Source organism: Schistocerca americana, chromosome 8 (genome assembly GCF_021461395.2).
Source record: "Schistocerca americana isolate TAMUIC-IGC-003095 chromosome 8, iqSchAmer2.1, whole genome shotgun sequence".
NCBI classification, from domain to species: Eukaryota; Metazoa; Arthropoda; class Insecta; order Orthoptera; family Acrididae; genus Schistocerca; species Schistocerca americana.
The window spans coordinates 451,243,668-451,315,756 of record NC_060126.1 but is presented as its reverse complement, the minus strand read 5'-3'; positions in this window follow the sequence as shown (position 1 = coordinate 451,315,756).

Below are 72,089 nucleotides of genomic sequence, written 5' to 3'. Positions count from 1 at the left end.
AATTTTAGTGATGAAATATGCTAGAGATAAGGAATAATTGTATAATGAGTAATGAAGTGATTTTTTGCAGATGATGATGAATACTGATGAATAATGATGAAGGATATGATGTTATGAATAATGAAGTTTTTCTTTACAGATGATGATAATAGTGAAGTTATGATGATATGGATAATGAAGTTTTCTTTACAGATGAGGATAATGTTGAAGTTATGTATTTATGTTATGTAGTTATTTAAGTATTTGTTGCAGTTTGCTTTGACAGCAGGTGTAATATTGCATAGTAGGATGACGGAAAGTTTTGGAAAGGACAGCTATGAAACACATTTTTATACACATTTCGCTACCTGTTAATTCGAAGTTCACTACTTTTCAGCATAGTGTGCGTTTCTTCTTTCAGGTCAATAATCCATTTTGTAATTTTTCCAGGAGAAGTTTTTCATGATACTTACTAAACCTGTTACTTATTATACCTGTTCTAGTACTTGCATTTTTATATTTTTTACCCATTTGTGTCTATCGTTTATAAATGTGATCACATGTACTGCCTTGTTACATAATCTTGCTACAGCTGACTCATGACGAATGACGTTACCTATCCTCATTTGCTGCAATAGGTCAAAAGCAAATAGTGTTATGTTTCAGCAATTAATTATCGATCCCAACGCAATGCATTGCTACCAAAAAAATGTATTACCAGTCCCACATAATGTCACTAGTTTATGATAATTCTGAATAATACTGATCAACTCTGAATAGCATGTCACTTGAGTAATGACCTCTTAATGAGACTATATTCAAAATAATGCTTTGTCACTAGCTAATAACTGCCACTGTTTATTGTAATGATACTACTTATAATGCCTGTGATTACTAATGATTTGACTGTAATTAACTGATTTTAATAATGACTTTGTAATGATCTGAATACTACTGAAGGAGGAACACTGTTTATTGTAATGATACTACTTATAATGCCTGTGATTATTAATGATTTGACTGTAATTAACTGATTTTAATAATGACTTTGTAATGATCTGAATACTACTGAAGGAGGAACACTGTTTATTGTAATGATACTACTTATAATGCCTGTGATTATTAATGATTTGACTGTAATTAACTGATTTTTAATAATGACTTCGTAATAATCTGAATAATACTGAATGATGATTCTATTCAATACTTGCTGGCCACTGAGTGCCAATAATTAATGTCACTTGAAGAATTGTTATTAATTATGCCATTAATTAGCCCTTTTTTCCCATGTTGAGTTTTCATGTTTTGGTTAATGGCCAATGAGTGCCAATAATTTGTATCACTCAATGTATTATGTTAATGCTAGGCCAATAATTGACTCTCCTTTTCAATTAAGGCTTCTGATGAACATTATTCTGTCTTACTAAATATACTTTGTAACTGGCCAAGGACCGCCACTGTTTATTGTAATACGATTACCCATGATGCCAGCTAGTGATTCTTAATAGATTGTAATGACACATAATTAATTAACTATGGTACTGTTTAATAATGCTTTGTAATTAACTATGGTACTGTTTAATAATGCTTTGTAATTAATTAAGGCTAATAATCCTTACAATATTAGAATGACAAATGATTAATTAACGACAAATGATTAATTAACTGTAATGAGACAAATGATTAATTAACTGTAATTAGACAAATGATTAATTAACTGTAATTAGACAAATGATTAATTAACGACAAATGATTAATTAATGACAAATGATTAATTAACTGTAATTAGGAGAAGGTTAATGATTCTTAATTATACTGTGACAAAAAAAGAATGCGATTATTTCATAATGCTTTGTAACCAGGAAAAGAAGGCTACTGATTCTATGTAAAACAATTAATGAACATTTTTCTGTAATACTACATACTTGGTACAGAAATGTTCAATAACTGGGCTATGAATGCCACAAACTGCTAATTAAGTCTGTAACTGTCAATATTATGTGACTTGATGTCCTTCACCTCATAAGCTGACTACCCTAAATTACTGCAATGTCCATTTGTCCTGTTTATCCTAGTGATCATGGAGCACTATATTTGGTTTTTGCACTAATTCTACGTTGGTGTGCCTTGTAAGAGTGTGGTGTTGACACGACATGCTGTCCACCACCATGAGCGATGAAGACATTATTATGGTCCCACTGTTTGGTGTACCTAATGTACTGCCAAAATGAAAACATGGAACATTACTACGACAGTTCAGTGTCTTGGCTACACTGATAAATTCTGATGGGAAAAGAACTTCAAGTTGTGTCACTTGGTGTTGTACTTCTGTGGAAAGATATGGACTTCCAGAGCAGCTGTGTGCAATCTAAAGTGCTACAACCATGATGCAATCCTTCCCTTTCCTATCCTGATTCTTGTCCCATAAAAAAAAAAAAAAAAAAAAATTTTTTTGGTAACATCATTTATGTTCATAGGTTATACATTTTTCGATTCGCTGAACTCCAATGCGAGTACACTTATGTCACTTGTCAACATAATATTTTTTGCCAGTCTGTTTATTTGTTCTGCATATGCTAAAGAATTTTTTCAGTGCCTGTGCACTTTGTTATCTGTCAAAAAATTTGTATATACATTTTTCTGATTTGCTACTATGTTTTGTATTCACATTTTGTCTTTGTCTGATATATTTTGTACTTAGTGCGTGTGCACAACATTTAAATATTCTGTAAGTTGTAGGATTTTGTTAATTAAAGAAAAATTTTGCCGCGCTTGGCAAGTCCAAATGACTCACCATCGCTGCCAAATTTTTGCCCCCCCAGTGGAGGGTTATGAAACACGTATGTAACATAGCAGCGATGGCGAGGCATTGTAGCATCTGTGACCAGAGAGTATGCGCTTGACCGCGCGAGTGTTGCGAGTCGTTGCTCAGTCTGTCAGTCGGTCGTTGCGAGTCTGTAGCTCTGTTTAGTTGCAGAGCAGTACTCTAGTAGTAGTCGTGCAGTGAAGTATGCTAATAGTCGTCATGCAGAGCGGTCGGTCAGTAGTAGCAGCCCAGTGCGGTTGTGTGATGTAGGCGGTCGGCAACACTGGTCAAGATGGTGAATAAGGTATACTATTAATTAATATAATCATTAGATAATGAAAAAATTTATTTATTGTAATCATTCTCCAACAAGTCCCCCAATAATAATTTTTTATTTCAAAAGCATTTTCTCAAAAATTTAATTTTTTATTGAACTCAAGATTTCGTTGCACTTCCCATTTCATTCCACTTCTTTTGAAGAAAAATTCCACTAAAATCACAAAAAAAGAGAATATTATTATTTGCAATGCAGTTCCTCCAAGCGGTGCGCAACAACAAGAGCAGAAATGTGACATCCATTTATTCTGAGGTAAGACTTTAATTCTGATTGTTTTACACAGGGCCAAAGACCGATATTTCGGTTTAATTAAATTTTCTTATCACTGAATGGACTTTATTTTTTCATGAGGAATTTATATTTGGGTCAGATTGCGAATTTCACATTTTTGTTGCCATTGTCAGTACATTTCATTGTGGGCAGGTTACGCATAGAGCAATGTCCATTAGGATTCATAATTAAATATTGTCATATTTCTTTCTTTCAAATTTTTGTGGGGAGGTTACACTCGGCTCCCATTTCTATTAAGTATTGTCTTTTCTTTCTTATAAAATTACGGTGGGGAGGTTACAAAGGCTTTCAGTTAAATGATTGCTATTTGCCTGTTTAAATGTTTGAGCGACTTAAAGGAAAAGAATATTATTTTGTAATTTTGTACCGATTGTTCCTTTTGGGTAATACCTGACTTATGTGTTCAATAAATGAGTGTCTGGTCAATGGTGATGCACTGTTCTATTGCTAGCTTACCCCTTCCACTCCACAGCCTATTGAGCTGCTTTGTGTCGAAATTGTGTTCAGAATACCCATCTGACCTGACACCTCAGTATTCTCGATATTTCATTATTCTATATTAATTAATTAATTTATTTATTTTATTTTATTTATTTATTTTTTTTGTTTTTTTTTCATTAGTATATTTATGTATTTATTCGAGCTAAAAACAAAAGTGGAATTGTTTTGTGAAATGGATCTTGTATAAATGGCGCGCTAAGGAAGAACCTATTTCTAATCGTGTGTGGGGGAGGGGTGGGGGAAGTGTGTTGTACGTTCCAGGGTCAGCAGCAAGAACCGATCCCTGGTCGTTCCTCGCCTTGCAAAACACAGATGAGTCGTGTGACCGGCTCCTTTGCTCAGTGCGTGTCGGATCACTTCTTAGGAGGCGGCTTTCGTCACCCCTCGCGGCCGCGCCCCGGCGCGAACCGGAGGAAAATCGACGTGGCGCGTTGCGCAGCACTTTGAAGCTAATTCGGCTGCACCTATACGATCCGCCAGTCCCAGCTGCAGCGGCTGAAAGTGAGCGGACAGTTGTCGCGCGTATCTGTTGCCCGACGAGCCACGTAGCACCTGGAGAACTGTGGCCGAACCGTACAGCTGGAGGGCCTGTATACACAGAGGCAGTGTGGTCGTAGGTGAGGTCACAGGTCACTGTCTATCAGCCACGATGCGCCCTAAGGTCGCTTTCGGAAACTGCCTTCAAGGCTTGTAAAAATGACTGCACTTTATTCGAGATATTTTCAGTTCTGTTATTCACTATGTATGAGTTTGCTCTTCGATCAGACCGCAGGTCGTACAGATTTTACGTTTGTGAGCGCAAATATGAGTTTTTATCCGAGAAGGGGTCCCCACGTACAAGCCCCCTTTGAAGACTAGAAGATTTCCCAGCACTGCTAACTATAAAACATTTTGTGAATATTTGTTTAGACGCCAGTAGCAGAAGCGCACAAGATCAAGTTTCACAATATGGAGCGTTACGGAGATGCTAAACAAACTCCGCTGGCAGACTTTACAAAAGAGACGTTGTGCATCGCGGAGAGTTTTTCTATTGAAATTTCGGGACAGCACTTTTCAGGAGGAGTCAGACAACATATTACTTCTCCCCACATACATCTCGTGTATTGACCACGACGAGGAAATTCGAGAAATTAGAGACAATACAGAGGCTTACCTACAATCATTCTTCCCACGCACTATTCGCGAGTGGAACAGGGTTGGAGGGACCAGATAGTGGTACCGGAAGTGCCCTCCGCCACACACCATTAGGTGACTTGCAGAGTATGATATAGATGTAAATGTAGATGAAGTTTGATGATCAGAGTGTCTCGTTCGAATCTCATTAGTAGCAACTTCAAAAATGCTTCAAATGGCTCTGAGCACAACCGGACTTAACATGTATGGTCATCAGTCCCCTAGAACTTAGAACTAATTAAACCTAACTAACCTAAGGACATCACACACATCCATGCCCGAGGCAGGATTCGAACCTGCGACCGTAGCGGTCACGCGGTTCCATACTGAAGTGCCTAGAACCGCACGGCCACACCGACCGGCAAGCAACTTCTTTTACTTTTCTTTGCAGTTTATATTTATTGTCAAATATAAATGGTAGTAAATAAATACTAAATCATAATTTTCTAATAGAAATAACAACTTTCCATTTTAAATTATTGGTCACATAAAATGAAGCTAAATTTAATAAAGGCCTACGAAATGAGTTATTGCTAAATGGAAAACTTACATACTCCAATAATAGTGGCAGAACTTCGACGAAACATGGCCGCCGTAGCCGAGTCCCCTCCCCCCATCTCGCCACCCCCTCCGCTCGTCTCCCCGTCTCCCCGCCTCTCCCTCTCCCTCTCTCTCTCTGGTCAATTTCACGGATATGACAGGAACGATCATTCGACTGGAGGCTCTTTACTCTGCACATTTTCAGAGGAGATAGCACGGATCAAAAGGAGAAAAAATTTCTTCGTAAACATAGGCTCTAAAATGCATGCGCTAAGAGTTAGTCGTCACGTATTCGTTTGCTCTGGTGTGAACATATCTGACAGGTTGTATCTTCATTTGTTTCGTCCCCGTCCGCTGATCTCATTTCAGCGAATGTAACTCCATTGATATAGAGAGTGAACCGTAACTCCACCGACAAAATATCGTAGGTCATTCAAGGGTATTTTCTAAGTATTTTGGAATACGCATCCATTGCCTTAGGTGGTTCGTTACGGAGAAATAAGTTAATTACGACCTATTTGGTTTGTTATCCGAAATATATTATGTTACGTGAAAACACACACATCACAAAAAGTTTTGCATCACCCCGGTTCCCAGAACTCCTGAAGATAGACGTTGACTGGATATTTTATCACAGACACAGTCCCTTTGACTGTTCAGAGATGTCACTATGCCCGCCCAAAGATGTAAACAACCATGCATGAGCAGCGCATATTACACGGAGGGGGTCCGACAGCCGATCTGTTCCAGTTATTCCACCAGGAAGGAGGTACACGGCTCGTGTTGTCTGTACTTCAACCATGCGAAGACGGTCAACACCGCGGTTCGATCACGTCCGCATTGGTGCTTTGTGCCAGGAAGGGCTCTCCACAATTTAAGTGTCCAGGCGTCTCAAAGTGAACCAAAGCAACGTAGTTCGGACATGGAGGGGATACAGAGAGACAAGAACTGTCGATGATATGCTTTACTCAGGTCGCCCAAGGGCTTCTACTGCAGTGGATGACCGCTACCTACGAGTTATGGCTCGGAGGAACCCTGACAGCAACGACACCATGTTAAGTAATTCTTTAGTGCAGCCACAGGACGTCGTGTTACGATTCAAACTGTCCGAAATAGGTTGCATGATGCGCGAGTTCACACCTGACGACAATGACGAGGTCCATCTTTGCAACCATGCCACCATGCAGCGCGGTACAGAAGGGCCCAACAACATGCCGAATGGACAGCTCAGGATTGGCGTCACGTTCTCTTCACCGATCAGTGTCGCATATGCCTTCTACCAGACAATCGTCGGAGTCGTGTTTGGAGGCAACCCAGTCGGGCTGAACGCTTTAGACACACTGTCCTGCGAGTGCAGCAAGGTGGAGGTTCCCTGCCGTTTCGGGGTGGCAATATGTGGGGCCGACGTACGCGGTTGGTGGTCATGCAAGGCGCCGTAACGGTTGTACGACACGTGAATGCCGTCCTCCGACCGATAGTGCAACCATAGCGGCAGCATATTTGCGAGGCATTCGTCTTCATGGACGACAATTCGCGACCCCATCGTGCACATCTTGTGAATGACTTCCTTCAGGCCGGCGTATGTGGCCGAGCGGTTCTAGGCATTACAGTCCGCGCGACCGCTACGGCCGCAGGTTCGATTCCTGCCTCAGGATGGATGTGTGTGATGTCCTTAGGTTAGGTAGGTTTAAGTAGCTCTAAGTTCTAGGGGACTGATGACCTCAGCATTTAAGTCCCATAGTGCTCAGAGGTACGGGTGCTTACTACAGTTTCTATGAGTTCCATCATTCGTTGTCAATTCTGTTTTGAAGTTCAAGTTGTGAAGCAGTGCTTGAGGTTACGTAATTGAGTTTTTCAGCTATGATTATAATTTGTAGAGAAATTCTGCTATATCGTTTAAGCACGCAACACGTATTTACAAATCCTGGGTATGTCTACATGATGTCTGCGTACGGGTTTCGTAATGGAAATGCTACTGCTGCTTGCATAAAATAAGTAGACGATTTCCTAACCGCAGAGTATCGGATTCGAGACTATTTTCTCGTGTACGGCGTCATACTGGTGCAGTCATATTTCAACGAAACGTAAAAATGAACAGAATGTGGATGAAGTAGAAGAGATTATTCAGACAGTAGAACGTAATATTTCAAAAAGCACACGCAGAATTTTTGTAAACGTATTGGTGTTCCGTATATATGAATATGGCGGATATTACATATGTAGGGCGTCTATCGTTGTCATTTATAGCGGATCCAGCACCTTCGACATGAATATGGAGATAGGCCACTGGAATTTTGTCGTTACCCCATATTAATTCGTCTACTAATGGTTCAAATGGCTCCGAGCACTATGGGACTTAACTTCTGAGGTCATCAGTCCCCTAGAACCTAGAACTACTCAAACCAAACTAACCTAAGGACATCACACACATCCATGCCCGAGGCAGGATTCGAACCTGCGACCGTAGCGGTCGCGCGGTTCCAGACTGAAGCGCCTAGAACCGCTCGGCCACACCTGCCGGCCGATGATCACATGCACGGCACAGCGGACACACCAGGAACCGCGGTGTTGGCCGTCGAATGGCGCTAGCTGCGCAGCATTTGTGCACCGCCGCCGTCAGTGTCAGCCAGTTTGCCGTGGCATACGGAGCTCCATCGCAGTCTTTAACACTGGTAGCATGCCGCGACAGCGTGGACGTGAACCGTATGTGCAGTTGACGGATTTTGAGCGAGGACGTATAGTGGGCATGCGGGAGGCCGGGTGGACGTACCGCCGAATTGCTCAACACGTGGGGCGTGAGGTCTCCACAGTACATCGATGTTGTCGCCAGTGGTCGGCGGAAGGTGCACGTGCCCGTCGACCTGGGACCGGACCGCAGCGACGCACGGATGCACACCAAGACCGTAGGATCCTACGCAGTGCCGTAGGGGACCGCACCGCCACTTCCCAGCAAATTAGGGACACTGTTGCTCCTGGGGTATCGGCGAGGACCATTCGCAACCGTCTCCATGAAGCTGGGCTACGGTCCCGCACACCGTTAGGCCGTCTTCCGCTCACGCCCCAACATCGTGCAGCCCGCCTCCAGTGGTGTCGCGACAGGCGTGAATGGAGGGACGAATGGAGACGTGTCGTCTTCAGCGATGAGAGTCGCTTCTGCCTTGGTGCCAATGATAGTCGTATGCGTGTTTGGCGCCGTGTAGGTGAGCGCCACAATCAGGACTGCAGACGACCGAGGCACACAGGGCCAACACCCGGCATCATGGTGTGGGGAGCGATCTCCTACACTGGCCGTACACCACTGGTGATCGTCGAGGGGACACTGAATAGCGCACGGTACATCCAAACCGTCATCGAACCCATCGTTCTACCATTCCTAGACCGGCAAGGGAACTTGCTGTTCCAACAGGACAATGCACGTCCGCATGTATCCCGTGCCACCCAACGTGCTCTAGAAGGTGTAAGTCAACTACCCTGGCCAGCAAGATCTCCGGATCTGTCCCCCATTGAGCATGTTTGGGACTGGATGAAGCGTCGTCTCACGCGGTCTGCACGTCCAGCACGAACGCTGGTCCAACTGAGGCGCCAGGTGGAAATGGCATGGCAAGCCGTTCCACAGGACTACATCCAGCATCTCTACGATCGTCTCCATGGGAGAATAGCAGCCTGCATTGCTGCGAAAGGTGGATATACACTGTACTAGTGCCGACATTGTGCATGCTCTGTTGCCTGTGTCTATGTGTCTGTGGTTCTGTCAGTGTGATCATGTGATGTATCTGACCCCAGTAATGTGTCAATAAAGTTTCCCCTTCCTGGGACAATGAATTCACGGTGTTCTTATTTCAATTTCCAGGAGTGTATTTACTCATTACGCTACTTTCATTCGTCACGGTATCAGTAACACTCGTAATTCATATCGGTGTATCGGTGGTCCAACAAAAACTTGCGTGCCTTTGAGGAGACACACTTTCAAGGACGCTCCTCTGTAAATTTGTGATATGTTGTGCAAGACAAGCATTGGCTGCCACGTTTGTGCTAGCATATTGTCTTACTGCCACCGTTATTTAAGATTTCGTTGTAAACGAGCTACTAACGCTATTGGGAAAGGTTCCCTTGGCTACGAGGTTGGGTGTATTCTTCCAAGGTGACGGGGTCCCCGCACACTGCAGTCATCGGGTGGCGCATCGTCTGACTCTGGCATTCCTTGATAGATGAGTCGCCAGAAACAATCACGTTTCTTGGCAACCAAAGTCCTCGGTTGTAGATTATTGCCTAGGGGGATATTTTGAAGGCGAACTCCTACTTCGCGTTACGTAAATTTTTCGGCTCGAAGACATTCGATTCAAGTGCCTTTCTACCCAGTCCTCTAGCTGCCCACGTGTTGAATAGGTAAAGCAGAACTGACCGAATTATGGTCATGTAAATCTATGTTTTTGTCATGAATCGTATGTCTCGGTTTCAGCTCATTTCATTGACTGAACACACATATTTTTCCCCATTGTATGTCCCCCTTTTGTGGCGAGCGAGATGTCACGTCCGGGAATGAAGATACACTCTTCCCCGGTTTTTTTAAAACGCTCAAGAAGATTGAAAAGGACGCCGCCGCTTCAACTCTAGTCAGTTTCGCACATTTCCTCCGTTTGTAACGCCTCGTCGACGAGAGGAAATACGCCAGTAATCTTGTCATTCATCTCTCCTTTAAATCGTGGTCTGATCCATTGAGTGAGGTGCTCCTGATCTACCAAAAATGTAACAACCGCTTATCTACGTCTGCATCTACGTTATTACTCTGCAATTCACATTTAAGTGCTTGACAGAGGGTTCATCAAACAACAATCGTACAATCTCTCTACCATGCCTTCCCGAACAGCGCGCGGGAAAAACGAACACCTCAACCTTTCTGTTCGAGCTCTGATTTCTCTTATTTTATTTTGATGATCATTCCTACCTATGTACGTTGGGCTCAACAAAATATTTTCGCATTCGGAAGAGAAAGTTGGTGACTGAAATTTCGTAAATAGATTTCGCCGCGACGAAAAACGTCTTTGCTTTAATGACTTCCATCCCAACTCGCGTATCATATCTGCCACACTCTCTCCCCTGTTACGTGAAAATACAAAACGAGCTGCCCTTTTTTGTACCCTTACGATGTCACCCGTCAATCCCACCTGGTAAGGATCCCACACCGCGTAGCAATATTCTAACAGAGGACGAACGAGTGTAGTGTAAGCTGTCTCTTTAGTGGACTTGTTGCATCTTCTGTCCTGCCAATGAAACGCAACCTTTGGATCGCCTTCCCCACAATATTATCTATGTGGTCTTTCCAACTAAAGTTGTTCGTAATTTTAACACCCAGGTACTTAGTTGAATTGACAGCCTTGAGAATTCCAACGGATTTCTTTTGGAACTCATGTGGATCACCTGACACTTTCCGTTATTTAGCGTCAACTGCCACCTGCCACACCAAAAAGCAATCTTTTCTAAATCGCTTTGCAACTGATACTGGTCTTCGGGTGACCTTACTAGACGGTAAATTACAGCATCATCTGCGAACAACCTAAGAGAACTGCTCAGATTGTCACCCAGGTCATTTATATAGATCAGAAACAGCAGAGGTCCCAGGACGCTTCCCTGGGGAACACCTGATATCACTTCAGTTTTACTCGATGATTGTGATGGTTCAAATGGCTCTGAGCACTATGGGACTTAACATCTGTGGTCATCAGTCCCCTAGAACTTAGAACTACTTAAACCTAACTAACCTAAGGACATCACACACATCCATGCCCGAGGCAGGATTCGAACCTGCGACCGTAGCGGTCGCGCGGTTCCGGACTGAGCGCCTAGAACCGCTAGACCACCGCGGCCGGCCGATGATTGTGAGGAGCGGTGTCAAAAGCTTTCCGGAAATCCAGAAATACGGAATCAACTTGAGATCCCCTGTCGATAGCGGCCATTACTTAGTGCGAATAAAGAGCTAGCCGCGTTGCACAAGAACGATGCTTTTCTGAAACCACGCTGATTACGTATCAATAGATCGTTCCCTTCGAGGTGATTCATAATGGTTGAATACTGTATATGCTCCAAAACCCTACTGCAAACCGACGTCAATGATATAGGTCTGTAGCCGGCCGAAGTGGCCGTGCGGTTAAAGGCGCTGCAGTCTGGAACCGCAAGACCGCTACGGTCGCAGGTTCGAATCCTGCCTCGGGCATGGATGTTTGTGATGTCCTTAGGTTAGTTAGGTTTAACTAGTTCTAAGTTCTAGGGGACTAATGACCTCAGCAGTTGAGTCCCATAGTGCTCAGAGCCATTTGAACCATTTGATATAGGTCTGTAGTTCGATGGATTACTCCTACTACCCTTCTTAGACACTGGTGCGACCTGCGCAATTTTCCAATCTGTAGGTACAGAGCCAGTTCTGACAAAACTCTACCGTCTGGTGAGCAATTTGTATGAGACAGCCGAAATACCCTCAGACTTCAAGAAGAAAAATGGTTCAAATGGCTCTGAGCACTATGGGACTCAACTGCTGTGGTCATAAGTCCCCTAGAACTTAGAACTACTTAAACCTAACTAACCTAAGGACATCACACACATCCATGCCCGAGGCAGGATTCGAACCTGCGACCATAGCGGTCGTGCGGTTCCAGACTGTAGCGCCTTTAACCGCTCGGCCACTCCGGCCGGCACTTCAAGAAGAATATAATAATTCCAATCCCAAAGAAAGCAGGTGTTGACAGATGTGAAAATTACCGAACTATCAGTTTAATAAGTCACGCCTGCAAAATACTAACGAGAATTATTTACAGACGAATGGAAAAACTGGTAGAAGCCGACCTCGGGGAAGATCAGTTTGGATTCGGTAGAAATGTTGGAACACGTCAGGCACTACTGCCCTTACGACTTATCTTAGAAGAAAGATTAAGGAAAGGCAAACCTACGTTTCTAGCATTTGTAGACTTAGAGAAAGCTTTTGACAATGTTGACTGGAATACTCTCTTTCACATTCTAAAGGTGGCAGGGGTAAAATACAGGGAGCGAAAGGCTATTTACAGACTGTACAGAAACCAGATGGTAGTTATAAGAGTCGAGGGACATGAAAGGGAAGCAGAGGTTCGGAAGGGAGTGAGACAGGGTTGTAGCCTATCCCCGATGTTATTCAATCTGTACATTGAGCAAGCAATAAAGGAAACAAAAGAAAAGTTCGGAGTAGGAATTAAAATCCATGGAGAAGAAATAAAAACTTTGAGGTTCGCCGATGACACTGTAATTCTGTCAGAGACAGCAAAGGACTTGGAAGAGCAGTTGAACGGAATGGACAGTGTCTTGAAAGGAGGATATAAGATGAAGATCAACAAAAGCAGAACTAATATAATGGAATGTAGTCGAATTAAGTCGGGTGATGCTGAGGGAATTAGATTGGGAAATGAGACACCTAAAGTAGTAAAGGAGTTTTGCTATTTGGGGAGCAAAATAACTGATGATGGTGGGAGAGGATATAAAATGTAGACTGGCAATGGCAAGGAAACCGTTTCTGAAGAAGAGTAATTTGTAGACATCGAGTATTGATTTAAGTGTCAGGAAGTTGTTTCTGAAAGTATTTGTATGGAGTGTAGCCATGTATGGAAGTGAAACATGGACGATAAATAGATTGGAAAAGAAGAGAATAGAAGTTTTCGAAATGTGGTGCTACAGAAGAATGCTGAAGATTAGATGGGTAGATCACATAACTAATGAGGAGGTATTGAATAGAATTGGGGAGAATAGGAGTTTGTGGCACAACTTGAAAAGAAGAAGGGACCGGTTGGTAGGACATGTTCTGAGGCATCAAGAGATCACCAATTTAGTACTGGAGGGCAGCATGGAGGGTAAAAATCGTAGGGGGAGACCAAGAGATGAATACACTAAGCAGATTCAGAAGGATGTAGGTTGCAGTAGGTAAGGGGAGATGAAGAAACTTGCACAGGATAGAGTAGCATGGAGAGCTGCATCAAACCAGTCTCAGGACTGAAGACCACAGGTACAGATCTATCGGTGAGCGAGCGGCTGTATATGATTGCTAAGTAGGGAGCTATTGTATCAGTGTAATCTGAAAGGAACCTAATCGGTATAGAATCTGGACCTTTTCTTACTGTGTTTGTATTCGCGTGCGCTAAAAGGACACTTTATCTTCGGCATTTCTCTGTAAATAACCTGGAAACTCCTTCGGTTATATAGCGAGGCGGCGAGCCAGAGAAACAGCAGCGCAGTGTGGGCGTTCGAAGCCAAAGTTGCGGAATGTTAACGCTGGCAGCTTCCCGCAACTGCACCGCAGTAGCCTGCGCTGTGCGGTAGGCGAACGACGCGGAGCGGCCCGCGAAACTCACTTTCATTACTTTATTCATAAGGAGGAGGACGCAAGTGGGCCAGAGTGTACCCGAAAGCGGGCGGCGAGGGCCTGTTTAACAGAGATCTTAATCTACCGCGCATTAAATGCTAATAAGACCGTACACGAGTCGTACTCGCGGCAGCGGCCTGTAACAGCCTCCTACGAAACTCCATTAGGCTAAATCAAGTGTTGCCGAACGCGGCGGTAAAAATTCCGGTTAATTCCGGGCGAAATTACAGGCGCTCTGCGGCGGGCGGTTGAGGACGGCGCTCTCTTAATGCGGTATCGATGTAGCGCGGACGGAAACGCCGGCAGAGGCGGCGGTGCGGCCGGGAGACCCGCTGCCTGCTGCCGAACCAGTCGGCGGCGTCTGTGACGATAACCGTTAAACGGCTGGAGGCGGCGCCGCGCCGCAGACTTCCGAAGGCCCGCAAACGGCTGGCAGACCGCTCGCTCGCACTCACGCCCTGCCCTGGGAAAAGCGCGGCGGAGCCCGCGTGCTCGGCGCTCTGGCGAGTGCTCCTCGTGACGTCACCACAGTGCGCGCTGGGGACACCACAGTAGGACATCTGCGACTCGAGAAAGAAATTACGAAGGGAGCAATGAGTATGGCTTACCACCGTGTCCTGTTAAACAGTCCCTCGCCGCCACCTATCTGGTACACTCTGGCCCACTTGCCTTTTCATCGTCCTGATTTTTTTCCGAGGGGTCAGCGTGGGGACGGCAAAATTCTAACCACCGCTAGTTTTCGTGTGAATGATGCTACAGCGTGGTCCATTGATACCGACCGGGCCAAATATCTCACGGAATAAGCATCAAACGAAAAAACCAGAACGAAACTCATCTAGCTTGAAGGGGGAAACCAGCCGGCGCTATGGTTGGCCCGCTAGATGGCGCTGCCATAGGTCAAACGGATATCAGCTGCGTTTTTCAAAATAAGTATCCCCATTTTTATTACATATTCGTGTAGTACATAAAGAAATATGAATGTTTTAGTTGGACCAGTTTTTTCGCTTTGTGATAGATGGCGTTGTAATACAACGTGGTATCACGTAACATTCCGCCAGTGCGGACGGTATTTGCTTCGTGATACATTACCCGTGTTAAAATGGGCCGTTTACCAATTGCAGAAAAGGTCGATATCGTGTTGATGTATGGCTATTGTGGTCAAAATGCCCGACGGGCGTGTGCTATGTATGCTGCTCGGTATCCTGGACGACATCATCCAAGTGTCCGGACAGTTCGCCGGATAGTTACGTTATTTAAGGGAACAGGAAGTGTTCAACCACATGTGAAACGTCAACCACGACCTGCAACAAATGATGATGCCCAAGGAGGTGTTTTAGCTGCTGTCGCGGCTAATCCGCACATCAGTAGCAGACAAATTGCGCGAGAATCGGGAATCTCAAAAACGTCGATATTGAGAATACTAAATCAACATCGATTGCACCGGTACAATATTTCTATGCACCAGGAATTGCATGGCGACGACTTTGAACGTCGTGTACAGCTCTGCCACTGGGCACAAGAGAAATTACGGGACGATGACAGATTTTTTGCACACGTTCTATTTAACGACGAAGCGTCATTCACCAACAGCGATAACGTAAATCGGCATAATACGCACTATTGGGCAACGGAAAATCCACGATGGCTGCGACAAGTGGAACATCAGCGACCTTGGAGGGTTAATGTATGGTGCGGCATTATGGGAGCAAGGATAATTGGCCCCATTTTATCGATGGCAATCTAAATGGTGATGCATGCTGAATACCTACGTAATGTTCTACCGATGTTACTACAAGATGTTTCACTGCATGACAGAATGGCGATGTACTTGCAACATGATGGATGTCCGGCACATAGCTCGCGTGCGGTTCAAGCGGTATTGAAGAGCATGTTTCATGACAGGTGGATTGATCATCGAAGCACCATACCATAGCCCGCACGTTCACTGGATTTGACGCCCCCGGATTTCTTTCTGTGGAGAAAGTTGAAGGATATTTGTTATCGTGATCCACCGACAACGCCTGACCACATGCGTCAGCGCAATGTTAATGCATGTGCGAACATTACGGAAGGCGAACTACTCGCTGTTGAGAGGAATGTCGTTACACTTATTGCCAAATGCATTGAGGTTGACGTACATCATTTTGAGCATTTATTGCATTAATGTGGTATTTACAGGTAATCACGCTGTAACAGCATGCGTTCACAAAAAAATGGTTCAAATGGCTCTGAGCACTATGGGACTTTGCTTCTGAGGTCATCAGTTCCCTAGAACTTAGAACTACTTAAACCTAACTAACATAAGGACATCACACACATCCATGGAGGATTCGAACCTGAGACGGTAGTGGTCGCGTGGTTCCAAACTGTAGCGCCTAGAACCGCTCGGCGACCCCGGCCGGCTCATGCGTTCTCAGAAATGATAAGTTCGCAAAGGTACATGTATTACAATGGAACAACCGAAATAAAATGTTCAAACGTGCCTACGTTCTGTATTCTAATTTTAAAATCCTACCTGTTACCAACTATTCGTCTAAAATTTTGAGCCATATGTTTGTGACTATTACAGCGCCATTTATCACAAAGCGACAAAAGTGATCCAACGAAAACATTCATATTTCTTTACGTACTACACGAATATGTAATAAAAAATGGGGGTTCCTATTTTAAAAAATGCAGTTGATATCCGTTTGACCTATGGCAGCGCCATCTAGCGGACCAACCATAGCGCCATCTGGTTTCCCCCTTCAAACTAGACAAGTTTCGTTCTTTGTAGTTTCTTCGTTTGTCGCTTATTTCGTGAGATATTTGGTCCGGTCACGATCAATGGACCACCCTGTATACGTGTGGAAATGCGTCGTGTCCCAAGAGCTTAATTTGCCAAGGACATCAAACTAAATGTATCTCGTAATACTGATACACTGCGGGCCACTAGAATTTTGACATAAAGTGGATGCTTAGATATGCAAATGATAAGAATTTCAGCCTAACAGAATAAAGTAGGTAGGTGTGTCGCAACCTACTTTCTGTATAGAACCAATATGGTTTCTCGTTCAGAAATCGCAAATGCTGGTATGCGAGAAGATTCTGTTATGCCTCACGGAAGAAGAAATGTCTACCAGGACGTGCCAGAATTCTACAGCGGCAGAATGGACGTTTTAGTGGCGCGATATTGCCGCTCACTGCTTTCGGGATCCCACGACCGTGATGCGAATACGGAGTCGATGTGTTCAGGAGGGTCACACTGAACGTCACGCGGGATTTCAATGGCCCTATGCGCCCAGCCCTCGAGAGGAAAGATATACTATTTGCCCGGCCATGCAGGACCGTACGGCCACGTCACGAAACTTGAGTTAGGAAATGAACTTGTTTGCAGCCAGACGAGTATCCACACGGTCAGTCTGAGGACCTCTGGTGCAGCGTGACCCTCCACATGGCCACAACTGTTGCTACTTGTCTTGACGCGGCAGCAGAAATAGGCGTACCGACTATGTTACAACAGAGCACGCAGGTGTATGACCAAGTCGATTTTACAGACGATTCCCAATTGGTTCTTCATACTGTCGTGCAGCAAAAAATTTGTATTATAGATGTTTAAATTTTTTGACAGTTCTACCAGGCTGTTTCCTTAAGAGAGGCGGGTGGCTTTTTCCGTAGTTGCATAGGTAACAGTATGGATGACTGACTGATCTGGCCTTATAACATCGCCGGCCGAAGTGGCCGTGCGGTTAAAGGCGCTGCAGTCTGGAACCGCAAGACCCCTACGGTCGCAGGTTCGAATCCTGCCTCGGGCATGGAAGTTTGTGATGTCCTTAGGTTAGTTAGGTTTAACTAGTTCTAAGTTCTAGGGGACTAATGACCTCAGCAGTTGAGTCCCATAGTGCTCAGAGCCATTTGAACCTTATAACATCAACCAAAACGGACTTGCGATGCTTATATTGCGAACGGCTGAAAGCAAGGGGAAATTACAGCCGTAATTTTTTCCGAGGACATGCAGCTCTACTGTATGGTTCAATGATGATGGCGTCCTCTTGGGTCAAATATTCCGGAGGTAAAATAGTCCCCCATTCGGATCGCCGGGCGGGGACTACTCAGGAAGATGTCATCATCAAGAGAAACAAAACTGGTGTTCTACGGACCTGAACGTCTAATGTTAGATCACTTGATCGGGCTGGTAAGTTAGAAAATTTTAAAATCGAAATGGACTGGTTGAAGTTGGATATAGCGTGAATTAGTGAAGTTCGTGGCATGAGGAACAGGACTTCCGGTCAGGTGAAAGCAGGGTTATAAATACAAAGTCAGATAGAAATAATGAAGGAGTGGGTTTAATAATGAATAAGAAAATACGAATGCGGGTAAGTTACTGCGAACAGCATAGTGAACGCATTATCGTAGTGAAGATAGACACAAACACCACGCCTAGCACAATAGTACATGTTTATATGTCAACTACTTCCGCAGATGATGAAGAGATTGAAGAAATGTATGATGTGACAAAAGAAATTATTCAGATAGTTAAAGGGGACGAAATTTTTATTGTGATGAAGGACTGGAATGCGGTAGAAGGAAAAGTAGTAGGTGAATATGAACTGGGGGTAAGGAATGAAAGAGGCAGCTGCCTGGTAGAATTTTGTACAGAGCATAATTTAATCATCGCTAACACTTCGTTTAAGAATCCTAAAAGAAGGCCGTACCTGTACACGTGGAAAAGACTTGGGGACGCTGGAAGGTTTCAGATTGATTATACAATGATTAGATAGAGATTTAGGAACCAGATTTCAAATTTAAACACATTTCCAGAGGCGAATGTGGGCTCTGACCATAATTTATTGGCTGTGAGCTGCAGATTAAAGCTGAAGAAACTGTACAAAGGTAGGGAATTAAGGAGATGGGGCCTGGATAAGTTAAAAGAACTAGAGTTGAGAGTTTCAGAGGGATTATTAGGCAACGATTGATTGCAACAGGGGAAAGAAAATACAGTAGAAGACGAATGGGTAGCTTTACGAGATAAAATAGTGAAGGCAGAGGAAAATCAAACAGGTAACATGACAAGGCCTAGTGGAAATCCTTGGATAACACAAGAGAAATTGAATTTAATTGATGAAAGGAGAAACTTTAAAAAGTCAGTAAATGAAGCAGGCGAAATAGAATACAAACATTTAAAAAATCAGATTGACAGAAAGTGCAGCGTGGCTAAGCAGGAATGGCTAGAGGACAAATGTAAGGATTTAAAAGCATATTTCATTAGGGGAAAGATAGATACCGCCTGTAGAAAAATTAAAGAGGTCTTTTGGGGAAAGAGAAGCGGCTGTATGAATATAAAGACCTCAGATTGGAAACCAATCCTAAGCAAAGAAGGGAAAGCTGAAATATGTAAGGAGTGTATAGAAGGTCTATAAAAGGGAGTAGAGCTTGAAGGGAATGTTATAGAAAGGGAAGTGGACGTAGATATGATATTGCGAGAAGAATTTGACAGAGCTCTGAAAGACCTAAGTAGAAACAAGGCCCCGGGTGTAGACAATATTCCGTCAGAACTACTGACAGCCCAAGGGAAGAGCCGGCCATGACAAAATTCTTCCATTTGATGTGCAAAATGTATGAGGCAGGCGAAATACCCTCAGAGTTCAAGAAGAATGTAGTAATTCTAATTCCAAAGAAAGCAGTTGCAGAAAGGTGTGAAAAGTACCGAAATATCTGTTTAATAAATCATTGTTGCGAAATACTATCACGAATTCTTCACAGAAGAATGGAAAAACTGGTGGAAGCCGACCTCGGCTAGGATCAGTCTGGATTTCGGAGAAATGCAGGAACACGCTTGGCAATACTGACCCTACGACTTATCTCAGAAGATAGGTTAAGGAAAGACAAACCTGCGTTTATAGCATTCGTAGACTTATAGAAAGCTTTTGACAGTGTTGACTGGAGTACTCTCTCTGAAATTCTGAAGGCAGCACGGGTTAAATACAGGGAGGAAAGGCTATTTACAACTTATACAGAAACCAGATGGCAGTTGTAACAGTCGACGGATACGAAAGGAAAAGAGTCGTTGAGAAGGGAATGAGACAGGGTTGCAGCTTATCCCCGATGTTATACAATCTGTACATTGAACAAGCAGTAAAAGAAACCAAAGAAATATTTGAAGTAGGAATTAAAGTTCTGGGAGAAGAAATAAAAAAAGTCGAGGTTTGCTAATGACATTGTAATTCTGTCAGAGACAGCAAAGGACTTGGAAAAGCAGTTGAACTGAATGGACAGGGTCTTAAAAGGAAAATATAACATTAACATCAACAAAAGTAAAACAAGGATTATGGAATGTTTTCAGATTAAATCAGGGGCAACGAGAGACTTCAAGTACTGAGCGAATTTTGCTATTTGGGCGCCAAAATAACTGGTGATGACCGAAGCAGGGAATATATGAAATGTAGACGGGCAATGACAAGAAAAGCGTTTCTGAAGAAGAAAAATCTGTTAACATCGAATACAGATTAAAGTACTAGGAAATATTTTCTGAAGGTATTTGTACGGAGTGTTGTCATGTATGGAAGCGAAACATGAATGATAAACAGTTTAGACAAATAGAGAATAAGAGCTTTCGAAATGGGATTCTATGGAAGAATGTTGAAGATTAGATGGGTTGATCATGCAACTAATGAGGAGGTACTAAATAGAATTGGGGAGACAAGAAATGTGTGGCACAGCTTCACCAAAACACGGGATTTATCGATACGACATATTTCGAGACATCAAGGTATCACAAATTTAGTGTTGGTGACAAGTACAGGGGGTAAAAATCGTACAGGGAGACCAAGATATGAATACAGTAAGCAGATGGAGAAGGATGTAAGTTGCGGTAGTTATTCGGAGATGAAGAGGCTTGCACAGGATAGAGTAGCATGGAGAGCTGCATCAGACCAGTCTTCGAACTGAAGACCGCAACAACAACAGCAACCACCAGGGGAGCACAGAACAGAGCAGCTTAGCGCTGGGATGGTTTGCCAATCGGTATGTCAACAAGGCGTACCCCTAATGCCACAGACCTCAGACCTAGGTAGACACAAACGCAAGCGTTGCTGAGCTACTTAAAAAGACAGCTTGATTTAAGCAATGTAACTTCACGGCCTCAGCGCTGCTTCAAAATAAAACTTAATCTGACAGAACTTTGTTCGGCGACAAATCGCGAAGCAAGGAGCGCTGACGGGTCTGATAAACGAGGAGAACTGCACTCACAAACCCAAAGTCACCAGGTCATAGGCTCGGGCTCGACCCTTTAAATGGAGAGGCTTTCACAGCTCAAAAACGCATCCTGTCGTGCTGCCGTTCTGTCCTTGCCACTGGGTCCAGATAAAATGACAGTGTACTGAGTTTCAGTGAAACCATGACAAGCTGATCGCTGATGGTCAGTCTGCTGCCTGCTTACTGACTTCAATACCGAGATGCAGCCAACCTAATGCATACCACAGTCATTGTCTGCCGTTGCTGCCTACTGAGTCATTGCAGATGAGAAGAGCGGAGTGCAGCCAGTCCTCCTACAATGCGGATCGTTGCAGATGATCCGCGAGCTCCCACTTTCACACCAAATAGGCGTTGCGCAACCGAGCAGCCTCACGGGCGAGTCGTGAGAATCTGCTACCGTCTTGGTCGAGCCAGGATGGATGACTGGAGCCTAGTCTTCACGACAACCGACATCCTGGACCACAGTCGGCAGTAACCGCCTGAGTGTGTGTAATGTCTCTTGCAGCGGTCTCTCCACGATATTTTCAGAAATTTTATAAATTATATAACTCAGTACATATCTCGAAATATCTCTTCTTATCATACCGATTATCAATGCAAAGTAGTTTCAAGCCCAATTATTCCTTGGAGCGTCCATTTACTCCATGGAATAGCTTCTCTGCTATCTATGTTTTCTCTTGGGAAAAGAATGAAGGACTTCTTGCCGATTAGTCGTGAAAGAAGGATGTATATGTATGTATTGTTGAGCTAGTCGCCATCTTGATGAGATTCTGTATGAGAAGGAATTTAATACATGAACTAAACTAAAGTAAGTGTGTTCGCGTAATATTTAACTGATTATTATTGACAGTGTCTGCTTACTACGCTGTGTTGCACGGGATCAGTGGGGAACGTCTGATTTACACTGGACGAACCTGCCGTTTTGTATGCTCAAGATATCCAGTTACTTCAAATAAATAGGCTAACACGGTCTTACCAGCAGATCTCCGGTCTTCCCCATGTGATCACCGAAAGTTAATAAGTATTACAAATGTTTTCAGGAGATCGACTGACAATTTTCATCGCACCGAGACTTCGAAATGGCTTCACTGCCGTATGGAATTTAAGTTAAGCTCAATTTAATCAGGATAGAACAGTATTGAACTGTGTGAATGTGATAAGCCTGCCTTGTGAATGAAAATTCCCTTAACATACGCATGTTTTTACTATCCTGATCAGTGAAGCTAAATCAGGCCGATGTGAGAGAGGTTTTAAAATTTTAGATCCCACACAAAATATATTAAATGTGCAACGGGCCGTTTTCCAGAGCGCTGAGGCGGTACCTACACTGGTCCGCAGAGCGTCTGGGTAGACGGCGTCTTCGTCATCCGCTTTCCACCATCAGCACAGCACGCCGCCTCGGCACTGACCTGCGGGAGTGAGGTTGCGACTTGCTCACAAGGCAGCAGCACTTCTTCACGAAACGTGACGTTTGCACTCCATCTCTGACCACAGATCTCAGCTACCCTTTGCATTAATGATATCGCAGGTACCACTGTGTCACTGACGGCTCCGGCCATGAACTGGGCCACTCATTCACACTCTGTGCCCGGCCTCCTGTTCACAACACGACCCCAGCTTCCCAGATCGCAACAACACAACGACAGGACAGACGTATCAGTGTGTGGAGGGTCTAAGAACAAGAAATATTTCCATATCGCATTTCTTATTGTGGTGTCACCGCCAGACACCACACTTGCTAGGTGGTAGCCTTTAAATCGGCCGCGGTCCATTAGTATACGTCGGACCCGCGTGTCGCCACTGTCAGTGATTGCAGACCGAGCGCCACCACACGGCAGGTCTAGTGAGACGTCCTAGCACTCGCCCCAGTTGTACAGCCGACTTTGCTAGCGATGGTTCACTGACAAATACGCTCTCATTTGCCGAGACGATAGTTAGCATAGCCTTCAGCTACGTCATTTGCTACGACCTAGCAAGGCGCCATTACCAGTTTATATTGAGGTTATAACATGTAACGTCAAGAGCGATGTACACCAATTGTGGATTAAAGTTAAGTATTCTACCAGTTACCTCCTGTTTCGCTACTATTAATTCCCTTAACTGTTCCAGACCTCACGCCAGTCTGCGTGAGCTAAACGCGTGCCTTTCGGCTACCGGTCATAGTGGATTGGCTGTATGGCCAGTCCACTACACTTATCGTCATATGGGCTCAGCAAATGGTGTGATGGTACGGGGTACCATTGGATACATAGCAGGATCATACAACACAATAAGAACCGGTTTGCATAGGCCATAGACAGTAATTTTGACAGCAGTCAGTACGTTTCTGACGTATTCATGTAGGCGGTTGAGCATTACTGAGCATTTTTTCTACACTAGGTCTTTGGTCGTCTCCAGAAACGCCGTCATGCAGTTGAACGGCTGCTCGAAACGTGCAGCGCGCCACGGACGAAGGCTGGCGGGAACAGTATTATGCTATGGGAGACGTTCTCCTGTGCTTGCTTGCGACCTGTAGTAGTAACCGAAGACACGCTCACTCATGCGGACCACCTGCATCCCTTCATGCTTGATGTCTTCCCTCACGGAGACGTCATCTTTCAGCAGTCTCGGAGGCAGAATCGTGCTACATTGATTTGAAGTGCATTACAGTCGACTCAACGTTGCCGGCCGAAGTGGCCGTGCGGTTAAAGGCGCTGCAGTCTGTAACCGCAAGACCGTTGCGGTCGCAGGTTCGAATCCTGCCTCGGGCATGGATGTTTGTGATGTCCTTAGGTTAGTTAGGTTTAACTAGTTCTAAGTTCTAGGGGACTAATGACCTCAGAAGTTGAGTCCCATAGTGCTCAGAGCCATTTGAACCTTTTTTCGACTCAACGGTGATATCTCGGCGACCAAATTCGCCTGATGTAAATCTTATGGAACCCATCTGGTTCGCTATCGGATTCCATCACCGCGTACGCAAATCAGTGGCCGTTATTTATGCGACTTTGTGTAGACATCTAATCCCACATACCTCCACAAACCTACCAACAAAGTGTCGGATCGCTGATACGTAGAATCAGTGGTACATTTCGTTCCAAAGACGGACAGACAAGCTACCAAGCAGGTGGCCATAATTTTTTGGCTGGTGCTTGTACTCTTCTACCCACGGAGTAACCGGCATTTACCTCCAGTGAGCTCAACATTTGCGAAAAGTGACAACATAACAGTTTCACCGTTCAGGGTTCCCTGTTCGTCCAGAGTAGAGCTGCGCAACCGCTTCCGACGTCGTCGCCTATAGAGGCAATATTTGAGGGTCTGGACAGAAAAGGCGCGCTTCCGTAATGATGGCAGCTGACGGGTATGCGGGCTGTCAATGGGTTTATCTAGCATCCCGGCGCCCCTATGCACGCACGCACCCAACTCGCAGCACGCAAACCGAGCCGCGATAATGACGGTCTGCCCCGCTTGTCACGTGACTACTGCCTACCCCCGGGAGCACCTGCCCCCATCTGAGACCGGTGCTTAAAGACGTCTTAGGCGGGCCGGTATAGTAAGTCAGCTGCTCCACTAACAGGTGTCCGTATCTAAGTCTACGACAGCGGTTCAATACATGAATTAACAAGAGCATTCACAGGTGTGTAAATACATCGAGTGAATTAAATTCCACGTGTAGATATAAGAGAAAATCAAAGCTATCAAACTCCGCCGGTAGGTAGATGTAGTTGTGCCGGATGTGCTTCGAAGTACGGCGTTAACGGGTAAATGGGTAGCGACTGAAGTGCGAAGTGTAATAAAATTTTTGAGGTTTAAAGAAACGTCGCCGGCCGAGGTGGCCGAGCGGTTCTAGGCGCTACAGTCTCGAACCGCGCGACCGCTACGGTCGCAGTTTCGAATCCTGCCTCGGGCATGGATATATGTGATGTCCTTAGCTTAGTTAGGTTTAAGTAGTTCTGAGTTCTAGGGGACGGATGACCTCAGAAGTTAAATCCCATAGTGCTCAGAGCCATTTGAACCATTTGAAAGAAACGTCGGTGGCAGCAATTCACCGAGCGAGTTTAATAACACGAAATCACATATGGTTTAGATGTCAGAAATTTTATGAAGGTAGAACAGAGGTGCGCGTCGAGAAAAGGTCAGGGAACCCAAGCACATCTAAGAACTCAACATCTCTATTTACAGTGTAGTATATACTGCACTACCGGAAGACGTGTTGTCACTGAGCACCGGAAACTCTCAGACGAGGATAAAGCCAAACTGAACCAAACTCTGCCCGAACAAGCCATGAAGATCCAACGGTACCAACTGGTCGCCATGTCATCCTCAGATCACAGGCGTAACTCGATACGGATATGGAGGGGTATATGGTAAGCACACCGCTCTCCCAGCCGTATGTCAGTTTACGAGACCGGATCCGCTACTTCCCAGTCAAGTAGCTTCTAGTTTTTACCTCACAAGGACTGAGTGAACTCCGCTTAGCAACGGCGCCCGGCAGACCTGGTGGTCACCCATGCAAGCGCTAGCCCTGCCCGACAGCGCTTAACTTCGGTGATCTCACGGGAACCGGTGTTACCACAGCGACTAGGCCTCTGGACGGGATAAACACAAGCGAATAAATTTTCTAGCAGTTAATGCCGTATCAGGCGGAGGATCACAAGGATGAAACATGTGTACATCACGTGACCCATGACACGAAGAAAACATCAATACCGCGGAAACACACGCCCCACTCCCCCACCCGTCTTCTCCTACAAGAAGCTCGTATCAAGGGTATCTGCGCAGGAAATTAAGCCCACAGACCTTTGGGACATGCAGGGTGTGTTGTTGGTTGACAGGCGCTGAATGGTGCCAGTTATTGTGCATCGCTGGAACGTTTCGGAGAAAACGATCGAGATTGCTATCGAAAGGCGCTGTGGTGACACACGACAATGACCGTCCGCATATGACTTCGGTCTCGCGTATTCTGGTCCGAACTTTCCGATGGACTGTGTTGAAACACCATCCACACAGCCCGATGGAAAACCATCCACACAGCTCGGATATCGCACCAAACGATTTTCATCTCTCTCGTTAAAGAAGCACCTGGTTGGTCGTCACTTGAAACGATGCCGACGTTCCGGAGGCTGCTGTTAATTTGCTCGCATAGCTGGACGCTATTTTATGCCAGTGTCGATTAATATACCGACGTAACACAAACAATGATGGTGGCTATGTGGAAGAATAATAGTGCCTTCATATGTGTGTCTCACACCCCCGAAGGCACTATTACTCTACATTTTGAGCCACACTCGTACATACGGATTTCACTAAACATTCTACAAGTAATAACAGAAGGTACTTCGTGCCAATACTAGTTATTTCCTGTCCTGCTTCACTGAGTGTCCGCTTCTGAACCAGCCCTGATCTCCCTTATTTCGTCCTTAGGCACATAAACTTCGGAGGCAATAAAATTTCTTTAATCTCTGGTAGATTTTGCCCTCTGAACATTCTCGATAGCGTTACGCGAAATGATCGTCTTCTTCTCTTCAAGGATCCAAGCTCAGGGAGTATATCCGAAACGCTCTCGACTGATCGAACTGGCAGGTAACAAAACTCTAGCGGGACGCCTCAGAATTGCTTCGAAGTCTTTCTGACCTGGTGAGGATCACTAAAAAATGTGGACATCAAGGCAGATGGGACGAAACGGTTACAAGCCTTTGAAATGTGGTATTGCAGGAAACTTGCAAACGTCAAATGGATCGATCTAATTAGGAACGTCCTGCAAAGAATCAACGAGAAAAAGTGCCTAATGAAATACATAAGGAAACGAAGAAAAAAAATCAAAACTGTGTGAAATCTTATGGGACTTAACTGCTAAGGTCATCAGTCCCTAAGCTTACACAGTACTTAACCTAAATTATCCTAAGGACAAACACACACACCCATGCCCGAGGGAGGACTCGAACCTCCGCCGGAACCAGCGGAAACGAAGAGACTGGATGGAAGTACACTTATTGCGACATCAGTCGATATTGGCAACGTTAGTTGAAGGGATAGTGAAGAGAAAAACAGCAGGTGTACCTCTAGATGTACCTCTAGACACATGTATACAAGGCAAGTCCTCGATAATGTCGACAGCACTCATGCTGGAGAGAAGAGGACAGCTGCCGTGCAGTACGAATGGAAGACAGCATCATATCACCTTTACAGCTGATGACCGAAATAGTAAGACATTACTAGCTGGAATACGATTGCTGTAGGGCGCAATCTTAAGGCCAATAAATAAAGTCAATAAATAAACCACGACACCCATACAAAGATCCATATTTAAGATGGTTGGTTGATTGGTTGATGGTTAATGGACTAAATAGCGCCGTTATCAGTCCCACATTTAAGGTTCTCACAACACTTTCGTATGTTGTTTTGAGAATGAAAACATGGTCAAGGTAGGTTGTATTCTTTTTATTATCTACGCTATTCGCCAGTTCCAACCTTTCGTCATTTTGAAGCATGTATGTTAAGTCTGTAGCTTCATTTTACATAGTAATATATCGCTGGTACATGTGAACTGGAACATATCTTACTTCTGTGCGTATGTGGCACAAAAAAAATACACGAACGTCCATGGTTACTTCCTTTAGCCGTAACCATGTACAGTAGTGTATTGTGTACACGAACGTCCATGGTTACTTCCTTTAGCCGTAACCATGTACAGTAGTGTATTGTTTTTGTGCCACATACGCACAGAAGCTGGTCGTAAGTTGTGTTCCAAATATGAACAGCATAGAGACAGAAGTGATGACACTTTCTGCAGGACCTGACCACCATTTCGCTGGACAGTGCTCAAGCACGTACAATGCAAGCTTTACTGATTTGTTTGACTGATGGGGCTGCCAAGTGCTACACCACCTACTGCACTCCCCTGACTTAAGCCCTCGTGAGCTCAACTCGATTTCTAAACTGAAGGAAACACTTCACGACATTCGCTTCAGAACTGCTACAAATTCGTCGGGCAATAGACCGCGCCGCTCGAACTGTCAACACAACTGGCACTGCTAAGAGTATCCTACGACTTCCACATCGCTGGCAACGGGTTATACACAATGCTGGTGACTACTTCGAAGGTCAGTAAAACTTTGAAACGCGTATCTATTTTGTACGAGCTATAAATAAATAGTTGCCACTATTAAAGTTCCAGCCCTCGTATGAGTCACAGTGATTGCGAACTGTACCCTGAAACAAACTAGCACATTGCGCTTAAATTGGATGCCTATTGTTGATGCGGGCACGTAATACAGTAAGAGAAATTCACTCTAAAGATTCTTGGTGCCGATGCTGTGACCCGTTCAGTATGTGCATCCTCTCATTCTGGTTCACCCTCGCATCCATGCCCCAAGTCCAAAACCAAATCTCTTCTCCAAGACCAGATCGACTAATCTCCTCTGCAGTTTGCGATGGAATCCGCTGCTTACACACATTCCATCCAAGTTCACCAAAATTTCTGCGTGGAATTTGCACCAAAAAGTTAAAACCATCAGTTGAAAGATGGTAAAGCACTCCTGCACCAATCACGTATCATCACACATACTGTACAGCATCCCTCCATAAGACGGGAAGAAACTGTTTCTCCGATCCTAACATACCACAAAACATGGAACAGGCGTCCGCTGTTACGTTTTCTGACGTCACGGTTCACGTTTCAATCAACACACCGTTATTTTGTGCGCACGGGGAACAGCGAGGCCGTCAGTCTACGTGGCGGAAAAAAAAAAAAAATAAAAAGCCACAAGTCTGTCAGCCACCCAGTGTCTGGCCTCCTGCAGTGTCGCCCAATTTCGCCCGTTCTGATGAGATGTTTTTGCCGGCCTAGCTGATACAGATGTGACAGGAATCTTGCCAGAAAGCATGCTGTGGACCAGCTCTGCTAGTCTCAAATGTTCAAATGTGTGTGAATTCCTAAGGGACCAAACTGCATAGGTCATCGGTCTCTAGACTTACACACTACCTACACTAACTTATACGAAGAACAACACACACACCCATGCCCGAGGGAGGACTCGAACCTAGCTGATACAGATGTGACAGGAATCTTGCCAGAAAGCATGCTGTGGACCAGCTCTGCTAGTCTCAAATGTTCAAATGTGTGTGAATTCCTAAGGGACCAAACTGCATAGGTCATCGGTCTCTAGACTTACACACTACCTACACTAACTTATACGAAGAACAACACACACACCCATGCCCGAGGGAGGACTCGAACCTCCGGTGGGATTGGCCGTGACACGACGCCTCAAACCGCGCGGCCACTCCACGCGGCCTCTGCTGGTCTCCCTTCGCTATCTTTCTCTGTACCTACAGTTTGCTGTATATTGAGACGCGGTATCGTTGTCTCACTTGCCTCAGCCGTGTCCGTCAAATGAGACAAGTGTTTGGCTCCTCGACCTCTAAAATAACTTCACGCATGCAGCTACCATTAAATTCAGTATCACAACCAGTGTCAATCCTCTGTAATAGTCTCATTGGCTACGGAACCTGTAATTGTCTGTTGTTGTTGTTGTTGTTGTGGTCTTCAGTCCTGAGACTGGTTTGATGCAGCTCTCCATGCTACTCTATCCTGTGCAAGCTTCTTCATCTCCCAGTAACTACTGCAATCTACATCCTTCTGAATTTGCTTAGTGTATTCATCTCTTGGTCTCCTTCTACGTTTTTTACCCTCCACGCTGCCCTCCAAAACTAAATTGGTGATCCCTTGATGCCTCAGAACATGTCCTACCAACCGATCCCTTCTTCTAGTCAAGTTGTGCCACAAACTTCTCTTTTCCCCAATCCTATTCAATACCTCCTCGTTAGTTATGTGATCTACCGATCTAATCTTCAGCATTCTTCTGTAGCACCACATTTCGAAACCTTCTATTCTCTACTTGTCCAAACTATTTATCGTCCATGTTTCACTTCCATACATGGCTACACTCCATACAAATACTTTCAGAAACGACTTCCTGACATTTAAATCTATACTTGATGTTAACAAATTTCTCTTCTTCAGAAACGCTTTCTTGCCATTGGTAGTATGCATTTTATATCCTCTCTACTTCATCAATTATTTTGCTCCCCAAATAGCAAAACTCCTTTACTACTTTAAGTGTCTCATTTCCTAATCTAATACCATCAGCATCACCAGACTTAATTCGACTACATTCCATTATCCTCGTTTTGCTTTTGTTGATGTTCATCTTATATCCTCCTTTCAAGACACTGTCCATTCCGTTCAACTGCTATTCCGAGTCCTTTGCTGTCTCTGACAGAATTACAATGTCATCGGGGAACCTCAAAGTTTTTATTTCTTCTCCATGGATTTTAATACCTATTCCAAATTTTTCTTTTGTTTCCTCCGCTGCTTGCTCAGTATACAGATTGAATAACACTGGGGAGAGGCTACAACCCTGTCTCACTCCCTTCCGTTTCGTGTCCCTCGACTCTTGTAACTGCCTTCTGGTTTCTGTACAAATTGTAAATAGCCTTTCGCTCCCTGTATTTTACCCCTGCCACCTTCAGAATTTGAAAGAGATTATTCCAGTCAACATTGTCAAAAGCTTGCTCTAAGTCTACAAATTGTCTGTACGATTCCATAAATAGAGTGGAAGAAAGAAAGGCTGGTGAAAATGACCTGCTGTCTTTCAACATTAATAAGAAAGCAGGTTGAAACAGGCCCCTTTCAAGGTGCACGCCACAAAGCCACTATTCAGCAAGGCGGCACAATGGTAAGACAGTCGATTCGCTTTCAGGGAGACCGCGGTTCAAATACCCGTTAGGCCATCCCTATTTGGGTCTCCCGCTGAAGGGCTATGCAACAAAAATCCCTAGCCAGCTGTACACGACGTGGCTGGAAGAACAGGGACACGGCAGTGGTGCAAGAGAGTGGTGTAGAGAGAAAAATTCCCTCTCCCGTGTCTGCGGGCACGCGGCAGGGTGGGAGGACAACAGCGAGGGGCAAGTGACGGCCCTGTACTGCGCACTGTTGACTGGCGGGCAATCGCCAGTGTAGGGCCCTCGTGCGCGTCCGCCGGCGCGCGTCCTCCGCATTAAAACGCGGGCGCAGAGGAAGGCGGCGAGAGCACTCAGTGCCGCCGGGGGGCGGGGGCAGCCTGGGGGCGGGCCGGGGGCGGCGATCCTCCGGGAGTCGTGCAGACGGACAGCCGGAAGGCTGCCGCCGCCCAGGAAGTCGCGCAGAAATTACAATTACCGGCGGCCGGCCGCGCCGGGTCTCCATCTCCGCGGAAATTATGATTTTCTTCATTAAAAATTAAAGCGCGCCCTGCTGCCCCCCGCCCCCCGCTCCCTCCGGCCGCAGCTGTGCCGACCTAGCGCCGCGGACCGCGGCTGCCCCCGGCCTGGCGCCCGCATTAAGGCCGGTTCCCACTAGGGCTGCCGCGCGTCAAAACGGCGCGTCAGCGGCGTGGTTGCCATGGAAATGGCGTCAGCGGCAAGGCGCGGCGGGCTCTGCGTCGCGGTTTGACCATGTCGAACCGCTTCCGCTGCCGCGTGCCGCGCTCCAGGTGCGCGCCGCCAATCACAGAACGCGCTGAGCGTGACGTCAGGTACGGACTCCCGGGCCACACGAACTTTCGCCGAACCGCTGGCGCGGACGCGGCGGCAGCTATGAAATACTTATCATCCGATTCCAAGGAAACTATTCGGTAGAAAAATTTGATTCTTGGGCATGTTACAGCCTGATATCTTCTCTCGATAAAGGACCGAATTTCTTTTCGTTATTCGTCGTGGTTACTTGCTGTATCGCATTTACGTAAACCTTTACACGAAATTTTAATGAGTGTGCAGAGGTAAAAACGCATTGCGTGGACTTTGCGTACAGTTCATTTTAGGTAATACATTATTGCGTATGAAATTTAGTCAACATATCGAAATTGTTTTTAAAGCTGAGAGCAGATCGATAGCTATCACCGTTCTCGAGATATTGTCTGATATGTCGGCGGACGGGCTATGCCGTGACCGCGCGCGGGTTGCTCGGCGACGCGACCGGTACTTCGTCCTGCTCGTCGTAAACCATGTGGTTGTATCAACCGCAAATTTCGTAAACGGTTCAAGAAATCAAAATGTTAGGTTTTTTTTTTTTTTTTTTTTGCAAACGATAACTTGTGAAAAGTCATGTATTTCGTCGCATGATAAATATCCTAAATCTGTTTATCTACCAAGATATGAAAGTAACTACAGTTTTTCAGAAGGGATAGATGAATTTTTTTAAATGGCATTAATAGCATGTCGAATGAGAAGTTAAACCGAAACTAATTTGCTGGTATGTCATAAGATGTAATTTACTAAATATGTAGAGCTATTGATTATTTCCTTTCTTTTTTCTTTATCCAGTGTACTTTACTGATTCAAGACGCGTTTCGCCTTTTACTTTAAGGCATCTTCGGTGGAATCTAGAATGACTCAGTTTTGTTTTGATCTGTGATACTTGGAGATTATAAAACAGTTCACATCTTTTTTTACGTGAATGACTGATTACTTACAGTGAATTGTGTTTTTGGCAGACATATACGTTTCCCCTCACCTGCTCACATGCTGGAGGTTGAACTAAAACTTAGATTATGGAACATAAGCACATTTTCATGTTCGCTCTTTTTTCTTCTGTCACTAGCAGTAGACGTTTTACCGAAAACTCTGATTTAAAGTCATAACTACAGTGTGTTCAGCTCATGTCCCTTCCTGTCTGGTTTGTTTATGTACATGTTGCCAACCTGCAGAATTATATGCTGAAAACTAATGTTTGTTTATTTTTGTTCTCCTTATATCTGTATGTGTGTGTGGCTAGCCAGTGATAGTTATAGAAAGTTGAAAGTGAATCCAGTAGTTGTCAGACAGTGGTTGAAAGATTTGGTGTTCAGCTGATTTCAGTTTTGGTTTAAATGTTTTAAGGAGTGCATGGAAGAGTAAATTCACTGCTTACATTAATAGATAAAATAGTAGAATAGTATTTCAACAGATGATTATTATCAGAATACTATCACCCAACCCCTTTGTCCTCACTCTTTGACGCCCCACAATACGCCCTGTCAACTAACCCCTATTGTCGTCAAAGTTGTACCGTAATTTCCTCTTCCTCCTCTATTTAATTCCGTACCTCTTCTTTAGTCACACGATCCTCGTATCTAAAGTTCAGCATTCTTATGAATCACCACGTTTTGAAAGCGTCCATTGTCTTCTTGACAGAAGTGTTCATCGTCCACGTTTCACTTACATACGAGGCTGCACTCCACACAAATACCTTTGTAAAATAGTATCCAACCATTAGCATTTATATTCGGTGTGAACAAATTTTCTTTTTCAGAACGCTTTTCTTGCTATTGACAGTCTTCAGTCAGGTTTGCGTCTGCACCAGGAAATGCCTTACAATTTAAAATCTGGTTTCGAAAACTGTTCCAAATATATATTATTCTTTCGTGATTCTTAAGCAAGGTGCTGGCGATGATTACATTATGCTCTGTGGGAAATTCTATCAGGTGGCTTCCACTTTCATCCCTTCCACCTAGTCTTTGTGTTCTTACTGTTTTCGTGTACCTGCTACCGTATCACATTTTAAATTTTTGTCTCGCTTAACTATCTGAATAATCTCTTTTGTCGTACATTGTTTCAATGTGTTAGGAGATAGTGAACAATCGTGAACGGTAGTCATGAAATCTGTTTATGGTGAAATGAGAAAACATGAATAATGAAATATGTGAAAGAGTACATTGTACAGAAAATGAAAAATTGGTATGTCTTCACCCAACTTCGTCTTTCCTTCATGTAGGTGTAAGATATAGCTAATCAAACGCACCGCGCGTTTCAGTGGGTCCTGCCCCATACCTCAGTGGCTGTCCGTCATTGGCTACCGCTAGCGTCTGCCGCTTCCAGATGGGAACGCCAATTCCGCGAGCCCCCGCGTCAAAGCGGAAAACGCACGCCGCTGCCGTTGCCGCACGACGCGCTGCCGCGCTCTAGTGGGAACCGGCCTTTAGGCAATCTGGCTACCGCGGAGCACCTGGCAATCAGCGCCCCGCGTTATTACCCAGCAAGCCTCGCCTCGCCTCGCCTCAGCCTGGACACAGCCCGTCACCCCAGCGGGGAGGACCTTCCCCAACAGAAGGAAAAGGGCTGCTGCCAGTTTACCAACCGACAATAACACATAAGGTAGACAGTACAAAATTCTTGCATGTGCATATTGCTGAAATCTTAAATTGGAAACATTCTGCTATTAGACACTCTGAAACGTGGCTACGGTTCCCTTTCACTTGAATTTGCTTACTGTGTTCATTCCTTCATCTCGCTCTACAATTTCTACCCCCCACAATGTGCATATTGCTGAAATCTTAAATTGGAAACATTCTGCTAACAGACACTCTGAAACGTGGCTACGGTTCCCTTTCACTTGAATTTGCTTACTGTGTTCATTCCTTCATCTCGCTCTACAATTTTTACCCCCCACACTTCCTTCCATTACCAAATTCACGAGTCGTTCTCTCCTCACGATGTATCCTAACGAGCAACCCCTTCTTTTAGTCAAGCCGCGTCCCAAATTTCTTTTTTCCACAGTTAGATTCAGTACTGTATTCGTTACGTGCTCTGCCCATCCAATCTTTACCAATTTCCTCTAGCAACACATTTCAAAAACTTCGATTTTTTATCTTGCCTGAACTGCTTGTCGTCCACATGCATTTCCGTTCAAGGCTGCACTCCGAAGAAACACCTTCCTAAGAAGCTTCCTACACTAAAAGTTACACTACTGGCCATTAAAATTGCTACACCATGAAGATGACGTGCTACAGACGCTAAATTTAACTGACAGGAAGAAGATGCTGTGACATGCAAATGATTAGCTTTTCAGAGCATTCACACAAGGTTGGCGCCGGTGGCGACACCTACAACGCGCTGACATGAGGAAAGTTTCCAACCGATTTCTCATACACAACCAGCATTTGACCGATGTTCTCTGGTGAAACGTTGTTGTAATGCCTCGTGTAAGGGGTAGAAATGCGTACCATCAGGTTTCCGACTTTGATTAAGGTCGGATTGCGGTTTATCGTATCGCGACATTGCTGCTCGCGTTGGTCGAGATCCAATCACTATTAGCAGAATATGGAATCGGTGGGTTCAGAAGGGTAATACGGAACGCCGTGCTGGATCCCAACGGCCTCGTATCACTAGCAGTCGAGATGACAGGCATCTTATCCGCATGGCTGTAACGGATCGTGCAGCCACGTCTCGATCCCTGAGTCAACATATGGGGACGTTTGCAAGACAACAACCATCTTCGCGAACAGTTCGATGATCTTTGCAGCAGCATGGGCTATCACAGCTCGGAGACCATGGCTGTGGTTACCCTTGACGCTACATCACAGACAGGAGCGCCTGCGATGGTGTACTCAACGACGAACCTGGGTGCACGAATGGCAAAACGTCATTTTTTCGGATGAATCCGGGTTCTGTTTACAACATCATGATGGTCGCATCCGTGTTTGGCGACATCGCGGTGAACGCACATTGGAAGCGTGTATTCGTCATCGCCATACTGGCGTATCACCCGGCATGATGGTATGGGGTGTCATTGGTTACACGTCTCGGTCACCTCTTGCTCGCGTGGGCGGCACTTTGAATAGTGGGCGTTAGATTTCAGATGTGTTACGTCCAGTGGCTCTACCCTTCATTCGATCCCTGCGAAACCCTAAATTTCAGCAGGATAATGCACGACCGCATGTTGCAGGTCCTGTACGGGCCTTTCTGGATACAGAAAATGTTCAACTGCTGCCCTGGCCAGCACATTCTCCAGATCTCTCGCCAATTGAAAATGTCTGGTCAATGTTGGCCGAGCAATTGGCTTGTCACAATACGCCAGTCACTACTCTTGATGACCTGTGGTATCGTGTTGAAGCTGCATGGGCAGCTGTACCTACATACGCCATCCAAGATCTGTTTGACTCAATGCCCGGGCGTGTCAAGGCCGTTATTACGGCCAGAGGTGGTTGTTCTGCGTACTGATTTCTCAGGATCTATGCACTCAAATTGCGTGAAAATGTAATCGCATGTCAGTTCTAGTATAATATATCTGTCCAATGAATACTCGTTTATCATCCGCATTTCTTCTTGGTGCAGCAATTTTAATGACCAGTAGTGTATATAAAATACTAACAAACTCCTCTTTTTCAGAAATTTTTCGTCTTATAGCCAATGTGCATTTTTCTCTCTTCTTCGGCCGTCATCAATTGTTTTGCTGTCCAAAGAACAAACCACATCTACTACTTTAAGTGTGTTATTCCATAATCTCAATCCATCAGCATCGCCCGATTTAATTCGACAACATTACATTAACTTCATTTTACTTTTGTTGATGTTTCTCTTGCAAGCAGTCGAACGGAGTGGATAGTGTCTCGAAACGCTATCTGCTCCGTTCGACTGCTCTTCCAAGTCTTTTGCCGACTGCGACAGAAATACAAAGTCACTGACAAATTTAAAAGTTTCTGTTTCTTCCCTCGTATCTTTACTTCTGTCACAAAGTTTATTCATGGCTTTCTGTACTGTTTGCTCACTTTACTGACTTAATACCTTCAGGGGTAAAGTACTAACCTGCCTCATTTCCTTATCAACCACTGCTTCCTTTCATATATTGTAAATGCAGTCTGGTTCATGTGCAAGTTGTAAATAACTTTTCGCTCCTTGTATTTTATCCCTGAAACCTTCAGAGACTATAGTCTAGTCACCAATGTCCTTCTAATTTGTTTCGGCTGAACCATGTCATTAAGCAGGCCAATTAAAAATCACTTTAGAAAACAGTTTTAACTAGCTTAATGATCATTACCAGGGCCCTAGATTGGTATCTCGGTACACCTCCCTGTTCCGCTGCTCCGACGCCGTTAGCCACACAAATGTTTCAAAAACAACATCTCCTTGGAATAAATATTCACTGTAGCTTCACACTCTACACCACACACTGAGGATAATGTGAGCACATTTATCCCTCCATTCACTCTGTAATGTAAACCATAGATCCCTGAATTAAAAACATAATAGATTCTCCCAGTAGTATTTACAGATACTGCAAGTCGTAGAATTAACTTTCCTAACAACTACACTAACCAGGGAGAATGAAGTGCCCTATCTTGACGCTATTATAACGGGTCCCGATGGGCGTAATACAACAAATAAACGACATTACAAGTTCATCTCTTTCTTAATTCTTGAGAAAATAAGAGCTGTTTTGGATTCAGTATGTTTTATTCTTAGAATATATTATATAGTGTGTGAGCTAGACAACCCTGCACTTAGCACTGCAGACCTGTGCTAACACGGTTCGCGAGTACGACATTCAGTTCTGCAGTGAACTTTCCAGCCGTAGCCCTCTTCTCTTTCGTCACAATCCTCTTTCATGGCCTCTGTCACTATCACGCAACAACACTTTCGTCCACTTTGTGACAATGCGGACGATGTTTCTCACCTTTCCCTGTATGCGATGATGGTTGGTTGGTTTGGGGGAGGGTACCAAACAGCAAGGTCATCGATCCCATCGGATTAAGGAAAGATGAGGAAGGAAATCGGCCGTACCCTTTCAAAGGAACCACCCTGGCATTTGCCTGAAGCGATTTAGGAAAATCACGGTAAACCTAAATCAACTTGGCCGGAAGCGGATTTGAACCGTCGTCCTCCCGAATGCGGGTCCATTGTGCTAATCACTGGACCGCCTCGCTCGGTGTATGCGGAATAAATCTGCGATTTGATGCCTCTCCAAACACTAAACACTTCGACTACAACAATTTTCCCAGTTCGAATTCACTTAGAACCGATATAATGTCCTCACAACTATAGAGAACCTTTTCCTGACTACGAGAGACAGTTGCAACGTATTGAGGACGCTGAACAGGTTCCGTTCATGGTCAAATACAACACCGCACCCTGCAGGCTTCGCTAGCACCTCTTAAATGTGTTACCTAGATAAATGTATTTCCGTCGGTGTAAATGCTACCCTCTGGCGCATCAGAAAGGTCTTCGGAAAACTACTTCGAATTTGTGCACACACTCACGATTATGTGAACAGCTGTTGTGGAACCAAGTAAACAGTCGAAAGGCTCGATACGAAGGCGGAACTTGGGATGGAAGCCCCACTTGTCGGTGAATAGCCAATTCCAGCCGTCTTGCATTGTAGTTATAGAACATCACTCGGACGCTGCTGGTGCTTGTGGGTTTAAGGAGACCAAACATCTGAGGTCGACAGTCTCGTATAAATCGTAACCGCCTTCCCTCATCGAGGGAGAGAATCAGTGTACCCGATCTGTCTGCGTGTAGAGTAATTTCTGCGCACAAGTGTGAGCAAGTTTTCTAAATGTTTGCGTAGCGTGTTTCAGAGGCGGGACTTGAGTACCGTGCCGGTATCCACCTAGAAGGGATGTGGGATACCGCCTAAGAATCACGTCGAAGCTGGTCACCAAACCGCCGCTTGTCATTGATTACTGAGCTGCATATGACGTATTCAAGTTTTAGGTACACACATGGTTACCGTTACTTTGTTTGTTACAGGGCCCACTGAAGAACATCGGAATCGGAAACCATTTGGAAACAACCTGTACTCAGAGCAGGAGAAAGTATAGCGTGTCCTTTGGTATCGGGAGACACAGTCACCAAAAACAGTCCAGAGAAATTCCAGACAGCATATCATAGACAGGTACCAGATGTTAAAAGTTAAAGTGAACATGGAGCATGTGTGATCTCCCTAGAACAGACAGGCCTGGATCTAGTGCTCAGACAATTCAGTGAAAGCCGCCTTTGTGAGATGCCCCAAGAAGTCAGCCCGCAGAGCCCCACGTAAGTTGCAGGTTCCGAAGACATCAGTGCATCGCATTCAGCTCATGCAGTCCCTCCAACCGACACAATACTCGTCATTATTACGATACTTCCCGGTCGCCATGCTGGCTGAGATTCAGGAAGATGATAACTCTCTCAAATGTGTCCTTTTCTCAGATAAGGCCACATTTCATTTGAACCATGTTGTCAATCGACACACTGCTGTGATCTGGGTGCCGAGAATCCCCATACTGCGTTTAAGGTCGTCAGAGGTAGCCCTAAGCTGAAAGTGTGGTGCGGTCATATGTACAATAAAATCATAGTAGATAATATTCTTCTCGGGTATGCAGCCGGATCATTACGTCTTCATGACACAATATTTCCGCGGTCCACCTGGCCGCCATCTTCAGGTGAGGGTGCTGGTGCACGAACTCGCCGGCACTGACTTCCCAGCGCAAGCGGCGGCCCCTATGTAGGCCGCAGAAGACCCACAACGCGTGCGCGAGAAGGTGCCGTGACTGCCCTCTAGCGCAGTAGACATACCCCGCCGCCAGTGGTGGAAACGGGCGAAATCGAGATATCGCTGTCAAAAATTAAAAATTTTTATTCCGACGATCGAACCACACACCGTTGTTTTTTATTCAGTGACAAATATTTTGAACAGACTGACGGAGTGGCTATGGGGAGCCCATTGTCCCCAACAGTCGCCAATCTTTTTATAGAAGATTTTGAGGACATGGCGCTGAAGACGGCGTCCTTAAAACCAACCTGTTTTTGGAGGTACGTTGACGATACGTTTATGGTGTGGCCTCATGGGAGAGAAGCTCTTGACCGCCTCCTAGATCATTTTAATTCTCTGCATCCTAGCATCAAGTTTACCATGGAGGTGGAAAGTGATGGAAAGCTTCCGTTTCTGGATGTTCTGGTGTACAGAAAGGATGATGGGACACAGGGACACAGTGTTTATCGAAAGCCCACGCACACGGACCGTTACCTTCATGCATCTAGCTGTGATCCATCGTTCCAGCGTACGGGGGTCCTGCGGACGTTGGCGAGAAGAGCTTATGCCATCTCAGATGGAGAAAGCTTGACACAAGAATTGGACCATCTTAAGATTGTGTTCAAGCAGAATGGCTATACAGATAAACAGATCCGTCGTGCTTTCCAGTTTGGACCTTCGCCTGAACCACCTGAAGATACCTGCAAATCGGTGGCTTTTCTGCCTTTTGCTGGGAGGATTTCCTCGAAGATAGGAAGGATTCTGAAAAGATATCATATCAAAAGTATTTTCCGTCCGCCAGCCAAGATTAGAGAGCTCCTTGGCTCTGTTAAGGATGACTTGGGTTTGAGGAAGCCCGGTGTGTATAAGATCCCTTGCCACTATGGGAAGGCTTACATTGGTCAGACAATCCGGACCATTCAGGACCGATGTATTGAGCATCAGCGGCACACACGGCTGCTTCAGCCTGAGAAATCTGCAGTGGCGGAACACTGTCTCACCGAGGGACACAGAATGCTACATGACGAGACACAAATGGTTGCCCCTGCATCTCGCTATTGGGACTGTATTTTAAAAGAATCCATAGAGATTCGTTTATCTGACAATCTTATTAATAGAGACAAGGGTTATCTTTTAAGTAAGACTTGGGACCCGGTGTTATCTGACATTAAAAAACAACGGTCTGTGGTTCGATCGTCGGAATAAAAATTTTTAATTTTTGACAGCGATATCTCGACTTCGCCCGTTTCCACCACTGGCGGCGGGGTATGTCTACTGCGCTAGAGGGCAGTCACGGCACCTTCTTGCGCACGCGTTGTGGGTCTTCTGCGGCCTATATAGGGGCCGCCGCTTGCGCTGGGAAGTCAGTTCCGGCGAGTTCGTGCACCAGCACTCTCACCTGAAGATGGCGGCCAGGTGGACCGCGGAAATATTGTGTCATGAAGACGTAATGATCCGGCTGCATACCCGAGAAGAATATTATCAATTATTACGCCGGGAAAGCCTTCGTAGTCACAAAATCATAGTACCTTCTTTCTTCAGTGAAAAGATAATCAAAGGCCGGCCGCGGTGGTCTAGCGGTTCTAGGCGCTCAGTCCGGAACCGCGCGACTGCTACGGTCGCAGGTTCGAATCCTGCCTCGGGCATGGATGTGTGTGATGTCCTTAGGTTAGTTAGGTTTAAGTAGTTCTAAGTTCTAGGGGACTGATGACCACAGATGTTAAGTCCCATAGCGAAAAAAAAAAAAAAGATAATCAAAGTTCATAGCTATCTTAATAGAACAGAATGGTAAAGGAAATTCAGGATCTGTTGGATGGCGATCAGTTTGATTGAGGAAAGATAAAGGCATCAGAGACGCAGTTCTGACGTTGCGGTTGATAATGAAAGCAAGACTACGGAAAAATTAAGATACGTCCATAGTATGGAAAAGGCGATCGACAATGGAAAATGGTGTACGGTGTTCGAAATTCTGAGCATAATAGGGGTAATCTATAGGGAAATACCGGCCGGTGTGGCCGTGCGGTCCAAGGCGCTTCACTCTGGAACCGCGTGACCGCTACGGTCGCAGGTTCGAATCCTACCTCGGGCATGGATGTGTGTGATGTCCTTAGGTTAGTTAGGTTTAAGTAGTTCTAAGTTCTAGGGGACTGATGACCACAGATGTTAAGTCCCATAGTGCTCAGAGCCATTTGAACCATTTATAGGGAAATATACAATACGTAAAAGAGCCAAGAGCGAACAATAAGAGTGGAAGATCAGCAACAATTATAGGATCTGCTGAATGGAATGAAAGGTGTAACGAGTACAGAATATGGACTGAGTGGAAATCGAAGAAAGACGAGGCTTGGTGGTTGCAGATGAAGTTAAGGAATTCTGCTACCTAGGCAGCAAAATAACGCATGACGCAACGAGCAAGGAGGACGTGAAAAGCGGAGGGGCTTTTCTGGCCAAGGGAAGACTACTGGCATCAAACATAAGCCTTAATTTAGGAAGCATAGAATTGTATGGTAGTGAAACATGGACTCTGGGAAAACTGGAACAGAAGAGAATCGAAGCATTTGCGATGTGATGCTACAGAAGAATGTTGAAAATTAGGTAGAGTGATAAGTTAAGGAATGAGGAGGTTGTCTGGAGAATCGGCGAGGAAAATTGTACGCAAAACACTGACGACAAGAAGGGACAGGATGCCAGGGCATCGTGGAAGTGGGGGGAGTTGTAGAGGGTAAAAACTGTTGAGGAAGACAGAGATTGGAATACATACAGCAAATATTTGAGGACGTAGGTTGCACGTGCTACTTTGAGGTGAAGAGGTTGGCACAGGAGAGGATTTCGCAACGGGTCGCATCAGACTACTCAGATGAGTTATGACTAAAAAGATAAAAAGACGATCTTGATACGTTTCAGTTATTTGCTTTGCCACAGATTCACGACATTCCGGACTTAATTTTCCCAGTAAGATGGTGCGCTACCTCACTGGTGGTCAGATGTTCGCGCCCTAACTGGATACAACATTTCCGTGCATGGTAGTCCTTTCAACTGGCCTCTGCAATCGCCGGACGTAACACCACTGGATTTTTCTCCTTTGCGTTTATGTCAAGATCCAGGTTTACCAATGACTAGTGACAGTGCGACGCAGAATCGCTGACGTCATAACATCGATGGCTCACGAAATGTTGGCCGACAAATGAGTCGAATTGGAATCCTTCGAGCAACGAAAGGAGCAAACGTCGAAATTTACTAATTGTATGTGTGTATGTGTGTGTGTGTGTGTGTGTGTGTGTGTGTGTGTGTGTGTGTGTGTAGACAAAAACTTGACTAACGTCGATCAGTTGTAGAATTTTGGAACACGTATTACGTTCGAGTATAATGACTTTTCTGGAGACAAGCAATCTACTCTGTAGCAATCAGCATGGGTTTCGAAAAAGACAATCGTGTGAAACGCAGCTCGCACTATTTGCCCACGGGACTCAGGGGGCCATAGACACGGGTTCCCAGGTAGATGCTGTGTTTCTTGACTTCCGCAAGGCGTTCGATACAGTTCCCCACAGTCGTTTAATGAACAAAGTAAGAGCATATGGACTATCAGACCAATTGTGTGATTGAATTGAGGAGTCCTAGATAACAGAACGCAGCATTTTATTCTCAATGGAGAGAAGTATTCCGAAGTAAGAGTGATTTCAGGTGTGTCGCGGGGGAGTGTCGTAGGACCGTTGCAATTCACAATATACATAAATGACCTCGTGGATGACATCGGAAGTTCACTGAGCCTTTTTGCAGATGATGCTGTGGTATATCGAGAGGTTGTAACAATGGAAAATTGTACAGAAATGCAGGAGGATCTGCAGCGAATCTTTAGAAGAGCGTAGCGTTCCAAACGATTGGAAAAGGGCACAGGTCATCCCCGTTTTCAAGAAGGGACGTCGAACAGATGTGCAGAACTATAGACCTATATCTCTAACGTCGATCAGTTGTAGAATTTTAGAACACGTATTGTGTTCGAGTATAATGACTTTTCTGGAGACTAGAAATGTACTCCTTAGGCATCAGCATGGGTTTCGAAAAAGACGGTCGTGTGAAACCCAGCTCGCGCTATTCGTCCACGAGACTCAGAGGGCCATAGACACGGGTTCACAGGTAGATGCCGTGTTTCTTGACTTCCGCAAGGCGTTCGATACAGTTCCCCACAGTCGTTTAATGAACAAAGTAAGAGCATATGGACTATCAGACCAATTGTGTGATTGAATTGAGGAGTCCTAGATAACAGAACGCGGCATTTTATTCTCAATGGAGAGAAGTATTCCGAAGTAAGAGTGATTTCAGGTGTGCCGCGGGGGAGTGTCGTAGGACCGTTGCAATTCACAATATACATAAATGACCTCGTGGATGACATCGGAAGTTCACTGAGCCTTTTTGCAGATGATGCTGTGGTATATCGAGAGGTTGTAACAATGGAAAATTGTACAGAAATGCAGGAGGATCTGCAGCGAATCTTTAGAAGAGCGTAGCGTTCCAAACGATTGGAAAAGGGCACAGGTCATCCCCGTTTTCAAGAAGGGACGTCGAACAGATGTGCAGAACTATAGACCTATATCTCTAACGTCGATTAGTTGTAGAATTTTGGAACACGTATTGTGTTCGAGTATAATGTACTCTTTAGGCATCAGCATGGGTTTCGAAAAAGACGGTCGTGTGAAACCCAGCTCGCGCTATTCGTCCACGAGACTCAGAGGGCCATAGACACGGGTTCACAGGTAGATGCCGTGTTTCTTGACTTCCGCAAGGCGTTCGATACAGTTCCCCCCAGTCGTTTAATGAACAAAGTAAGAGCATATGGACTACCAGACCAATTGTGTGATTGGATTGAAAAGTTCCTAGATAACAGAACGCAGCATGTCATTCTCAATGGAGAGAATTCATCCGAAGTAAGAGTGGTTTCATGTGTGCCGCAGGGGAGTGTCATAGGACCATTGCTATTCACAACATACATAAATGACCTTGTGGATGACATCGGAAGTTCACTGAGGCTTTTAACAGATGACGCTGTGGTGTTTCGAGAGGTTGTAACAATGGAAAATTGTACTGAAATGCAGGAGGATCTGCAGCGAATTGACGCATGGTGCAGGGATTGGCAATTCAATCTCAATGTAGACAAGTGTAATGTGCTGCGAATACATAGAAAGATAGATCCCTTATCATTTAGCTACAAAATAGCAGGTCAGCAGCTGGAAGCAGTTAATTCCATAAATTATCTGGGAGTGCGTATTAGGAGTGATTTAAAGTGGAATGATCATATAAAGTTGATCGTCGGTAAAGCAGATGCCAGACTGAGATTCATTGGAAGAATCCTAAGGAAATGCAATCCGAAAACAAAGGAAGTAGGTTACAGTGCGCTTGTTCGCCCACTGCTTGAATACTGCTCAGCAGTGTGGGATCCGTACCAGATAGGGTTGAGAGAAGAGATAGGGAAGATCCAACGGAGAGCAGCGCGCTTCGTTACGGGATCATTTAGTAATCGCGAACGCGTTACGGAGATTATAGATAAACTCCAGTGGAAGACTCTGCAGGACAGACGCTCAGTAGCTCGGTACGGGCTTTTGTTAAAGTTTCGAGATCATACCTTCACCGAAGAGTCAAGCAGTATATTGCTCCCTCCTACGTATATCTCGCGAAGAGACCATGAGGATAAAATCAGAGAGATTAGAGCCCGCACAGAAGCATACCGACAATCCTTCTTTCCACGAACAATACGAGACTGGAATAGAAGGGAGAACCGATAGAGGTACTCAGGGTACCCTCCGCCACACACCGTCAGGTGGCTTGCGGAGTATGTATGTAGATGTAGATGTAGAATTGACGCATGGTGCAGGGAATGGCAATTGAATCTCAATGTAGACAAGTGTAATGTGCTGCGAATACATAGAAAGAAAGATCCCTTATCATTTAGCTACAATATAGCAGGTCAACAACTGAAAGCAGTTAATTCCATAAATTATCTGGGAGTACGCATTAGGACTGATTTAAAATGGAATGATCATATAAAGTTGATCGTCGGTAAAGCAGATGCCAGACTGAGATTCATTGGAAGAATCTTAAGGAAATGCGATCCGCAAACAAAGGAAGTAGGGTACAGTACGCTTGTTCGCCCACTGCTTGAATACTGCTCAGCAGTGTGGGATCCGTACCAGATAGGGTTGATAGAAGAGATAGAGAAGATTCAACGGAGAGCAGCGCGCTTCGTTGCAGGATCATTTAGTAATCGCAAGAGCGTTACGGAGATGATTGATAAACTCAAGTGGAAGACTCTGCAGGAGAGACGCTCAGTAGCTCCTTACGGGCTTTTGTTGAAGTTTCGAGAACATACCTTCACCGAGGAGTCAAGAAGTATATTGCTCCCTCCTGCGTATATCTCGCGAAGAGACCATGAGGATGAAATCAGAGCCCACACAGAGGCATACCGACAATCTTTCTTTCCACGAACCATACGAGACTGGAATAGAAGGGAAAACTGATAGAGGTACTCAAGGTACCCTCCGCCACACACCGTCAAGTGGCTTGTGGAGTATGGATGTGGATGTAGATGTTGACTATGTTACCTGCACTTCAAGATAAAAGATAGGTGTCTATGTGTCATATTTTCTGTCTTATGCATGTTGTACACAATGAAAGACATCTGGGACAGCCTGTATAATAATGTGTGTGTGTGTGTGTGTGTGTGTGTGTGTGTGTGTGTGTGTACGTGAGTGAGTGAGAGGCTGGCTCCTTCAGTGGACCGTGCTGCTGCTGCTGCTGCGGCCACACCAGCGGCAGGGTCGATGTGCGTGGCGCAGCCTGTAGACACCGCCGACCTCTGGGCTTCGCCCCAGGCGCCGCTGCTCCATAACTTAATTCCTTAATCGCACTTTTAATCAGGGCCGTTTATCCATTAGCAATGGCAGCCGCGCAGAAGAGGACCCGCGCGCAGCGCAGCGCGCTATCTCGGGTCCACACGGTTCGGTCGAGTATCTGGCGCACGGGGAGTGGCTGAGGCCTCTGATGGTGGGAGGAGGGGGAGGGGGAGGAGTGGTAGTGGCGGAGGGGCAGGGAGAGGGGGGGGGGGAGTGGGTCTGCTGAATCTCCCGGCCTCTCCAGGAACGAAAACGTTCGATACTGGAGGAGGCTCCAGAGGTCTGGTCCGGACTAACGATATTACCTGTTACCGCAGCCAAGTGCGCCAGAAAACACACACACACACACACGCAGACCCACTCGAACGGTTGGGGTCGGCGCGTTTTATGTAACACGGTAGCGAGGGACCTGCGGCGAGGTATATTTCATTAGTAATGGCTTTATAATAACGGGGCACCGCGGATGGAGCAGCGTATATGTACTTTAAAATTATATTCAATTGTATTCATATATTCATATGCGTTTAAGCTACTAAAGTGTGTGTGTGTATATGTGTGTGTGTGTGTGTGTGTGTGTGTGTTCGGAATACGTTGGCTACTGTGAAATAAAGGGCTGCTGGGCGAATCATGTAAATTGATACCGGAAATAATGTAGCTCGCGCCGCCAATGTATGTACCGCGTTATGTAACTTGCTGTGCCTGGTATTCTGCATCCTTTCCAGTCCGGGTTTGTGCTCTCCCGAGACGACCATTTCGGGCACTTTAAACTATTTCGCAGAAAACCCCGAGTGTTACTAATTCAGCGCAGAGATTAACATTTAAAAACGGTTATTAGACCTGCAGCGGCGCGTGTGATTCACCAGGGAGCAATCAGAGTTCCGTTTCGAACGATCAGCAAGCGTGCGTGCGCGAGCGCGCGCTTTCACCGTGGCCGTTTTCCAGGTTTCCTCGTGCGAGCCGGAATTGCCGATAACGTGGCAAATCTACGGAGAGGTACCGCTGTTTGTATAAGCTGTGCTCTGGCGGCAACTAAACTTTTTTCTACGTACGGCGGGAGACATGAAAGATAAATTTTAAACTGCGCGCAGCGTGAAAAGTTTGTTTGATTACAAATTAAATCTGAAAAATAACTGCTGCTGAGGATAACCAACTTTTTTGTTTCCGCTAAATGCTTCGCGACAAGGTATTAACCGTGTACTGGGAGTAATTGACTCCACCCTATTACTCGTTAATGTTTGTTGTTTATTAGCTTCTACAAATTTTTCGTACCAACCCCACCTATGCAGAAACAGTGCTTAATTTTAATACAATATAACGAGGAGGCTGATTTTTATATTAAGGTCGTAAATAAACAAGTTTAGATAGCGCGTAAAATACATATTTCCGCGTCATTCTCGGTACAACTGCAAATGCTCTTCCGAAAAATTAAGGCCTTTCTGTTCATCTCTTGGTATATCCCTGATTTAGCGTTGATATTAAATTTCTGTAGACGAACACGTATTTGTACATACTACTGTCGAACATCCCGGTCATAGCCACTGCGCTTCTGTAACACTTTTTTTAAGCGCTGATGGAGCGATTCGTTTTGTGTTGTAATAAACTAATAACTGCTATATTATTCTTATCTGACATCGTAAGCTTTTTCCAAATAATCACTCATTTTCCAACACAGTTTAGCTATGTGTCGCTTTTATTTCCGATCTAGTAGATTTTTCCGTGGTACTGTAACTCTTTGTTCTTCCTCACTATTGTTAAAATTATGCTCCGGCTGATGATCTTTACTTCTTAGTACAATTGCACACAAAATTACAATTACATTTCATTCACATTCACAACATCGACACCAGTGAAAATGTTTATAATTGTGAAACAGTTTCTGCTAATACAGTTCTTACGCTAGGCGTCGTAAAACAGTTTATTCCTATCTCCATATAATTTATCGTTAACATACGACAGCTACAGTGACACTGGTAAGTTTGCAGACTACGGATTGCCACGTTTTAAACACATACACCACACAGTCACTTGGAACACTGCAGCCACCACTTTCAACTTGTTAGAAGAACGTCGCAGAAAGAGGGTACCATTCGACAAGCAAGAAGACTCCGCCAGTATCAATCAACCCCGACCGCTGCCAACCCAATCAGTGCGATTTACATGGACACATGTTTTACAACAGCTTCCAAATATTCAGTGCGATTTACGTGGACACTGTTTTGCACCAGAATTGGTCCTTTTCAGTTATCGGAAGCACATACGTAAGATGAATTGAAAGCTCACTCCACCCCCTTGAAATCGAGCTGCAACCACTGACGACAGAACAACCAAGTAAATAAAACAACAATTCGATTAATTTCGCATGTGAGAATGTTTCTAAAATGAATTGTTCATTAAATATGACAGAGAAGTCTTTAATCTGCATATTGGTGCAAAGTATTTATGCTTGTTACAACTATGAATGCACTCCAAGCTGATTATTATTTGTCAGCGTACCTTACTGTAACTTTTTGTACCTCTCTCGCGAATCGGACCATTAATCAGTCCAACAGAGGCCATTACTTTTCACTCCCACAACACTGTCCTTCAATACAACACTGTTGTTCAACAACCTCCATTCCACTTTATTCCGCATCCGACAGCGATAATTCAATCTTAGTGTACTTTTCCATAATCTTTCCTGCTTCATGCGCATCATATGCCAAATACTCCAACAAACGCACTTACACTTTCTTCCAACTGTCGAAAACATCTGCTGGTTCCTATGATTTTGCGTCGTTAATTCCTCTGAGCATAGCACTTAAGTCGCAAAACCGCTACGGTCGCAGGTTCGAATCCTGCCTCGGGCATGGATGTGTGTGATGTCCTTAGGTTAGTTAGGCTTAAGTAGTTCTAAGTTCTAGGGGACTGATGACCTCAGAAGTTAAGTCCCATAGTGCTCAGAGCCATTTGAACCATTTTTTTCATATTTCAGATAACACAAACACTTTTTGTTAAACCTTCCATGCCTGCATAGAAGGGCATATTTACGTTATGTGTTTTATGTATTCTGTATTTCACGTTTTGTGTTTCTTTGTAATGATGCTTCTGACACGATTAAAAATTAAGTAAATTAAAATGGAAAAAGTAATACGAGGAAGATTTTTTGGTATCGAAACAGTAAATATAACTTGTTATTTGTGTTTGGAAAGGACTCTTACAGTTGGCGCTATTGCTATAAACTAGTTTATAACAAAATCTGGGGCCACGAGCGACGGCGGACGAGTTCAGACTTGTTCTCCGCAGCTACGTGGCGCGTTCTCCGACAACCAACGGGCGTTCAGCAGTGTTCTGAGCGTTCTGCTAAGTGTTGTACGCACTACAACCATTGAATGTGATCGTAGCGAGTAAATTAGCGAATTCTTATTCCATTTGTAGCGAGTTGTCATGGGTGAAGGTTGTGATAAGCGACAAATTTTACACGTACAAGCGAGAGTTATAATGTACGCTTTCGTCAAGCGCAAAGTATGTGTGTGTGCGTACCGCAACTGTCGCCAGGAATCACCAACAATGAAATCCCCCTCCTTGTTTCGACCTCCGCGAACCTACATAGTTCGTGGATCGGACTATTAACAATCACTTAACACTGCATACGCTTTACTAGCAGAATCATATTAAAGGTGCTATTGTTGGAAAGTGCCTTCAGGACAGCAATTAATTCCGGATAGTAAACTGAAAACTGCTCTGGGAGGACACATTTGGAGCACGTTACTGAACAGCCGATAAGTCCTCCTGCATAGATCCACCAATGTAAACGCTGATGAAATCCTGGAGACGATTTAAATCTCGTAAAACTAGATTTAAAAAAGTAATCTAAGGTGCAGTTCTTCCTGCACGTCTTCTTTTCTAAAATTAGTCTGTGTCTCTTTACCTCTGACCTTAACTCCAGCCATCTCTAACAGCTCAAGGCTCTCCCTCGCACGCATCCGTGGACGGTTACTGAACATCGTTTCAGCGGTGGTCAGACAACGAAGGTGGATGACGGTAGTTTTGGAACAGATAACGCCATGTATAACGTTGTGGTTAAGAGACAACCAAGCAACTGAAGAAACGCATTTTCAACCATCAGCATTAATCACTCTGAAGCATTTCCGTTACTGCTGTAAGTGCTTACTTGCCTATTGGTTGTGGAACTTTACTAGGACAGCTCTGAGGTTGTATCAACCTAAAAGGAACATGGAATAGGTTTTTACCTGACCTGTTTTACCTTATGTCCTATGAAGATGGTGCATGACCGAAATCGGTGGACAGAAAGGCTTTTAAGTAAAGAGCTGATGGTTAAAAATGCATTTTTTCAACTTCCGATATGCTTGACATACTATGAGGAGAAATCGTCGAATTGGCAATGGGACTCACCAGTCTCTGCACATAAAACTACTCTCTGGTTGGGGCAACCATGGCTAAAATAATAGATGATTGATGGAACTGGAATTTTAAAATCATAATGTTCCTCAAGGTGTTATTAGCAAATTAGAATTAAAATTAATAAAAAGCTCATATGACTACATTAGCTGTTTATTGTAGTCCTTTCAAAGACCCACGACAGCTTTCGCACTTTAAGCTGCATCTTCAGGAACATTTAAGCAATCGTTTCATGCCTGATGAGAGTTATGATATTTCCGAGATGCACCTATAAATGAAATTGAGAGATCCTTCAACGGTTGTGATCAGACTAAAAGATTGTTAAACACCAATGATGACCGTCCTAACTAAAATTCGTAAGCTGAGAAAGTGTGATTGTGGAAGTTTCTGTAAGCGGGAGGAGTGCTCACTAGAATTCAGCTACGCGCGTGATTAGTTCAACAGTAATGCGCGTACAAAATTAGATAATGACTCCCATCGGCCCACCGAGAATCTAATGAACTCTGGGAATAATCAGGAGCATCCAGCATAAGGATTTTATTTAGGACGCCCATCATTGGTGTTTAACAATCTTTTAGTCTGATGACAGCCGCTGATTGATCACTCACTTTCGTTTGTAGCTACACCTTGGAACATCGTAATTCTCTTCAGGCATGAAGTGACTACTTAAATGCACCTGAGGAAGCACCTGTAAGATGCGGAAAAACATGTCGTGGATCTTTGAAAGGATTACAACAAACAGTTAATGCTGCCATATGGACTCGGAGTCATTTTGATTCTAATTTGATAATAACACATTGCGTAACAGCGTAACATTATAATGTGAAAGTTCCGATGGTGAACAACCACGCACTATTGGAAACTACCACATCTAAGGCGATCTATGAAACATTAAGATATTCCTTGATTATTAAGGTGTTTGCGTTTCACTAGCGTTGAGCGTGCACCGATTCCTTTATTGCTGTGGGATCAAACTGCTGAGGCGATCGGTCCCAAGGGTTGCACACTACTTAATCTAACTTAAAGTAACACGCTAAGAACAACACACAACCCATGCCCGAGGGAGGAATCGAACCTCCGACGGGGGAAGCCATGCGAATCGTGGCAAGGCGCCCGAGACCGCGCGGCTACCCCGCGGGGCTTGGTCTCCAGTGACGTCACTGGCGGAGGCGCAGGTGTATAAGCACGGTAGCGGCAGTCAACCACTTGACAACGGCAAAGGAGATCTCTGCCGAAAGCTCGTGGCCAGTTAACCACCTGACACGGTTTGTAACCCGAGAATAATGGATATCGCCGTGAGAGCATGCACTCGTGCATCCTGAATTTTTCTTTTCCACTCTTCTGTATTTTATTCGCGTTAGCAATATTAAGGTAAGAACGGTTAAGCTGATTGGGCCACAATTCTCGCACTTGACGACTCTTGCGATCTTGGGAACTGTGTGGACGACGTTTGAACCATAAAATTACTACTGGTTCACCAAAGGTTATTAATCTCAATCAATACACAAAATGTAAAATGGAAGTAGGTGCCAAGGAATAACTGGTGAAATTACACACAATTTTCAATAACACTCTTTATTCAAATTTGGTGCAAGACTTAACGATTTTTTTTAAAAAAAAAAAAAGACTAACAATCATGTAACAAAAAGTGACTCTGAGCACTATGCGACTTAACTTCTGAGGTCATCAGTCGCCTAGAACTAATTAAACCTAACTAACCTAAGGACATCACACACATCCATGCCCGAGGCAGGATTCGAACCTGCGACCGTAGCGGTCGCTCGGCTCCAGACTGTAGCGCCTAGAACCGCACGGCCACTCCGGCCGGCAATCATGTAACAAATAAGTCTTAATTTACAATAGGAAAGGACTTTTAAATTATTAAATTATTATAAAAATTGAAAAAATACACAACAGTTTTTGCTGACTAGAAACAATATAAAATATTCACTACGGCATTCATTAACAACCTTGCTTGATTATAACCAAATATACATAAACACAATTTTACGTAAGTTACAGCTTCCAGATGAACAGGAATTCGTTATGCAATTGACTAGTTCTTACCACGAAGGCAAAAGGAGTTTTTCTTCTATCTTAGAATACCTTTTACGCGTGAGTCTAGTAATACTAGTTATGGCAGGCGAGAGAATGGATCAGGTCTTAGTGCCTTGCATTTTAAACAGTACAGCCATTGGATCCTTAGACTTTCACAGACATGGCAGAGGCTAACAGTCGAATAAACCGGGAGGTAAGCTGGGAGGGGAAAGAAGCAATCCGAACCACAGATTTACTCTGACTCCCCCCCCCCCCCTTTCGTCCTCAAAAGGGAACAAACGGACCACCCTTTCTAATATTACCACCTTCTCGCGGGTGGGCAGACGAGAATGAATGGCGGGAAACACCTAAAAAAATAGGGCTGGTATAATTAACAAGAATAAATTGAATTCAATTAAACTTCATAAAATCTGTTAACAATCAATACTCAACTTCTGGTGCGTTGCGACTCCCAGGACTGAATGAACGCAGCACCTCCAAATGCTCTGTCGAGCAGCCGGCTGCCAGCCGTTTCAACGGACGCAGGAAGGCGCGCCGATTTTCAGAACCTCCTCGCCGGTCGACAGCATACGGCCGAACTGCAGATTAGGCACCTTGCGGACCCACCCTCAGGAAGATTCCTTTCGCGACGAGCAGTTAAAGCCCCATACCACGGAGCCGCTGCTCGCGTCGCTTACGCTGATGCCGCGGTCTGCGTGCTGTCCCTCTAGCACCGGCAGAGAAGTCGCTTCTTGATGCCCCGACTGCCAACTCCCTACCAGAGCCCACACAGCCACCTCTTAAACCCACGCGAACAGCCCACTTTTCGCCTTTCCCGCTAGAGGGAGACACCGAAGCCATCAATTGCGACTAAGGCGCCACCGCCAGAAAACGGAGGGCGACTGCTTCACGCTACGCGGTGCGGCGCGCTTTTCAAAGCTAACTTTACTACTGCTCAACGTTCTTCAGTAAGTCAAATGGTATATCGCCAGACTCAATACATTCTACACACCGACGAGAATAGTGGTTTTGTTGCCATTTCCTCAAATGAGTTTAGAAATTTCGAAGGAATCCCTTGTGCCTCATTCGAACTTAAATCCTAAAAAGTCTGTTAAATCGTGATTGTAACACTCGCAGGACGCCAAAAAGAAAATGAGGGCAAGTCTCTGGTCGATTTCGAGCGAGAATTCCGGGGCGCCGGCCCGAGTGGCAGAGCGGTTAGCGGTTCTAGGCGCTTTAGTCTCGAACCGAGCGACCGCTACGGTCGCAGGTTCGAATCCTGCCTCGGGCATGGGTGTGTGTGATGTCCTGAGGTTAGTTAGGTTTAAGTAGTTTTAAGTTCTAGGGGACTGATGACTTCAGATGTTAAGTCCCATAGTGCTCACAAGGGAACCTCCCCATCGCACCCCCCTCAGATTTAGTTATACGTTGGCACAGTGGATAAGCCTTGAAAAACTGAACACAGATCAATCGAGAAAACAGGAAGAAGTTGTGTGGAACTATGAAAAAAATAAGCAAAATATACAAACTGAGTAGTCCAAGAGCAAGATAGGCAACATCGAGGATAATGTGAGCTCAGAAGCGCCGTGCTCCCGTGGTTAGCGTGAGCAGCTGCGGCACGAGAGATCCTTGGTTCAAGTCTTCCCTCGAGTGAAAAGTTTACTTTCTTTATCTTCGCAAAGTTACGATCTGTACGTTCGTTCATTGACGTCTCTGTTCACTGTAATAAGTTTAGTGTCTGTGTTTTGCGACCGCACCGCAAAACCGTGCGATTAGTAGACGAAAGGACGTGCCTCTCCAATGGGAATGGAAAACATTTGATCGCAGGGTCATAGGTTAATGGATTCCTCCACAGGAGAACACGTCTGATATATTCTATACGACACTGGTGACGGTATGTGCGTCACGTGACAGGAATGTGTTGTCGAGCGACCTAACTTGTACACTTGGCGAATGGGTAAAAAGATTCTTCCGTGTGTGTGTGAAATCTTATGGGATTTAACTGCTAAGGTCATCAGTCCCTAACCTTACACACTACTTAATCTAAATTATCCTAAGGACAAACACACACACACCCATGCCCGCGGGAGGACTCGAACTTCCGCCGGGACAAGCCGCACAGTCCATGACTGCAGCGCCCTAGACCGCTCGGCTAATCCCTCGCGGCTAGATTCTTCTACCTTGCCCGATTTAGGTTTTCTTGAGGATGTGATAATTACTCCCGAAAAAGTGATGAAAACATAAGAGTTTGTCACATAAACTGAAAATAAAAAATTAAACTTTTCACTCGAGGGACGACTTGAAACGAGGACTTTTTTTTTCCCTCGCTTCATCTGCTCGGGGCGGACGTCGTAATATATCCGTTTAAGGTCGTTGGTGACCGGTTAACTCAGTTTTTTTTTATTGCAGAGGGCTGCCAACCCTCTGACCGAACACGCTGAGCTACCGTGCCGGCGAACGTCTCGTTCCGCAGCTGCTCGCGCTAACGGAACCACGCCGTTCCTGAGCTCACTCTATCCTTGATGTTGCTTATCTTAGGCATGGACTACTCAGTTTGCATATTTTGCTTATTTTTTTGATAGTTCCACACAACTTCTTCCTGTTTTCTCGATTGATCTGTGTCCAGTTTTTCAAGGTCTATCCACTGTGCCAACTTATAACTAAATCTGTATGGGGTGCGATGGGGAGGTTCCCTTGTCAGAGCCATTTGAACGACTTCCGGGGCGACCCCCATTTTAGTGGCAACGACGGCACCTCGAGAACAGGTAGGCCGAGGCCGTCAAGTTCAGTTGCCAGAGAACAGTACAGTAAACCTCGGAGCGCGTCCGCAGTTGCGCACCTGGAGTACTGGGGTGGATTCGCAGCACACACTGCCCCGCTGACGGAGGCGCGCCGGCCCGGGCCGAGCCGCGGCACTTTGTTTATTCATGGCAGCGCCACGGAGCGTATCCGCGAGATGTATGCGGGCGTGCGGCGGGCCCGTGGCCGTGCGGGCGTGCGGCCGGCCGGAGGGCCGCGGAGGAAAGGGGCAGCTGCGAGGTAAGGGCGGCCCGAGATGGAGTGGCGCGCGCGTTCTCGTGTGCGCGGCGGCGGCGGAGGGGGCGGTAGGAGAAACCTGACCACCACCACCCCGCGCCACTACTCCACCTCTGCGCCCGACAATTCGCAGTGTTTGCCCGCCTGCCCGGCCCGCGAGCGCTTGGCCGACTGGCAGAAATAAAATATCTGCTACTTGATGCATATGGAAGCAGCGGCGGCTAGGTGGAGCAAGTTTTCTCATATGCGGCCGGCCGCCCGCGTCGCGACGGAATGCGCGCAACGCAGCGCCCCAGCGCCGTTTAGAAGCGTCCGGCACCGGCAGCCGACCGGCAACCGCCGCCGGGACCTAATAACATTTCTCATTTGTACCCGCCCCGTCCCTTATGCGCGCACGAATCTCCCTCTCTCTGTGCTCGCCCGTACAGGGTGAGTGGTTTTGTGCGCGAGAGCGCCCCGGCGCCGCATATTGGAGGGGTCGCAGCGTCTCGTCTTGCGGTCAGCGCGAAAAGGGAGAGACGGCGCAAAAAAAAAAAAGAGAGACGAAAAAAAAATTATAATAAAAAAAATCTGCCCTCTCTCTGATTGACAGTCAGGGGCGGATGGACGAGACTCTGCCCGCAAAAGTGGAAGGGCTTTGCTGTGCGATGGATGGGAGGAGCAGGCGAGAGAGAGGGGCCGGCGGGGGCGGAGAGAGATATAAAAAAATGAAGTAAGAGGAGCGGAAAAAGGAGAGATGAGACGGGAGCAGCGGGGGAAGGGAAAAATTTCGCCCAGACTTCTTTCATGTGCATTAATTCTAGATCTCTCTCTTTCTCTGTCTCTCTCCCTCTGTACGCAACCGCGGCGGGCAATATGTAAAACACGACACGCACCGTCCGCGAGAGGAAGCTTCCGCGAAACGCAACAAAAATACGCCGCCAAGTAGACAGGCGGGTGAGGGTGGGGTGAAAGAGGGGGAGGATCTGTGGAGGGGGGGAGGGAGAGGGTTGGTTAGGGGGCGCGCAGGCAGGCGTCCACACTCTCCGGCCCGTCTCCAACCCAGCGTCCGGCGACCCCTTACGCGAATTTGCAATTTCTGAATTTTTAAGATTAATTTTTTGGGGAGCGCGGGCGCGCTTATATGTGTACGTGTGTGTCGGCGCGCGCGCGCGCGTGTGTATGTGTGTGAATGTGGGTGGGTGCGCGCGTCCGCGGACGGAGAGGTTTTTAATCCAGTGCTCCGGAATAAAGCGCCGGCCGAGGCGTTTCTTCCGCTGTTTTTGTTTGCCAGGTCGAATGCAGAGGCCGGCTGCCGTGTTTTCTGTTAACATCTGCACTTGAAGTGGAAGGATTTTTCTCCGACCTCCTCCGCGCCAGCGCTGCGCACGACAAACGACAAGCGCCGCCGAGCGGAGTTTTAGCATCCTGTTTTCGCTCTGGCGGGTCCTCTTTTCTGTCGCTCTCCCACGCTCGGTCGGCTCCACTCTGCACGTGTCAGGTACCTTCCCCCTACCCCAAGTAGCTCACTGCCTAGGTTGATAAGAAATTACGATTGCCTGTGGAGCGCAAGCAACTCAGCAATGCTTCACAATCACGTCCACTGCTGGTTATTAAAACACGAGCATCACGAAAGATAGCCGACGACGAAATTTTACTTATTGTGCGCGTACAGTATCAATAAACACATTATTAAAATTATGGACTTCCAGTATCCTGGATTAACAGCAGAACAGCAGCTTCTGTTAATAGGTTCGATATAGTAAGAGCCAAAGTTGTAAGATTTGCTTTTTATTTAGTTGATGACTAGTTTCGGTTTTCTTCTGTCACTGTTCACGGCTAAACTTGATTTCGTTATAAGTATACACTATGTGATCAAAAGTATCCAGACACCTAGCTGAAAATGACTTACAAGTTCGTGGCGCCCTCCATCGGTAATGCAGGAATTCAGTATGGTGTAAATCCACATATAGCCTTAATGATACCTTCCACTCTCGTAGGCATACGTTCAATCAGGTGCTGGAAGATTTCTTGGAGAATGGCAGCCCATTCTTCACGGAGTGCTGCACTGAGGAGAGGTATCGATGTCGAGGCCTGGCACTAAGTCGGCGTTCCAATACATCCCAAAGGTGTTCTGTAGGATTGAGGGCAGGACTCTGTGCAGGCCAGTCCATTTCAGGGCCGTTAATGTAGTGTAACCTCTCCACCACAGGCCGTGCATTATGAACAGGTGCACGATCATGTTGAAAGATGCAGTCGCCATCCCCGAATTGCTCTTCAACAGCGGGAAGTAATCAGGTGCTTAAAACATCAGTGTAGGACTGTGCTGTGATAGAGCCACGCAAAACAACAAGGGGTTCTAGCCCCCTCCATGAAAAACATGACCACAATATAACACCACCGAATCCGAATTTTACTGTTGGCACTACACATGCGGTAAAATTTGAAATTTTCCCGGCGAATCAACTGGTCAAAAAGAATTCGGGTTTGCAGCCGGTCATCGTAAACTTCATTGCACGATATTTCGGCTGGACAACTGCCAGCCATCTTCAGGTGAGCCGATAAAGGACTGACGAAGACGTTCTCCGCTCCAGCTTATATCAGCTGAGGAATTCCGTTTGATTTCTTACAGTCATTTATCTTTATATCTGTAAGACACTGGAAGTTTCTGCACTATAGTGCAAATGTCGACGGAATGCGCTGTGTGTCTTGTACGGAAAGAAACCTGTTCCTTTCACTCGAGATATCTGCTGCTGACTACAGTAACGCCCCTTTATTCTTTAGTTTATTTTTTAGCCTCAAACTTGCATTTAGTATTGGTCAGTTCGTTCTCGGGTTCCTTTTTTTGGAAATTTTAACTGTAAGGTAGAAGTGATATACATTAATGGGAATAGGTTTACGAACAAATAATTGGTCGATAGGCGCCCCTTGTGTGGTGTCACTGAAAGTGCACACATCAAAAAAGTATTGCATCGCTTCTGTTCCGAGAGCGCCGGAACTTGTACAGAAAATTGGAATAGATATCAACATAAACATCATTATCGCCCTTTTTATTGCTCGTCAAAACCACGCATTGCATATTGTGCCACCGTACAGCGAGACCTGCAGAGGTGGTGGTCCAGATTGCTGTACACGCCGGTACCTCTAATAGCCAGTAGCACGTCCTCTTGCGTTGATGCATGCTTGTATTCGTCGTGGCATACTATCCACAAGTTCATCAAGACACTGTTGGTCCAGATTCTCCCACACTTCAACGGCGATTCGGCGTAGATCCCTCAGAGTGGTTGGTGGGTCACGTCGTCCATAAACAACCCTTTTCAATCCACCCCAGGCATGTTCGACAGGGTTCATGTCTGGAGAACGTGTTTGCCACTCTAGTCGAGCGATGTCGTCACCCTGAAGGAAGTCATTCACAAGATGTGCACGATGGGGTCGCGAATTGTCGTCCATGAAGACGAATGCCTCGCCAATATGCTGCCGATATGGTTGCTCTATCGGTCGGACGATGGCATTCATGTATCGTTTAGCCGTTAAGGTACCTTCCGTGACCACCAGTGGCGTACGTCGGCCCCACATAATGCCACCCCAGAACAGCAGGTAACCTTCACCTTGCTGCACTCGCAGGACAGTGTGTCTAAAGCGTTCAGCCTGACTAGGTTGCCTGCAAACACGTCTCCGACGATTGTCTAGTTGAAGGCATATGCGACACTCATCGGTAAAGAGAACGTAATGCCAATCCTGAGCGGTCCATTCGGCGTGCTGTTGGGCCCATCTGCACTGCGCTGCATGGTGTCGTTGTTGCAAAGATGGACCTCGCTATGGACGTCGGGAGTGAAGTTGCCCATCATGCGCCCTATTGAGAACAATTCCAGTAGTAACAAGACGTCCTGTTCAAATGTGTGTGAAATCTTATGGGACTTAACTGCTAAGGTCATCAGTCCCTAAGCAGACACACTATTTAACCTAAATTATCCTAAGGACAAACACACACACCCAAACCCGAGGGAGGACTCGAACCTCCGCCGGTACCAGCCGCACAGTCCATGACTGCAGCGCCTGAGACCGCTCGGCTAATCCCGCGCGGCACCACGTCCCGTGACTGCACGAAAAGCATTATTCAACATGGTGTCGTTGCTGTCAGGGTTCCTCCGAGCCCTAATCCGTAGGTTGCGGTTATCCACTGCAGTAGTAGACCTTGGGCGGCATGAGCGAGGCATGTCATCGGTAGTTCCTGTCTCTCTGTATCTCTTCCATGTCCGAACAACATCGCTTTGGTTCACTCCGAGACGCCTGGACACTTCCCTTTTTGAGAGCCCTTCCTGGCACAAAGTAACTATGCGGACGCGATCGAACCGCTGTACTGGCCGTCTAGGCACGGTTGAACTACAGACAACACGAGCCGTGTACCTCCTTCCTGGTGGAATGACGGGAACTCATCGGATGTCGGACCCCCTCCGTGTAATATGCGTTGCTCATGCATGGTTGTTTACATCTTTGGACAGGTTTAATGACATCTCAGAACAGTCAAAGGGACTGTGCCTGTGATACTGTATCTACAGTCAACGTCTATATTCAGGAGTTCTGGGAACCAGAGTGATGCAAAACTTTTTTTGGTGTGTGTAATTTAAGAGCGACACAGTGGCTGTATATTGAGTTGTACCTGTTGCGGTGGGAAGCACGTCACAGGACTTCTGCGGTGCACGCATTTGTACGTTTGATTATTGCATAATACAGTCTTCCTCTCTGAATTGAAAGTATTTTCACAGAAACGAAGGTAACTGCAGTAACGAACCGTTTAAATCATATTTACATTATCATTCTGTAACATGCAACTGGCGGTCACGGGTCCATTATTCCAAAATAATCAGAAGACATCCCAGAACAACCTCTGAAATGTTATTAGCGGAGTTCCAGTTCATTGTGCATGTAACTATTCCGTGGATGGGTCACGACTTTTCGCAGACGAGGAGTAGTCAAAAGGATTTAATTAACATCTCGGAAAAATCTGTAACCAAATTTTGTTTCTTTCACTTGCAAGCACCAGTCTGCAGGACTGTTACACATTGAAGATTCCTGGGCACAGTAACACAGTCGTGGCTAGAGAACCCCCCCCCCCCCCCCCCCCCGCCCCAAAAAAAAACAAAAAAAAAAAAGAACGACACAACTCACTGGTGAAGTGTAGATGGGCTGCGCCATTTGGTTTCGGCATTTCTAGCGACATTTTGTGTTACTGTGGCGCAGAGATTTCGGTGAATACCAGAACTGAAGACATGTAATTGCAAAATAAAGAATAAATTAACTAGGTAACATTATTTTGTCAAATCAATAATTAATAGTTTTGGACACTTCAGCTGTGCAAGAGATTCAGCAATAGGAGAAAACCGGCCAAGTGGGAGTAAGACCCGCGCTCTGAGGGTTCTGTACAAACTTAATTACGTAAACAAATGACAATAATTTCGTGTGGCTCAATGGCCCGATGCAAGTCTTTCCAGTGGACGCAACTTCGGCCACCTGCGCGTTTTTACCCTGTCCCTGTTACCCAACCGGAGAAAGGCAACCTACCGTTTGAAGTAGAATCCGAACCACGTGTTGTTTCTGGCTGCTCCTCACATCGTTGGGACGCGAAGGTTAGGTTAAAGCGAAGACTGAAAAATACGTGGGCCGACGAGATTTGATCCCGCGACCTTTCGATTTGCAGATCGTCGTTTTACCGCTAGTGCACCACTGCCAACATATATAGCAATAGTTCAGCTACAGGTTTTGATGAGTGAGTTTGCGAGTATCAAAATATATAGCATATACGGCCGCGTCTTTTGAATGCATTGACTTACAAGCATACATTTTTTAAACCACCAAGGGACCGTAGACCTCACTACGTGACTTAAATTTGACATGACACCTCTACCTGTTCCTGAGATACACTGGTCTTGGCAGTCGCGCAGACAGACAGAGAGGTGGACAGACGGACAACAAAGCGATCCAACAAGGGTTCCGTTTCTATCGACTGAGTTACGGGAAATACACGTCTTCAGGCTTTTTCAGCGACGCGTTGTCACCTTGGACAATAGCGTTTACTGCCGGTACTCTCGTAAATAGCAATTTTCATCAGGTGCTCCCTGACGCTGAAACCAGTGATTCGGCCTCAGGGAGCACCTGATGAAGATTGCGAGTTATGCGATCGCAATATCGTGCAAGTACGACGTGGATTACAGGCAGAAAATTCCATTTTCCAAGATATACACAGTGGCCAGAAAATGTGTGAAATGCTTGTAGGGATGTTACAGGGCAGGTTGTACTGAGACATAAATGTTAAGAAAGAAATTCGATACGTTACGCCGTTTCCGAGTTATTTAGCATTGAAGTTAGACAATCAGATCGTCGCGCGCGTAAATTCAAGTTTCAGCTAACGAGACAAAGCACTCGTTGGGCAACACCGCCCCTGGCAGGCCGCTCAAATGCGAGCGCGCGACGCCCCGGTTGGCTAAATTCTATGCTAAATAACTCGGAAACGGAGCAACTTATCGAATTTCTTTATTAACATTTATGTCTCAGTACAACCTGCCCTGTAACATCCCTACAAGCATTTCACACATTTTCTGACAACCCTGTATATCGCTTATTTTTGAGTGTGACGGTATTCTGATGTGTAGTTCCGATACAGATAGAATGGTTCTTACGCAACCAAGCAGTCATATGGTAAAAATGTGCGGCTAAGGCTGAAAAATAAACTATATATAACTTGTTTTGGCTTTAGTGAACATCAGTTGTTGACCCAACACGAATGATTTTTTGCCTCAAGTGGCAGAAGCGTCCACAGGTTGAACAACAGGGGAGAAAGTCTGCATCCCTGCTTTGGGCCTTTTTTATCCATAACGACTCTTAAAAGAAGGCCGTATTGTCGAGTAGACAGGCCGTGTGTCATTTCAGGGTGTGGTAGGAGGCCAGGTGAAGCTGCTACGAGCCGCCGAGAAAGGGGTTACGGGAAAGCCCGCAGGCTGCACTTAGGTATTGTGCTGGCCGGCTGTATGTGTCCCGAATAGTATGCAGATCAGGGAAGATGCGCGCTGAGCTTCGGGCTTCCCACGTACCAGCTGCCTTCCTCGTCTGCGGGCTCGCGCGCGCCTGGACGCGGCACAGGTACGCCCGGCGCGCCGAGATTTATCGGCGACCGTTGGGAAGACGCGCCTGTTTTCGCTTCCGCTTCGGAAGGGGGCGCGGCCTGATTTGAATCACAAACCTGCGGCAGGCGAACGGCGGGGTTTGGCAGGTTGGCGTCGCGTCCGCCCGAGGCCGCAGAATCCGGGGTGACAGCCGCGCAATCCGAGACCAGCGCCTGGTTGGAGTGTTGACGGAACGGCACAATGCGCGTGGAGTGTCTACTGGCTGTCGGCTGCCGCCTCGTCTCACTGCGTGTACTGCGTAAGCACTCCCATCGCCAACACACTGTGGAGCGCGACAATGTAATATGGTTACCACCTGACACTTTTCTCTTCCCCTCTCCGACTGTGGACGTTCTCGACAGACAACGTGATTCACGTAAAGCTTGCAGCCCTTCTCTTTCGAGAACGGTTAGAGATATCGAAACGAGGTTCCTGCTGACTAATAGCAGGCCGAAATGCACCTAATCATGCTGGTGGTTAATACCCACAAATAATATACGACCCACCACGAAGGAATTATATGAGTGGGACGGAAATCGGTAGGTGTAATATAGCCGGCCGTTGTGAGCGAGCGGTTCTAGGCGCTTCAGCCGCTACGGTCGCAGGTTCGAATCCTGCCTCGGACATGGATGCGTGTGACGTCCTTAGGTTAGTTACGTTTAAGTAGTTCTAAGTTCTGGGGGACTGATGACCTCAGATGTTAAGTCCCATAGTGCTCAGAACCATTTTTGGTGTAATATACTGGGTGATCAAAAGGTCAGTATAAATCTGAAAACTGAATAAATCACGGAATAATGTAGATAGAGAGGTACAAATTGACACACATACTTGGAATGACATGGGGTTTTATTAGAACCAAAAAAATACAAAAGTACAAAAAATGTCCGACAGATGGTGCTTCATCGGATCAGAATAGCAATAATTAGCATAACAAAGTAAGACAAAGCGAAGATGACGTTCTTCACAGGAAATGCTCAATATTCCACCATCATTCCTCAACAATAGCTGTAGTCGAGGAATAATCTCCGGAGTTATGGTGAGGCACTGGCGTCGGATGTTGTCTTTCATCATCCATAGAGATGTCGGTTAATCACAATACACTTGCGACTTCAGGTAACCCCAAAGACAATAATCGCACGGACTGAGGTCTGGCGACCTGGGAGGCCAAGCATGACGAAAGTGGCGGCTGAGCACACGATCATCACTAAACGACGCGCGCAAGAGATCTTTCACGCGTCTAGCAATATGGGATGGAGCGCCATCCTGCATAAACATCGTACGTTCCAGCAGGTGTTTATCAGCCAGGCTGGGGACGATGCGATTCTGTAACATATCGGCGTACCTCTCACCCGTCACATAGCAGTTACAAAACAGAATCACGCATTTCAACGAAGAAAAAAGGCCCGATAACGGTAGATGTGGTGAATCCAACCCATACCGTGACTTTCTCGTCGTGCAATGGAGTTTCCACGACAGTTTCTAGGAATTTCGGTAGCCCAAATTCTGCAGTTGCGGGCGTTGACAGACCCTCGGAGCGTGAAATGAGCTTCGTCGGTCCACAACACGTTACTCAACCAATCGCCATCTTCCGCCATCTTTTGAAACGCCCACACCGCACATGCCCTCCGTTTCACTAAATCGCCAGGTAACAGTTCACGATGCCGATGGATTTTGTACGGATAGCATCGGACGGTACGCCTGAGTGCCAACCAAACAGTAGTGTATGGAATGCCGGTGCGACGTGCGACTGCACGAGCGGTGACTTCCCCGTGCATAGACGAACCCGCTACAGTCTCCATTTCTTCCTTAACTGTCTCAGCAGCATTACGCCTTGTGCTCGGTCGGCCACTACGGGGTCTATCGTCTAAACAACCCGCGGCTTCCAACCTCGAAATCATTCTCGCCACAACTGCATTTATCAACGGACCTTTACCCGTTCGAATCCCATTCCTATGGTGATAGGATCGTAACGCTGAACTAGCACATTACCCAGTCTGATAATACAGCTTCACTAAAAGCGTCTTTTCAGGTAACGTCAACATGCTGCGACTGCTGGCGCATCTGATTCTCTCTCTCATTACAGCTCCTTTTATACACGATTGTCATGCGCTGTCACTGACGTTTTGCTGTCCAGCGCCATCCGTCGGACATTTTGTGAACTATGTTTTTTTTTTGTTCTAATAAAACCCCATGTCATTCCAAGCATGTGTGTGTTAATTTTTACCTCTCTATCTACATTATTCCGTGGTTTATTAAGTTTTCAAATTTATACTGACTTTTTGATCACCCGGTAGGTGTACAGCGAACAAATGATTACAGTTTCGGAAAAACTGGATGATTCATTCAAGAGAAAGAGCTTCACAAATTAAGCAAGTCAATAACGTGTTGGTCCACCTCTGGATAGCAGTTATCCGGGTTAGCGCAGATTGCTGTAGTTGCTGGATGTCCTCCTGAGGGGTACCTTGCCAATGTCTGTCCAACTGGCGCAGTAGATCTTCAAAATCCCGAGCTGGCCCTGCTCATAATGCTGCAAAGGTTCTCAGTTGGGGACAGATCCGGAGGCCTTGCTGGCCAAGATGGGATTTGGCAAGCACGGAGACAAGCAATAGAAACTCTCGCCGATCGCGCGGCCGGGCATCATCTTGCTGAAATGTAAGCCCAGGATGGCTTGACACCAAGGGAAACAGTGCACGGTGTAGAATATCGTCGACATAGCGCTGTGCTGTACGGGTGCCGCGAATGACAACCAAAGGGGTCTGCTGTGAAATGGCATCCCAGACCATCACACCTGGTTGTCGGACCGTATAGCGGGCGACATTAAGGTTGGTATCTCGCTGCTCTCTGGGGCTTCTCCGTACACGTCTTTGCTTGTCATTGGGGCTCAGTTCGAAGACATGCCCCAGACAATGAGACTGCTGGCTGAATGTGCCCGACACCACTGCAATAGAGCATGTTGGTGGCCAGAGGTCAACGGCGCAAGCGGCACCGCGAGCTCAGTCTCCTTTCTGTGTTCACTGAAGCACTAGTTGCACGTTGGATCGATGATGATGATGAATCTGGAGCTCTGAGGGGCTCTGTGATAACTACTCGGTCCTCACGCTCTGTCGTCTCTCTAGACTCACCGCTTCCTTCGTGACATAGTGCTTGGCCGTGGTCCACTCATTCCTGCCAAAATCGTCGAATAGAGGCATCGCTCCTATTCAAATGTCGAGCGATTTGCCGGTAACTCCATCCGGCTTCTTTGAGCCCAAGCACACACCATCTCTCAAATCCTGACATCAGCGTATATTGGTCACGCGGCTGTTTGCGAGGCGTAGTTACTGTCCAAATGAGTGCATGGAATGACGTACGCAAGGACTTTATGTCCTGGTATCAATATGTCCCCAGTTTACTATCCATGCCAGCTGCACAGTGAAACTGCGGTCCAGAATCACACGTTTATCCACCGGCCGCCAAACTTTACGGGTTTGCATTCCCCGTCGATACTAGCATCAATATCAATTTGGGACAAATTTTCATAACTCCTTCGTCGTGCGTCTTCTTTTTCAACCGAGAGTAAGTATATTTTTTACACACAACGACATGTTTTTCATCGCCATTCTAATAAACTTGAAAAGGCGATTACATTGATATAACAGTAATTAGTTTTGGTATTGAAACATTTCTCAACATTTTCCGAGACGCTGTTATAACTGGAAGGCAAAACGGTCAAAATCGTATAGATTGGAAGGTGGAAGTGACATCTGAAGGCCAAGCCAACGTTGACAACTTCATCTGTGATCGGGAGAACCGAATCCTTGAAAGAAGAAGTAAGAACAACAACTACTGAGGCTCATCTGTTGCACGTCGTCGTCCGAGTACATTAGAAGAGTATGGTTTATGCATCCCCATGGGCATCATTAACGAACTCACCAGGCATAATTTATCCATTGTTTTACAACATTCACGCGATGGAACGAATGAGCCTCAGTGAATCTCAGTTAATTTTATGGTTGTATTTTTACTGCCTTTGCACTACAATTTAGACTATAGTCTATTTTTTTAAACCAGTTTAGTGACATCGACCTTGGCTCTTTTGGCTCAGCATTTTATCTTGGAATACGAGGCACCGAGGGATGTGAAAATAGCTTAGGTGCCTTCTACAGAAGTGTGTTGGAACTCTTTATATTCACCTGTTTCACAATATTAATAGTAACGACGTACCTTTTGTAGACGGTGGTTTATCTATAACGAAGCACTATCTGAAAATAACGTTCGCACATATCCAGCCAGAACTTGACAGTACTGAAAAATGGTGCGAAATTTGAATACCAGCTCTAACTGTTCATAAATATAAATTTATGCGCTTCACAAAACACAAAATATAGTTTCCTATTACTGCAGTAAGAATGATTGACAACTGGAGTCAGTCAAATTATACAAATACATGGATGTATTGAGTTGCGGGGATATTAAATGGAGCAATCACATAGGCTCAGTCATAGATAAAGCAGGGTCCGCCTCGGTAGCTGCGCGGTCACCGCGGCGGATTGCTAAGCAAAGGGGTCTGTATTCGATTCCCGGCCGGGTCAGAGATTTTCTCCGCTAGGGAACTGGGTGTTGTGTTGTCCTGACATTCATATCGTCATAATTGGCGTTACTAGTGAGATGGCTAAATGGGCATTGCCCCAAAGGCAATAAACTGGGAAAAAAAGCAGCTAATTGGTAGGATAAAACGAAGGTGGGATTGGTTGACAATGGAGATTTATTACTCGTACGACCCAACATACAGGAAAGTCAAAACAACCTTTGGTGACATTAAAAGCAACGGTGGTAACATTAAGAGTGCAATGGGAATTCCACTGTTAAATGCAGAGGAGAGAGCAGATAGGTGGAAAGAACACATTGAAAGCCTCTATGAGGGTGAAGATTTGTCTGATGTGATATAAGAAGAATCAGGAGTCGATTTAGAAGAGATAGGGGATCCAGTATTAGAATCGGAATTTAAAAGAGCTTTGGAAGACTTACGGTCAAATAAGGCAGAAGGGATAGATAACATTCCATCAGAATTTCTAAAATCATTGGGGGAAGTGGCAACAAAACGACTATTCACGTTGGTGTGTAGAATATATGAGTCTGGCGATATACCATCTGACTTTCGGAAAAGCATCATCCACACAGTTCCAAAGACGGCAAGAGCTGACAAGTGCGAGAATTATCGCACAATCAGCTTGACAGCTCTTGCATCGAAGCTGCTTACAAGAATAATATACAGAAGAATGGAAAAGAAAATTGAGAATGCGCTAGGTGACGATCAGTTTGGCTTTAGGAAAAGTAAAGGGACGAGAGAGGCAATTCTGACGTTACGGCTAATAATGGAGGCAAGGCTAAAGAAAAATCAAGACAATTTCATAGGATTTGTCGACCTGGAAAAAGCGTTCGACAATATAAAATGGTGCAAGCTGTTCGAGATTCTGAAAAAAGTAGGGGTAAGCTATAGGGAGAGACGGGTCATATACAATATGTACAACAACCAAGAGGGAATAATAAGAGTGGACGATCAAGAACGAAGTGCTCGTATTAAGAAGGGTGTAAGACAAGGATGTAGCCTTTCGCCCCTACTCTTCAATCTGTACATCGAGGAAGCAATGATGGAAATAAAAGAAAGGTTCAGGAGTGGAATTAAAATACAAGGTGAAAGGATATCAATGATACGATTCGCTGATGACATTGCTATCCTGAGTGAAAATCAAGAAGAATTAAATGATCTGCTGAACGGAATGAACAGTATGGTTTGAGAGTAAATCGGAGAAAGACGAAGGTAATGAGAAGTAGTAGAAATGAGAACAGCGAGAAACTTAACATCAGGATTGATGGTCACGAAGTCAATGAAGTTAAGGAATTCTACTACCTAGGCAGTAAAATAACCAATGACGGACGGAGCAAGGAGGACATCAAAAGCAGACTCGCTATGGCAAAAAAGGCATTTCTGGCCAAGAGAAGTCTACTAATACCAAATACCGGCCTTAATTTGAGGAAGAAATTTCTAAGGATGTACGTCTGGAGTACAGCATTGTATGGTAGTGAAACATGGACTGTGGGAAAACCGGAACAGAAGAGCATCGAATCATTTGAGATGTGGTGCTATAGACGAATGTTGAAAATTAGGTGGACTGATAAGGTAAGGAATGAGGAGGTTCTACGCAGAATCGGAGAGGAAAGGAATATGTGGAAAACACTGATAAGGAGAAGGGACAGGATGATAGGACATCTGCTAAGACATGAGGGAATGACTTCCATGGTACTAGAGGGAGCTGTAGAGGGCAAAAACTGTAGAGGAAGACAGAGATTGGAATACGTGCAGCAAATAATTGAGGACGTAGGTTGCAAGTGCTAGTCTGAGATGAAGAGGTTAGCACAGGAAAGGAATTCGTGGCGGGCCGCATCAAACCAGTCAGTAGACTGATGACAAAAAAAAAAAAAAAAAAAAAAAAAAAAAAAAAAAAAAAAAAAAAAAAAAAAAAGACCCAACTTAGAATAATGATTGAGGTTTTGTGATCCATACCAAATAGGACTAACAGGGAATGTTGTCACAGATTGGACAAGTAGTTTGCGAAGTCGATCTAAATTCTTGGAGCTGAGGGTTGACTCATTCGGAAGAAACAACAAAACTGATTCAGTAAACATCACACTTGGGTAAAACCTTCTCCACCATGTGGTTGTAAAGTGTGCAGCATTCGACAGGTTTTATTTTCAGTAGGTTTCCAGCAGGACTGATAAAAATTTAATCATGAAGCCCAAATATTCAGTTCTTAGTTGCAAGGTTTCCTTGTGGCACACTCCCCCCACTTTGTACAAGACTTGCTCACAGTAGTTGAGAAATCTTCTCTGCAATGTGTTATTTATTCGTATACTGTCTCACAATTTCTTTCGTTCTCTATTACTTCTTTAACTCTTTTGTTTATAAAGTTTTTTGTAAACTAGGTATTGGCTCGATGACCAGGTAGCTTTGACTCGCATAGTCCCACGAACCCTTATAATGAAAGGATGAGCGAATGTTGACGAAATTGTTTGACTTGCAGGAGTGCGTCATGGAAATTTTGAAACCGCTGGCTAGCAGATTTTTCAAGAAAAACGTCAAATATTCCTTGAAAGCCTACTTCCAAAGTTTCGACAACCAATATCTGCTCAGAAATACTGTACAGGACAGTACTTATCGCTCTTGTAGGAACTGTGTAGACAAGATTAGGCTAATAACAACGTGTACAGAGGCGCACAGAAGCAGCCCCATACGACAAAAGATCCTAATATGTGATACAGTGCTTAGAAATCTCTGCCATGCACTTCACCATGGTTTGCAGAGTATATATGTAGATGGTGAAGACACAGTGTCTAATCATCACGACAGCAGTGACATTGTTTGCTACATTTTCGATTCTTCTTACAGTCATTGGACGCCTTTTCGAGACTTGGCGATCCTATTTAACACATGTCCCAGTTCCCATCTTCTTCGAGTCTTACTGTTCTTCGACATTTAAGCAACTCATTCAGCACAATACCGTTGATGATACGGAAAACAATGAAGCTTCGTTTCAGTATCTGGGACAATCATCACTGTCATGCGTTACTGGATACCCAGTTCTGGATAAAGGCTTCCTGTTGAGATTTCCTTTCATTGGAGGCGTCACCTTTTGCTTGTTTGCTGATATCATCTGCCTACCTTCCATTAAGTCACTTTTTCTTATCTCTTCGAATACAGCAGATACGTTCCTTGGCCCATGTACCATAGTTTCTCCTTGCTACTTCCATTTCATTTTCACTCCAGCCTTGACTGAGCCTTCCATTCCAGTCTCTCCTGTCATTCACTCGTTCATTTTTCAGTCTCTCCGACAAAATCCCCACAACTGTCACTAAATAGCTCGCAGTTCAAACATTCAGTTTTCTAATGGTTTTCACAATGAAAGTAGCTGCAAAAAATAAAAGCTGTCAGTGCACACTGGTTCCAAACTTTCTATTTCAGATATATCGGAACTCGGTTTGGGATACCCTATTTCGTTTGCCAAAATAACTCCAGGCCAGTTTTACTTTTCTGTTTGTTGGTTCTGCCGTCCGTCCAGTTGTTTATTTTCGGCTGTCCTCAATGTAAAATCAGCATTCTAATGTGTGCTATTTCCTTTTCGATGGAGAGGAGTCTTCACACCTAAAAGTAACTCCGAGCGGGCTCTGAAGAGTGTTACAGGACCATTACTTTTCACAGTATATGTATATAAATGACCGGGTAGGTAACGTCGGAAGCTGCACGAGGCTTTTCGCGGATGATGCTGTTCTACACAGAGAATTCGCGACGCTGCAAAACTGTAGCGAAATGCTGGAAGACCTGCAGAAGATCGCCGCTTGGTGCAGGGAATGGAAACTGGCCCTCAGCGTAAACAGAGGTAACGTATTGGGACTACGTAGATAGAAAGACTATTTTATGACTAAAAAAGCGCAGTAAAATCACTGGAAGAGAACTATGCGCAAGGAGCGATATGAAGTGGAAACGACCACATAAAATTAATCGCCAGTTAGGCAGATGCCACACTGGGACTTATTGGAAGACTCCCCAGGAAATGTAGTCCACCAACAAGGGAAATAGCTTACAAAATACTCGTTCGACCAGTAGGTGAATGTTGCTAGTGATAATGGGATCCCTACCAGATAAGACTGATAGAGGGAATACACAAGTTCAAAGAAGAGCAGCTCGTTTCGTCAGAGGTTAATTTAGTAAGAGCATCACATTATAGGCTACTGTTAAGCTGCTGAGATCATACACACTATGTGATCAAAAGTATCCGGATACCTTGCTGAAAACAACTTACAATTTCGTGGCGCCCTCCATCGGTAATGCTGGAATTCAATATGGTGTTGGCGCATCCTTAGCCTTAATGACAGCTTACACTCTCGCAGGCATACGTTCGATCAGGTACTCGAAGGTTTCTTGGGGAATGGCAGCCCATTCTTCACCGAGTGCTGCACCGGGGAGAGGTACCGATGTCGGTCGGTGAGACTGGCACGAAGTCGGCGTTCCAAAACATCCCAAAGATGTTCTATAGG